This window comes from Hemitrygon akajei, unplaced genomic scaffold, assembly GCF_048418815.1.
Source record: "Hemitrygon akajei unplaced genomic scaffold, sHemAka1.3 Scf000118, whole genome shotgun sequence".
NCBI classification, from domain to species: Eukaryota; Metazoa; Chordata; class Chondrichthyes; order Myliobatiformes; family Dasyatidae; genus Hemitrygon; species Hemitrygon akajei.
Window position 1 is genome coordinate 1,585,888 of NW_027332004.1, and position 72,089 is coordinate 1,657,976.

Sequence of the window (72,089 nt, forward strand, 5' to 3'; positions counted from 1 at the left end):
AACTAAGTTATTAATAACAATACAATATATATGAAGGAAAAAAAATAAAAAGGTGCCAAACTTATCAAAGTCTAAACCACTTCCTGCACAACCGTTGGAGCTCAATTACTGAAGTCTTCTGGCATACGATCCCCTCCGAACTCCTCGACCCGCAGCTTAGGACCACCCGAAGTGGTCCACCAAGCACATCTAGCTTCATCTCCTCTCCTCGGGGTACCTCCTGGCCTCGGACCCCCCCCCACTTGGGGTCCGTTCCTCGCCTCGTTTACAGCATCGCGTCCTCTCTCTCTCACCCCCTCGCGCCGATTTCCCCAAAAGCCCGCCAACAATAGCTTACAGACTCAGAAGCAAAACAACATTAATCCCAATTGGTTTACAAAGGAATACAATTCTCGTTATCAGTAAATTTTAACCCAAACAAGCTTCCAGCACTCTCTCGCAACAAAGAAACATTCCTACTTTTAACAAAACAAAGAAGCCATTTTGATTACATACACAGTAACAAAGAAAAAGAAGAAATCCCCTTTACAGTTGAAAACCAAGATTCCTTGCACTAGTTACCATTCAACTTTTATTTTGTCAGACACATACAGACTGTACACCCTTAAAATTTCACTTCTGAAGAACTCACACTTACCAAGTACTCCTTTGCTAAAAAACAGCCTGTCCCAATTAACGCTTGTCAAATCCTTGCAAATATCATAAAAATTGGCCTTTCTCCAATTTAGAATCTCGAAAGAGGTCCAGGCCCCTGTTTTTCTGTATTTACTTGGAATCTCATGATCAGTAGATACAAAGTGTTCCCATACACTAATTTCTGTCACTAGCCCTAGATCACTTCCCAATAGCTTATTGCACACTTCTACATTGGGAATTTTAAATACTGATCAAGGCAGATTTGACAAACTCTACCCCATCTAGTCCTTTTACAGCATGGGAGTCCAGTCAATAAATGGAAAGTTAAAATCACTCACTTTTGTTACGAACGTGCCACAACTCTGAGGAGCCAAAGGGTACAAAGTAGCCCCCTCCTTTTCGAGAATCGCAAGATCACTATTAATTTGGGTCTGGGGACCCAGGAAATGAGAGAGAGACGTTTGGAATGTGTCCTGGCCTCGGCGATACAAAGCCACGGATATTGGCCATTGTCTCTTGGAGACGGAATTGTGTATTGAGTACTGTACTATTCATTGAAGCCCTCAAGGGATGACCAGAGTGGGCTGGTTGAGGGATTGCATCATCCCAACCTGATTGATATCTGAGACCCCGCGAGTAAGGATAAAAGAGGGTCTGGGGAACAACCCCTTTAGACTCACCAGGAGAAACGCTAAGAAATCCCGTGACAGCGTTTAATAGTGACAGCTGGTGGGGGGCCCGCGTGCGTCCTTTTCCATTTGCCAAGGAATTGGTGGGCCTTACCACGGAAGAACGGCTTTAGCTAAAAGGAGAAACCAACACCAACGGAACTCTGGAAGGATCGACATCATAAAAAGGAAAAGCTGGCAAGTTTCAAAAATCCCTCTCTTGACTGCAACCAAAGGCTGCAGCCTGCATGAACTAAATGACCTTTGATATTTCCATCGGACAATACATTATCCCCTAGGCAACGAAAGAGCTTATTTCTTATTGATTATTATTATACCCGCACTTTTAGATCTAGTATTGACGACGTATATTATCTGTATGTTTGCATTGATATTATGCTGGTGTACTTTTACCAATAAATACTGTTAAAATAGTACAATCAGACTTCAACGGACCTCTCTAACTTTGCTGGTAAGTGACCCAGTTATGGGGTTCGTAACACTTTATCAACCTTTGTTTCTTGGCATAGTACACAATCTCTCTACAGATTTGTTCCTTGAAATCCCTCAGACTGTTGGGTGCAAGCAAGTCCAAGTAATGGCTACAATATCATAATTTCATGCCCTGAGGTCTGAACAACTTCTGTTTGGTAACAAGAAAACAACCTGGCCCTCAATGTCACTAAAACAAAGGAGCTGGCTGCAGACTACAGGAAAAATGGAGACAGGCTGACCCAGGATCTGGGGTTGAGAGGGTGAACAGCTTCAAGTTCCCTGGCATACACAACACCGAGGATCTCACCTGGTCTGTACATACTGGCTGTGTGGTGAAAAAGGCACAACAGCACCACTTTCACCGCAGGCGGTTCAGGAAGTTTGGGATGGGGCCCCAAATACTAACAACTTTCTACAGGGGCACAATTGAGAGCATCCTGACTGGCTGCATCACTGTCTGGTATGGGTGCTGTACTTCACTCAGTTGCAGGACTCTGCAGAGAGTGGTGCGGACAGCCCAGCGCAAATGTAGATGTGAACTTCTCACTATTCAGGACATTGACAAAAACAGGTGTGTAAAAAGGGCCACTGTGTAAAAAGGATCATTGGGGACCAGAGTCACCCCAACCACAAACTGTTCCAGCTGCTACCATCTGGGAAACGGTACCACAGCCTGAAAGCCCGGATGAACAGGCCCAGGGACAGCTTCTTCCACCAGGCCCTCTGATAGATTAATTCATGCTGATACAATTGTACTTTTATTTATCCTGACTGTCCTGTTGTACATACTATTTATTATAAACTATTATAAATTTCACATTGCACATTTAGACAGAGACGTAACATAAAGATTTCTACAACTCGTGTATATGAAGGATGTATGTAATAAAGTCAATTCAATTCAATTCACTCTGTCCACTATCTGTTCTGTCACTCTGGCTCCAATCCTTCCTGCAACTTTAGTTTAACCACCCACCCCACAGGGAAGCACTAGCAAGCCTTGCCACTCGGATATTAGTCCCATTCTAGTTCTGTTCCCCTAACTAACAAATCCCCCATCTCCCCTTTGACTTTCCTCTGCCAGGTAATCCCCCCCAACAGTTTGTAAAGTGTCCACCTGTTGTTGTATGAGATGGCAACAGGAGTACTCTGCGATGGCTATTTAACTTCATTCTCCTTCCTGACTCTCACCCAGTTTCCTGTGTCCTGCACCTTGTGTGTAACTCACCATGTCATATCTATCACCCCCTCCAACTCTCGGATGATGCGGAATTCATCCATTTCCAGCTCCAACTCCTTAAAGTGCAGCTGGATATACACCTTCTACGTGAGGGCATCAGGGACACTGGAGGTCTCCCCGCCTTCCCACCGGTGTCCCCTCTAATTTGTAATGACCAGTGTGTGCAAAAATCTTGTGCTGTACAATTTTTACCCAGTGAGAACAACATGTGCAAACTGAATTTTATATAGAGAGGTATTCATTTCAACAGCGAGCAAATCACTGTCAGTAAGAACTTTGATCTCCTCTGGGAGATCTCTCACACAACCTACGTAACAGGTCTGTAGTGGTTAATGACGGATTTACTTGCCACAGCTTTTGCAAACCACCTACTGTGATTTTCTTGCTAAATGATGCTTTAAAAATTCAGATTTCCAAATATCAACTCATTTCTTCCAATTTGAAAATTCCCCACCAACTCTTGCATCACCACAATACACAGAGGTAAAAGTACTATACTTAAATATTCCCCCTGAACCCTCCCCCAGGTGACTGACAGTGTTGAACTCAGTGAATGCTATGCCAATGAATACGAAGGGAAGGGCAGTAGTCTGTCTCAACGGAGTCTGGCACATTTGTGATGTGAAAGCTACTTGTTGCCCAGGGCAAAGGTGTTTGATATCATTATGTAGCCAGACAGAATGGGACAAAACATGTTCTCACCGGTAGAAAAGTCCAGACCAAGAGGAGGTAGAACAAGCAATGCACACAAAATGCTGGAGGAACTCAGCAGGCCGGGCAGCATCTATGGAAAAGAGTACTAATGCTGAATTCCTCCAGCAATTTGTGTAGCTTGGATTTCCAGCATCTGCAGATTTCCTCTTTGTGATTGGAGGTAGAACAAAGATGATTTTCTCAACTGGTGATGTAAAAGATTTTAGAGCCATAGAATAGAACACTACAGCACAGTACAGGCCCTTCAGCTCTCCATGTTGTGCTAACCCATATAATCCTTAAAAATAGTACTAAACCCACACTACCCCGTAACCCTCCATTTTTCTTTCATCCATGTGCCTGTCCAAGAGGCTCTTAAATACCCCTAATGTTTTAGCCTCCACCACCACCCCTGGCAAGTCATTCCAGGCACTCACAACCCTCTGTGTAAAAAAAACTTACCCCTGATGTCTCCCCTAAACTTCCCTCCCTTAATTTTATACATATGCCCTCTGGTGTTTGCTATTGGTGCCCTGGGAAACAGGTACTGACTATCCACCCCGTCTATGCCTCTCATAATCTTTTAGCCCTCTATCAAGTTCTAGACCTTTCAGATTATTTCACGTTTCATAAAGATTGAAACAGAATAGGCTGAGGCACACCGTTCAAAAGTGCTGGCGTTCAATCCACTTCGTGCATTGACTCATAACATTTTTTGGGTGTATGTTTGTCAGAAACACATCCAACAGATTTCCCATCAGAAGTGCAGGTAAATTCTGGACCTGATTTCAAATGAACCACTGAGCACTCTAAAAAAAAAGTGCTGCAGAGGCCGATTTCTCCCTTGTGCTTTTATTTTTAGTGTGAACTATGTAACATTGATGGTGATTAGTGATCATTACTTTCAGGCGACAGCCCTCCAAACCTGTGACTAACCACAGTAAAACTTAGTGAACCTGCCATGGTTGGGTCTTGGGTGTCGGACTAGCAGATTTTCTGTATTATTAGATGTTCTCATATTAATACATCATACCTCAGTTCCAAATCACTGTTTTTAGACATCACATTACAGAATGATGTGTTCCACATAACCTGCAAGTTTAAAAGAAGCTCAGAAAATAAGGTCAAAGTAAGTTTCAAAAGCATCTGGGAAACAGAAACGTGCAAGTTTAAAGGGAGCGGAGATACCTGACTGACCTGCATGAGGTGTTGAGCTACCTAAAATGCATTCTTGAATGTATAATGTAGATTTAAAGCAATAATTTGATTTAAATTATTTTATTAAATACACATTATCTTGGATCTCTTAATCACAATTCACATTTAATGTAGGATTAACCTTTCTACATTTGGATAACTACAATTTTTGTTCTTTTCTTTCGAAAAATGCAGTCACATCATAACACTATTCAAACTTCGGACCCAAAGTCTTTTTCCCCCTTTTATTTTTTCCCCAGGAAAAAAAATACTATAAACTTTTTGCTATTTAAAATTGGTAACATTTATCAATTCATGCTATTGTTTAAAATTAAATTGCTCAACTCCCTGAAGCAAACTTGTAAGTTCCCTAGCTAATAAAGATTTGAACAAAGAGGATTGTATATTTTACATACAAAGCAGCATAATATCAATGCTCCTACATCATAAATTGGGAGATGAATATACACATCCCAAACTTATTAGGTATTTGGACTCAATTTTTCCCACAGATGGTGAACTGCTAATCTTGACTGGTTCATCAGCCACAGCCCGGAGTAGATCTGAAGGGAGGTGGGGTGGTTTGTGTATTTGCGGCAGTGCTGGGAGGAAAAATCAGCATGAATGATGAATGTCTTTAATGTCCCTTCCTATAAAATGCTCTACAAATGTCTCACACTTATTTGACCTTGAGCTTTTTTTAAAACCATATTACACTTTAGTCAGGATTACTTAGAATTTCAACATCTCTTTTCCAGCAAAAATAATAAGTGGGAAGGGGTATAATTTAAAGATCCTATATATTCAGTTTAATCCACCCCATTCTAATGAAATGTTTATTCAGTTATTCATGCTATTGACAAGGCTCTGAATAAAGCAAATGAGGACCAATAGGTGTGGTCCATTCTTACAACCAGTTCGATGGCATAATTTTAATCTCACTTCTCCATGTCTTCACATTTAGGAGCAGAATCACAAGAAGAGGTGGCAAATGACCAGGTGGTAAAAGCTCTCATTTCCTTTCCAATTCTATTTGAAAGTACTGTCTTAGTCTTCAACAATACTGTCCTGTGGATATCCAGTAAGTGTGCTCTGGAAGTCCAACCCAAAGTAGAATCCTTGCTAATCTACAATGCTAGCACTGTACCTCACCATACTTTATGTCTGGTAATTTAGCCAAGATTCCTATTTTCTAATCACAGGAAAGACTAAGTGTTAATTTAAAACAAAGGCTAAGATTTAAACTTTCATCTTATGGTGATGATCATCTAATGTTATACTGCTTTTCCCTATATAAAAGGGGTGATAGTTAAGTTTGTGGCCTAAGGTTGAAGGAGTCAATTTTAGAAAATCTAGCACATCTATTTTTCAACATAGTCCCCTCCTACATTTACACACTTAGTCCAGCGGTCGTGGAACATACGTATCTGGGACCTCCAGAAAGTGTCCACAGATGGGTTTTGTTCCCTTTCTCCGAGTTCCTAATCCTTGCATTTAGATAGCTGGAGTTCAGCTCTGTCTGAGAGATCCATCGGTTCCCATTCCCTCATCAGCCGGAAGCTCCCCGGGGCCCGTGTACGGATCGTGGGGCTGAGAGACAGGGAAGAGGGCAGGACTGTCCCGGGATTGCTGGCCACGGTGTCAGAAATTCACAGGAATCGTCCCGAAGTCGGAGTTTAAGATAAAAACACGAGAATCGCTCTTACCTGCAACCGACATTTTCAAAGCCTTCTGTGTTCTGCACGCATGCGTAATACTCGGGGACATCATCAGCCTGACGCCTGCGCAGTTCATCAGTTCTTCAGTGCCTGACAAAAATTCTTACCGCAGGGCCTTATGGGTAATAACGGTGCCATTAAATATTTCTTGAAGCACCGGTTCAATGTCCATATCTCATTTTTTTCCGGGTGTATCGAAAAAACCTGCAGCTCTTTTAACGCAGAAAGCGGCTCATGTAAACAATGTACTCAATATCAACGTGTATCTAATGCCAAAGTAAAATGCAGATATAAAACAGGAGATTCTGCAGTTGCTGGACATACAGAGACGCACACACACAAAATGCTGGAGGAACTCTGCAGCTCAGGCAGCAACTAAGCAGCGGAGTACACAGTCTATGTATGCTGAAGAGGCTCGGTCTAAAAGTTGTTTATTGATTCCTCTCCACAATTGTTGCCTGATCTTTTGGTTACCACCAGTATCTTTTTTTTTGGGTCAACCAGTTTCCAAATTTTTCTGATCTTCCTTTTGTAGCCATATCCTGCTGGTCTGTTTCCTCTTCCTCTTCCTCCTCGTAAACTCTAGACCATTCTCTCTCTGGAGCCCCAAAGCCCTGACTCAGGCTGGCAACACTTTGGTTTCTGATTCTGCAACACCGAAGTTTCACTCGCTAGTCAGCTGTCAGAATTTAGATTGCATTGTGTTGCGAGATCGCAGATTCGTTTACTGTGAGTGACGCTTTAAGTGCCTGAGTGAGGCGGGGCTGTGACGTCACACACGCGCTGCAGCAGAGACAGAGGGGGGGAGAGAGGGAGAGAGGGAGAGAGGGAGGGGAGGGAGAGGGAGAGGATGAGAGAGAGAGAGAGAGGGAGAGGGAGAGGGAGAGACAGAGAGAGAGAGAGAGAGAGAGAGAGAGAGAGAGAGAGAGAGAGAGAGAGAGAGAGAGAGAGAGAGAGAGAGAGAGAGAGAGAGAGAGAGAGACTTCAGCTTGTCACTGCTATGCCCAAAAGATTGGGTTGATCATCGGCACGCAGTGCACAACAGTTGTGTGACTGTCACTTCGTATAATCCATATGTGTGGATTTGTTGCAGTATCCTGTGGTATCACTTTTGTTAGCCCTTACGTGGAATCGGGGTGTTCTGTGGTAACCACTTGAAGACGATATTCCTGCCACTGTCACCTGGTGATATTTCTAAGTGGATTTCGGAACGAATCGACGGATAAGATCTTCGGCGACTATTTCGTTTACCCAGCGTGGAATGTGTGTGGAATTCTTCGTAATTGCCTTCTCTCCAGACGTTCGTGTGGATTTACAAATCTCTCCTCTCACTGACTTATTCCGTGGATTACTGAACTTTTCCACTTTATCATCTTAAGACTTTAAGCATTGTTTCTCAAGCTTGAGAGTTCGGGAGCTGTATATACGCAAATAAACTTCTGTTTATTTCATTTAATCTTTTATATTTGTAGCAGATACTAATGAGAGTGGTTTTAACATCGAAACCAGACTCCATTAGTGATCTGTTGCTGCTGGTCCGTAACAATTGCAACAACACAGCTGTCTGAGGCACAGTCCTTTAAAATTGGTGAAAATGACCCAAAACTTTGAAAAGAGCGGGGAAGAAGGAGTTTAACCAACTTCGTCCGGAGCCCTGAAGAACGTCACAACCACAGTGAGCTCATCGTCTTATTCAGCCTGGAGAAAATCATGCAGGAAATTCATGCGGGTGTATAAGATGATGAGAGGCATTGGTCGTGTGGATAGTCAGAGGCTTTTCCCCAGGGCTGAAACGGCTAACACGAGGGGGAATAGGTTTAAGCTGCTTGGAAGTAGGTACAGAGGAGATGTCAGAGCCAAGTTTTTTAAGCAAAGAGTGGTGTGTGTGTGTGGAATGCACCGCCAGCGACGGTGGTAGAGGCGGATACAATAGGGTCTTTTAAGAGACTCTTAGATAGGTACATGGAGCTTAGGAAAATAGAGGGCTATGCGGTAGGGTAATTCTAAGCAGTTTCTAGAGTAAGTTACATGGTCGGCACAACATTGTGGGCCAAAGGGTCTGTAATGTGTTGTAGATTTCTATAGTTCTATGAAATTCAAGAGAAATCTCCTATCCCACGGATTGGTGACTAGTTGCAACCTGTCATCTCAGGGAGAGTGAGAGGGGAACGGCAAGGGTAGATTTTGATAAACTGATATGGAACAGAAATATGGGCAGGGACCAGATGGGCCGAATGGCCTCTCTAGTTTGCATCGTGAGTGTGGTAGAGACAGTAAGTACCTGAGACACGGGATTTGATACAGAAGTGATTTATCTTTCACAGATCCATTGTATTAAACGCCTGTCTAGTTTAAGGCTAACATCAGCAGAACAGACTCCTCCAATGCTCAGTGACCAGGGTTCAGTCCTGGGTGCGATGAGCAGCCGCAAGAACTGCAGAATCTGACAGTAACAGTCCCTCATGAACCTGCAGCTGTCTTCAGTCACCGTGATGGTTAAACATTTAACACGGAGCTGATCTGAACTTCCTCCCTGATGTGAAGTTGCTGGTGTTGCAGCAGCTGGGATGATTGAGTAAAACTCTTTGCTCACTCCGGACAGAAATGTGGCCTCTATTTATTGTGAACTCACCGGAGCATCACAAGGTGGGTTAACTGAATGAGTCTCTTCGCACACACGGAGCAGGTGAACGGCCGCATCCCAGTGCGAAGCTGTTGGTGTATCTGCGATGGCCGGATGAACCCCTTCCGAAATGAGTCAGTGAATGACGTCACGGTGCTATAACGTCATGGCAATGTATCCAATCAGATCACGGACATGTTCGAGCTCTCCTTGCAGCGAGTGAGGCGCTGTCTTCTCCAGCATCTCCGCCTCCACATTAAAGGATCGGCGGCATTCAAGCGCTGGTGAACTGACAGATACAGCGGAGCTAACGAGCTGTTGTGGTTGAGATTCCCATACACAGATCCTTTGACTTTTCTACACTGTTATAAGTTTACAAAGCATGTAAGTGGATGAAGGACAACATTTCCTGAGGCGAGCGGGGTAATTTAGTGAAGGTTTATAACCTTTGTTATATAACTCAGCCATGACTTTTTTTTTATACATAAAACGTTCATTTAATACCCCGGGCAAATAATCAACGGCCAGCCTTATCTTATCATCTTCAAAGTTAATCATACCTAACGGACAAGATGGCGAATTATAGTAACTTTTCTTTTCAAGAAACGCAATGATCACAGGTGGAGGTTTCTGCTGAGAAGAGGATTTAAACACTGGGGCTCGGTGTGCCCGGGCTATTCTAGGCGGAGTCTCCAAAACGTCAGAAAACATACGAGCCAACAGCTTTGCAAAACATTCTGAAGGTCGATTGCCTTCGACCAACTTAGGAAGACCCAAAATTCGTATATTGTTCCTTCTTGATCTATTCTCAAGGCAACAATCTTTCGTCTTAGAGATTCAACGATTTTCGATTGTTTATCTCCGAACTTCCCCAACTCATCCGTCTTAGTATCGAGTCTCGTTAAAGCATCTTCATGTTCCTGAATCTGAGTAGTCTGTTCCTGCAAAGTGTTTTGAATAGTCTGCAGCAGAATCTCAATTCGTTTAAGCTCTGTGGTAACCTTTAAACACACATCCGAATGTGGTTCAGACGTTTCGCTCTGAGCTTCCGAATTAGCTCCGCAATAGCTTCCACAGTCACAGAAGGATCCTCTTCTTTTTTCCAGAAGTTTTAGCACGAGACATCAACGCAGATTGGATTCAGTAACTTAAAAAGAACGAAGCTGTTCGAGAAACACGTCTACTCCATGCAATGCCATGAGGGGAAGGACAACATTTCAACTCAGGTAATTTTAGTCCCCATAGTGCCTTCTGATAAAAACACTGTCACAGCTCCAAACAATTTGGAGGAATAATACTTCATCTTCAAACTGACCGCAGTTCCGGCATCAGGCACAATATCAAACTCTCTGCTTCCCTCTCTGTATCAAAATGGATCATTCCTCCCCTTCATCAGTCTGTGACTTGGCTCAGTTTGTCTGTCTCTTTCGCATTCTGAGCATGCTCCACACACCGACTGAGATCACATTTTATTTACACGGCTGTGATAGAGACTTTCTGATTATTATGTCCCTCCCGGCATTTGACGGTGGTAAATTCAGAGTCAGCAATGCTATTGAACATTGGGAGTAGGTGATTAGGCTTTTTCGTTGGAGATCGATAAACTGCCGGTAGTGTGTGGCTGGATGAGTGGGTCGTTTTCAGACTGGAAGGAGGTAGCGTTTGGAGTACCCCAGAGATCAGTCCCTGACCACAGTTGTTCACAGTTTAATGTCCTGGCGGAGGCAGCGAAATATAAGGTGCCCCAGTCAGCTGCTGACGCAGAAAGAGTGGAGTAGGGGGAGGCTATTCACATGCAATTTCGTAGCTTTGCAATCAGTACATAGTGCACTGTGGGGCTGCAGTGGCGGGTTCCAATCTGCTAATTAGATTTGCTGAACAGTGTCGATTATCAGAGGGATCGCAGACTCCAAGGAGGCGGGGCATTGACGTCAGTCACAGGCTGACAGCGCTGACTGTGGACTGAACCATAAGAGAGAGAGCGATCTGCAGACAGGCAGTCGGCCAGTCTAAAGAGAGAGAGAGAGAGAGAGACTGGAAAAGCTGATCGCTTCAGTTAGTCACAGCTGAGGCTTGAAACTCTCCTATGCCCACAAGAGTGGGTTGATCATCGGTACACGGAACCACAACAAATGTGTGTGGCTGTCACTTAGTATAATCCATAGGAGTGGATTTTGGAATATCTTGTGTTAACCCTTGCCTGGGTATGTTGTGTGGTAACCCCTGGAAGACGGTATTCCTGTGACAGGTCATTTTCGCTGATAACTCGTATGTGGACGGATTCAACGGATAAGAACTTCGACGACGGTATTTTGAAGTAACGGCCGTTTCTCTACGTTTCACCCTGGATTACAAATATCTCTTTCCCGTCATTTATTCCGTGGATTACTGAACTATCCTACTTTACCACCTCAAGACTCTGAGATTTATTCCCTCAGGGTGGATAGTCTGGGAGTTATATTTACACATATAGGCACTTAGATAGATAGATAGATAGATAGATAGATAGATAGATAGATAGATAGATAATTTATTCATCCCCATGGGGAAATTCAACATTTTTTTTTCCAATGTCCCATAGCTAACTCGTCTAACAGTGTAAACTTTCCTTTACTTCGTTAAGTTACTATATGACAAGTAGATACTCATAAAGAAAGTGGTTTTAACATCAAAACCAGACTCCAGTGTGAATTCTATTGTTGTTGGTTCGTTTCTAAATCGTCACAGTTCGTAACAACAGTTTTATAAAACTAGTTAGACCACATCTGGAGTGTTTCATGCAGTTCTGGTCGCCCCCATTCTCGGAAGGATGTCGGGGCTTTGGACAGGGCGCAGAAGAGGTTTCCCAGGATACTGCCTGGATTAGAGGGCATGAGCTATAACGAAAGGCTGGACAACAGTTCAGTTCAGAAATGACAACAGTTCAGTTTCTTTCTGTGGTTCCAGAGCAGAAGCTCAGTCTGTCTAACATTTCCACACAATTAAAATGGGGAATTTGTTTATTATCATCACGTACTGAGCTACAGTGAAAATCTTGCCTGACGTACCATCCACACAGATCGATACATTACAACAGTACATTGAGCTGATATACGACAAAACACTCACTGTAACAAAGCATTATGGCTGCAGAGAAAGTGCAGTGCAGATAGACATATGGTGCAGGTTCACGTCGAGTTACATTGTGAGGCCGAGACCATTTTATCATTCATTTGGCTTGTAACTGTAGACAGAAAGCCGCCCTTGAGCTTGTCATTACTAATAACTGCAGGTCTTCTTTTTTTCTCACTTCCTCGTGGCACTAGACGGGAATGTCCATTAAGCCCTTTAATTTTTGAAACTTGTATTGGAGCCTTTATCTATAACACTACGTGAAGCTGAAAATATTTTCGGTATCTCTATGAATGGAACCATACATAAGATTTCTCTTTATGGAGATGATCTTTTGGTTTTTATTTCAAAACTTGAGGAATCAATTCCTAATCTTTTGGAAACACTTAAAGATTTTGGTACATTTTCAGGATATAAACTTAACTTGAATAAAAGCGAATTGTTTCCATTAAATGCCCATGTTAGTATATATGATGATATTCTTTTTAGAATTGTTAATACATTTAGATATTTAGGTATTATAATTACTAAAAAACATAAAGATCTCTATAAAGCGAATATAGTTCCTTTAATGGACTCCATGAAGCAGCTATTTTCTAGATGGAATCCACTTACTTTTTCTTTAATAGGTCGTATTCATGCTGTAAAAATGATGATTTTACCTAGATTTTTATATATTTTCGAAAATATACCTATCTTTTTAACTAAAAAAATTCGATCAAATTGACTCTCTTATTTCTTCCTTTATTTGGACCAATAAGAGACCAAGAATTAATAAGTATCAATAACACAAATCTAAAAAAGATGCTGGACTTGCACTTCCTAATTTAAGACTGTATTATTGGGCTGTGAAAATTAGACAATTATGTTTTCGGTTATATTGGCTTGATAGGAACCAAAAATCATTATGAGTTGATTTGGAATTAAAAGCTGTTAAACAATTTTATTTAACTTCAATTTTAGGAGCTCCATTACCTTTACAGCTCTCTAAAATTCCAAATTTAAATCTTTACCCGGTTATTAAACAATCCCTACGGATTTGGGTTCAGTTTCGTTTTTTAAAAAATTTTAAACAATTTAAGTTGTCCAGTTTTTTATATCGAAACTTTTCATTTAAACCTTCAACATCTGACCCAATTTTTCTCCTATGGAAAAATAACGGGATCCATTCTTTTACAGATTTATTTTGTGATTGTCGATTGATGACCTTTGAAGAGTTATTTAACAAATTTTCTCTCGCTCATACACATTTTCAGCAATATGTTCAGATTGGACATTTTTAACAGCAATATTTACCTAAGTTTCCATATTTACAAGAATCTGATTTGTTGGATAACATTTTGAAATCGAATCCCTTAGTGAAAGGTTCCATTAGCAGAATTTATAATTTATTTTTGTTACAAAAGGAGAACCTATCACTAAAGACTAAATAAGATTGGGAGAGAGAACTTAATATGGCCTTTGTTAATGAAGATTGGCTTCGAGTTTTGAAAAACGTAAATTCTTCTTCTGTATGTGCCCACCATCGTTTAATTCAATTTAAAATTGTTCACCGTTATTATTTAACAAAGGAGAGACTATCTAAAATATTTCCTAGTATAGACAAATGCTGTGATAGATGTAAAACTCAATTAGCTCTTTGTCACATATGTTCTTGTCATGTTCTTCATTAAAATCGTTTTGGAAATCTTTATTTTCGACAATTTCTAAAGCTCTGATAATTAATTTACAACCTAATAGATTGACTGTTCTATTTGGAATAGTTCCATATCATATTCAGGGTATTTCATCTTCAGATCAACATGTAATTGCATTTGTTACGCTACTGACAAGAAGGGCTATTTTATTAAAATACAAAGATATTTCTTCCCCTACATTAATTGAATGGTTTTCTCAGGGAATGTTATGTCTTAGTTTGGAAAAACATAGAAGTAGAACTTTTGATCCTCGATTCGAATTTGAAAGAAGATGGGGTTCATTTGCCAAATATTATCATTTAATTTGAATTACTCTGTATGGTTTCCTTCCAAATTTATTTTTTTTATAAATACGAAATGGCGGTTGATGTTTCTTATTTTCATATTTAGATGATGGTCAAATGTGTGTAGTTATTGGTTTTTTCCCCCTAGTTAGATGGGGTTCCTTTTTTTCCAAATACTTTTATATATATGTAAATAATTTCCAATTTTATATTTTACGATCAGTTTTTATCAGCTTTATTAATTGCATACATATTAATCTATTGAAGTTTTGTATCATTTTATAGCTGTACAAGATTCTGTACCAATAAAAAAGATTCTAAAAATTTAAAAAAATGAAAACGACAAAACAGTAACTGTAACAAAGCATTATGGCTGCAGAGAAAGTGCATTGCAGATAGACATATGGTGCAGGGTCACGTCGAGTTACATTGTGAGGCCGAGTCCATTTTATCATTCATTTGGTTTATAAACACAGACAGGAAGCCGTCCTTGAGCCGGGTGGTTCGCGCTTTAAGGCTTTTGTATCTCTTCCCCGATGGGGGAGCGGGTTTGCAGCAAGAATGTCCAGGTTGTGAGGATCTTTGAGTACATAGCCTGCTTTTCCGAGGGAGGGGAAGTGTAGGGAGAGTCCATGGAGTGGAGGCTTGTTTCTCTGATGTTCTCTGCTCTCCAAAGTTCTCTGCAGTTCCTTGCAGTCATGGGCAGAGCAGTAGCCATACGAAGGCGTGAAGTATCGACATGGAGCTCAGAGACCTCGGCCTTCACCCTGCCTTGTGTAGCTGGATCCTGGACTTCTTGTCAGATCGCCGGCAGTTCGTAAGAGTGGGCTCCCTCACCTCTGTCTCTTTGACCCTCAGCACATATACCCCACAGGAGTGACACCTTGCCCTCTCCTTTACTCTCTGTGCACCCATGACTTCCGTAGCCACCCACAGCTCCAATCTGCTAATTAAATTTGCTGTCTATACTACACTGACTGGCCTACTCTCAAATAATAACGAGGCAGCCGACAGAGAAGAAGTCATCACCCCGACAAGAAAACAACATCTCCCTCATTGTGACAAAAAGACAGGAACTGGTTGTGGATTACAGGGGGAATGGAGACAGGGACCAAATTCAACATTTCCAAGTCTGTTGTTGACACAAAATGCACATTTTAATATTGATCATGAGACAATGTATTTTATATATTGTTAATGACTGAAAACATATTTACAGATTGTTACTGACAGAGAATCGTATAATTTGTGTTCCGTGTGTTATCTGAATGTACTTGCCTGTGATGCTGCCACAAGTCAGTGTTTCCCTGTACCTGTACCTTCCCGTACTTGTGCACTTGGCAGGACCTGAGAAATCTCAGTGAGATTTGATTAGTGATTATCATCTTGGCAGCTCGGTAGGTCGAATGTATGAGACAGCACACTGTTAAATGCAAAACCCTGAACAGTGTCGATGATCAGAGGGATCTCAGATTCCAAGGAGGCGGGGCAATGGCGTCAGTCACAGGCTGACTTCGCTGACTGTGGACTGAACCATAATTGAGAGAGAGTGATCTGCAGACAGGCAGTCAGGGGAGGGAGAGGGAGGGGGGGGGGAGAGAGAGAGAGAGTGAGAGAGAGAGAGAGAGAGAGAGAGAGAGAGAGAGAGAGAGAGAGAGAGAGAGAGAGAGAGAGAGAGAGAGAGAGAGAGAGAGACTGGAAAAGCTGATCGCTTCAGTTAGTCACAGCTGAGGCTTGGAACTCTCCTATGCCCACAAGAGTGGGTTGATCATCGGTACACGGATCCACAACGAATGTGTGTGGCTGTCACATCGTATAATCCATAAGAGTGGGTTTTGGAATATCTTGTGTTAACCCTTGCCTGGGTATGTTGTGTGGTAACCCCTGGAAGACGGTATTCCTGTGACAGGTCACTTTGAGCTATAACGAGAGGCTGGACAAACTTTGTTGTTTTCTCCAGAGCGGCGCAGGCTGGGGTGAGACTGGATGGATGTTTATAAGATTACAAGCGGAATAGATAGAGTGGACAGACGATATATTTTTCCCGGGGGTTGAAATTTCTAATACATTTAAGGTGAGAGGAGATGTGAGCGGCAAGTTTGCTTCTTTCCACAGACTAATGTGAAGATCACATTCCTTGACTTCTCTAGTGCCTTTAACACCATCCAGCCCAAGATCTTAAGGTACAAACTAACGGAGATGGGAGTAGACTCTCACATGGTGGATTGGATAGTGGACTACTTGACAGATAGACCTCAGTATGTGCGGTTGGGAGACTGTAGGTCTGACACGGTGGTCAGCAGCACAGGAGCGCCGCAGGGAACTGTACTCTCTCCGGTCCTGTTCACCCTGTACACATCAGACTTCCAATATAATTCGGAGTCCTGCCATGTGCAGAAGTTCGCTGATGACACGGCCATAGTGGGGTGTGTAAGGAATGGACAGGAGGAGGAGTATAGGAAACTGATACAGGACTTTGTGATATGGTGCAACTCAAACTACCTGCGTCTCAATATCACCAAGACCAAGGAGATGGTGGTGGACTTTAGGAGATCTAGGCCTCATATGGAGCCAGTGATCATTAATGGAGAATGTGTGGAGCAGGTTAAGACCTACAAGTATCTGGGAGTACAGTTAGACGAGAAGCTAGACTGGACTGCCAACACAGATGCCTTGTGCAGGAAGGCACAGAGTCGACTGTACTTCCTTAGAAGGTTGGCGTCATTCAATGTCTGCAGTGAGATGCTGAAGATGTTCTATAGGTCAGTTGTGGAGAGCGCCCTCTTCTTTGTGGTGGCGTGTTGGGGAGGAAGCATTAAGAAGAGGGACGCCTCACGTCTTAATAAGCTGGTAAGGAAGGCGGGCTCTGTCGTGGGCAAAGTACTGGAGAGTTTAACATCGGTGGCTGAGTGAAGGGTGCTGAGTAGGCTACGGTCAATTATGGAAAACCCTGAACATCCTCTACATAGCACCATCCAGAGACAGAGAAGCAGTTTCAGCGACAGGTTACTATCGATGCAATGCTCCTCAGACAGGATGAAGAGGTCAATACTCCCCAATGCCATTAGGCTTTACAATTCAACTGCCAGGACTTAAGAACTTTTTAAAGCTATTATTAATGCTTTTTGAGTTAGTTCTTACTGAGTTAAGTATTGTATGTAATTAGTTTTTGCTACAACAAGTGTATGGGACATTGGAAAAAAGGTTGAATTTCCCCATGGGGATGAATAAAGTATCTATCTATCTATCTATCTATCTATCTAATGAGCAGCTGGAGTCTCGGCCTGGGGGGGGGGGGGGGTCGCCAATCCTGACACGTGATCCCGTTTGCCCCTCCCATTTAACCGCAGTTGGGCGGCATCTGGCGTCTGTTTCCGAGGCCCCGCCTCCCGATGATGTAACAATCTCTTCGTGCATGTTCACAGTCTCCGGGTGGACGGTGTTTTCCTCTGTGCTCACAGCTGAAGTGCGTCGCCTCTGTGTACGGGAAAGACTTTCGTCTCTTCCGTCGGTATCTCTGTCTGCGGGCCGAAGATATCACTTTCCCATCGGTGAGTATTGAGACCGATCCCGAGCGGGGAGATCCGATGTTGACCGTGAGCCCCGAACTGTGGGCCAGGAATTCATTTGTTTCCCAACTATCTGGGCTCGTCAGAAATGTGTCGACTTCACTTAATCTGCATTGAACGATCCAAACCAGGAGCCCAGGCTGTCTGTTTTCACAGAATTGAAATGGAAGTCCCGCCGTCAGGTCACGTGAGGCTGTGTGCCGCAGATTTGCCCCGCCCTCCGCTTTGTGACGTGGTGTGATTTTGGCCGCTGAGTCTCATTAACTTCCCCTAACTCGCCTCGTTTACTGAGGCTTCTCGCATTTGGCCTGGAGCTTTATGGCTGTTGTGTCTTCTCCCGGACTGGGGTGGGTGAGAAAGGAGAACGTCCCAGGTTGTGGGGATCTTTGATTTCATTGCCTGCTTTACCGAGGGACTGGGAAGTCTAGGGGGAGAATGGTTCGAGCCTCCGCTTCCCGCGGTAGAGCTAAGCCACACATTACTCCTGCACGTTTATAGTCCAGCGACGGCGGTCGGTCCAGTATAGACAAGACAAGATCTGTATCCTAGGATCTGTAATACAAATTTCCTGAAATGGTCCTGTTTTCACCTGGAAATGGAGTGATAGTATAACAGTAAAGGAAGCACAACTTTTCCCTGTAAATTATCCTGGAACTCATTTGTCTGTTATTCCTGGAAATGTGTCCGGTGCAGTTGTTGCTAATGAGGTTCACATGAATAATCTCAGGAATGATCGGCTTTATGTATGAGGAGCATTTGATGGTTCTGGACATGTGCTCAATGGAGTTCAGAGGGACGGTGGGGGTGGTGGGGGGGATGTATGGTTAGGTAAACTTACCGAATGCTGAAAAGCCTGGATACAGTGGACATGGAGAGGATGTTTCCATTAGACAGAGAGTCTGTGATCGGACAGCACTGTCTCAGAATAAACTTGCTTCCCTTTAAAACTGAGATGAGAAAAAAGTTTTGGCCAAAAGATGTCTGATATGTGGAATTTGTTGCTGCAGAATTTGTTTGAGGCTGCCATTTGGGTCTATTTGTGAAGATTAATATACTGATGATTGCTGAGTAGCTTCAGGGTTACAGGAGGAAGGCAGGAATATGGTGTTGGATTAAAAATCAGCTATGATTGAATGGTTGATTGGTGGAGCAGACCAGATGGATTGAATCACCTAATTCTGTTCCTGTGTCTTGTGTCTTACCATGACTGAATGATGGCTGCTTCTTATCCCGTATTGTTTTGTGATGTGTGAGGGACAATTAAAGATTGTTCACTGAGATTATTATATTTGCCAACGTTTAAATTTCAGTGAGTTTTGTTCCTAGTAACATTATGCAGAAATGTTTGGTCCTCCTTTTCATTGTTAACGTGCTTCATTATCTTTCATGTTAAAGTTAGACCTGCAGTGAGAGATTTATTGGAAGAAAAACCACGACTGAAGACGAGGGAACAGCAACAAGTGAACCAGCCCGAGGATTGAGAGCATCAACTGGAGAGAACCCATCTGACTCGGAGATTCCAGTGATTCAGTCGGGAGAAAGTTTGGTGAGTCTCATTTACTCATACACTGGTCCTTTAGACATTACATACCTGTACAAAGGAAGGTAGGAAATAGTTGGGAGTGAGACAGAATGTGCCCAGAAGAACCAGTTATGCCAGTACCAGTCAGACACAGTTGTGAAGAAGCTCCCCCCCCCCCCCAATATTCCCTTTAAACTTTTCACCCTTCACCCTTAACCCATGTCCTCTGGTTTTTTTTCTCCCCTAGCCTCAGTGGAAAAAGCCTGCTTGCATTCACTCTATCTATACCCATCATAATTTTATACCTCTATCAAATCACCCCTCATTCTCCTATGCTCCAGGGAATAAAGTCCTAACCTATTCAACCTTTCTCTGTAACTCAGTTTCTCAAGTCCCGGCAACATCCTTGTAAACCTTCTCTGCACTCTTTCGACCTTATTAATATTCTTCCTGTAATTCGGTAACCAAAACTGCACACAGTACTCCAAATTCCCCCTCACTAATGCAATATACAACCTCACCATTAAATTCCAACTCTTATACTCAGTACTTTGATTTATAAAGGCCAATGTAGCAAAAGCTCTCTTTACTACCCTATATACATGTGATGCTACTTTTAGGGAATTTTCTATCAGTATTCCCAGATCCCTCTGTTCTAGTGCCCTCCTCAGTACCCTACCATTTACCTTGTACGTTCTACCTTGGTTTGACTTTCCAAAGTGCAATACCTCACACTTGTCTGTATTAAACTCCATCTGCCATTTTTCCAGCTGGTTCAGATCCCTCTGCAAGCTTTGAAAACCTTCTTCACTGTGCACTACCCCTCCAATCTTTGTATCATCAACAAATTTGCTGATCCAATTTACCAAATTATTATCCAGATCATTGATATAGATGACAAATAACAATGGACCCAGCATTGATCCCTGTGGTACACCACTAGTCACAGGCCTCCACTCAGAGTAGCAATCCTCCACTACCACTCTCTGACTTCTCCCATTCTCAATTCCCAATCAAATTTACTACCTCACCATGTATACCTAGTGACTGAATCTTCCTAACTAACCTCCGATGCGGGACCTTGTCAAAGGCCTTACTGAAGTCCATGTAGACAACATCCACTGCCTTGCCTTCATCCACTTTCCTTGTAACCGCCTCGAAAATCTCTAATATATTTGTTAAACATGGCACAAAGTCATGTTAACTCTCCCTAATAAGTCCCTGTCTATCTAAATAATTGTCGATCCTATCTCTTAGTACTCCTTCCAATAATTTACCCATGACCGACATTGCCAGCCTATAATTTCCCGGATTACTTTTAGAGTCTGCTTTAAACAACAGAACAACATGAGCTATCCTCCAAATCTCTGGCACCTCACCCGTAGATAATGACTTTTAAATATATCTGCCAGGACCCCTGCAATTTCAACACAAGTCTCCTTCAAGGTCCGAGGGAATATCCTGTCAGGTCCTGGAGATTTATCTACTCACCTCAAGATAGCAAGCACCTCCTCCTCTTCTATCTGTATAGGTTCCATGACCTCAATACTTGTTTGCCTTATTTCCATTGATTCCATGCCAGTTTCCTTAGTAAATTCAGACACAAAAAAACAGTTAATATCTCCCCAATTTCTTTTGGTTCCATACATAGCCAACCGCTCTGATCTTCAAGAGGACCAATTTTATCCCATAACTATCCTTTTGCTATTAATATAGCTGTGGAAGCTCTTACTATCCTTCACCTTGACTGCCAATGCTACCTCATGTCTTCTTTCAGCCCTCCTGATTTTTTCCTTAAGTATTTGTTTGCACTTTTTATACTCCTCAAGTACCTTCTTTGCTCCCTGTTTCTTATACATGTCATACATCTCTGTCTTCTTTATCAGAGTTCCAATATCCATCGAGAACCAAGGTTCCTTATTCTTATTCACTTTGCCTTTAATCCTGAGACTTTGTTCCCAGGGTGTCCTCATGGGCCATCCAGAAATGATTTCAGCTGGTGACAGCCCTGTTTTCCCCTGTGGGGTAACCCTCATATGGAATCGGGCTAATGGTCGGACCTTCAACCAAGTGAGTCCAGTCTCCACTGTTAGTCTGGCCAGTTTACTCTTCAGAGTGCCATTGGCTCTTTCCACTCTGCCAGCTGCCCGTGGGTGGTATACACAGTGGAATTGTTGCTTGATAGCTAATTTGTTACATACTCCTTCATTTACTTTCACCATAAAGTGTGAGCCATTGTTGAACTCAGCATCTCTGGCTTGTACCTAAGAATTATTTCCCTTAATAATACCTTCACAACAGTCACAGCAGTATTAATGGTAGTTGGAATAGCTTCAATCCATCTACTAAACACATCTATAATAACTAAGCAGTATCTATAGCAATGTGCTCTAGGCAATTCAATAAAATCAACTTGTAGACACGAAAAAGATCCACCTGTCAAGGGAATCATACCCGGTGTGCAGGGTGCAGGGTACAGGTTACCAACCATTCCCTCCTTTCCCAGGTGTGTACAATTATGTATATAATCAACCAATATTGGTAAAAACTGTGTAGGAACACAAACCTGTCCCGCTGGGTGATCCAAAAACCTATGTTGGGGTCTTTCTGGCACCTCATCTGGGACCACAGTTTTCACTCCTCCTCAGAGGCGTCCCCCTGAGAAGAACAAAACTCGAGGTAGCTGTAGAGCGGTGAGTAAGTTCTTTACAAAGGTGACATTACTAATGGGGTGGCCAGAGGAAGTCAGGAATCCCCATGTTCCCAGGGAGCCCTGTAGTCATGTACAATTCCAAATGCATAACGGGAGTCTGTGTAAACGTTCCCACTTTAGTCTGATGCTGGGATACAGGCACGAGTCAGAGCAAACAGCTCAGCCTTCTGGGCAGAGACAGCTGCTTCAAAAGAGGCCTGTTCAATTACTTCACTGTCCATCACTATTGCATAGTCAGAATATTGTTATCCTGCTGGATCCACAAAAGAGCTTTCATCCTCATCAAACATTGTCTCGGGATTGAGGGGGATATTGCAGAATGGATGGGAGAGACTGTCTTCCTTCACGGTGATCCGGACAGGGGGACAGTTGGTGCGACCGACTTCATGGCCTGAATTTGCTCAGAGATGGGGTACAGCGTCTTGGGATCGGTCAATATTAAAAGTGTGTCTCACCAAATGTCCCGCCTTCACCTCAGACTCCTTCCAGTATCGGAGTTGGACCGCAGCCAAGTCTTGCCCGTCTCCCTCGGTGCTGGAGGCTTGTTTCAGCAAGGTGTTGGCCAGGAACCCTGGGCTCTTTGGCTTGAACCCAGGGCAAACACTAACAGTGGAATGGGGAACCACCAGTTCTGTCTGTCGCCAAAGGAAATCCGGAAATTCGGCCAGTAATGCACTGCCCACTTTTCCTTTAACCTCTGCAATCACCATGACTGGGAACTTCTGTCCCTCGAGGGGTGCATAATATTGATTTTCCTCAGCTGAGCACCCCATAATGTCACAGCACAGAGTCACATGGGGGTCAACCACTGGCAGAAGGGGTTCAAATGCAGTGGAGTCCAGATTAAGTGCCTACCACTGGGGGGTCGGAAATTGGGGAAGCTGTCGGTTGTTCACCTGTCACAGGGTGACACCATTGCCTGTGCAGAGAATCTCAACTTCCAACAGACAGAGCAAGTCTCTCCATGTTGGATTACACCCCCCAACTGCGGGGTGCTGACTGTAAATGAAACCTCACACGGGTTCCCGTGGAATTCCACCTCCAGTGGCTGGTTATGTGAATACGTACGTTTCGTGCCTTCGAACCCAGACAGAGTGAATGTTGCGTCTGATAACTGCAATCCCTTTTCCGATACTATTTCCTGATTGAGAGTGGTTGTAGTTGCCCCCATATCAATCATAAACGGAACTGGAATAGCACCAACTGTCAATATTACACTGGGCTCTTCCTGAGGGGTGGTACTCACGGTAGGAAGCATCCTTGCTTGTCCATTTCTAAACGGGTTGTTGTCCCCACCTGTCCCTTGGTAGGTTGTTGTTCCCATTTCTGATCCGCAGATATAGCCCGCTCGCATCCTCCTTCCCACTGAACATATTCACCTTTAATATTCTTTTCATATCTTATTATTATTATTATTATTATTCAAAAATAGCACAAGTGCATCGAAGTAACAATACTTACAATGCCTCGTAAAAGAGGAAATAATCTTGAGGATTGAAAATTTTGTGAATCTTCACTGTACTGCCAACACAGATGCCTTGTGCAGGAAGGCACAGAGTCGACTGTACTTCCTTAGAAGGTTGGCGTCATTCAATGTCTGCAGTGAGATGCTGAAGATGTTCTATAGGTCAGTTGTTGAGAGCGCCCTCTTCTTTGTGGTGGCGTGTTGGGGAGGAAGCATTAAGAAGAGGGACGCCTCACGTCTTAATAAGCTGGTAAGGAAGGCGGGCTCTGTCGTGGGCAAAGTACTGGAGAGTTTAACATCAGTGGCTGAGCGAAGGGTGCTGAGTAGGCTACGGTCAATTATGGAAATCCCTGAACATCCTCTACATGGCACCATCCAGAGACAGAGAAGCAGTTTCAGTGACAGGTTACTATCGATGCAATGCTCCTCAGACAGGATGAAGAGGTCAATACTCCCCAATGCCATTAGGCTTTACAATTCAACTGCCAGGACTTAAGAACTTTTTTTTAAAGCTATTATTAATGCTTTTTGAGTTAGTGATTTAGATGCATATCATATTATTACTGAGTTAAGTATTGTATGTAATTCGTTTTTGCTACAACAAGTGTATGGGACATTGGAAAAAAAGGTTGAATTTCCCCATGGGGATGAATAAAGTATCTATCTATCTATCTATCTAAAAAAAAAAGAAAAGTGAGGGGAAAAAAAGAAGAAACCCATTGGAGGTACAACCCCAGAGCCATGTGTCATACAAAAAGCTTCTAAAAATAAACTTCAAACCGCCAAAAAGAAAGAAAAGATATATCAAAAAAATTTACGTTTAAATCGTGGAGGAAATCTATCAGTTAACTGAAATGATAATAATGAGCAGATGAGCCCCATCTCTTCTCAAAATCAAATAAAGGTACAAAGGATCGACTTCTAATTTTCTCCAAGACACAGCATCACCTGAGAGCCATTGTGACAAAGTAGGAGCTGATATATCCTTCCATTTCAACAAGATGGCCTTCCTAGCTATCAATGTAACAAACATGTTGGTCAGACACAGAAACACCATGGATATTTTGAGGAATTATTCCAAAAAGCATAGTCAATTTATTAGGTTGTAAATTGATTCTGAGTGCTTTAGAAATTGTCGAAAAGATTGACTTTCAAAACTGTTTTAATATAGAACATGACCAGAACACATGTGTCAGTGTGGCTATCTCATTTTTACATCTATCACAATGCTTATCAACATTGGGAAATATTTTCGGAAGTCTCTCCTTCGTCAAATGGTAATAATGTACAATTTTAAATTGAATCAGTGAATGACGAGCACAGATCGAAGAAGAGTTAACCAGCTTCAGAATCCATGTCCAATCCTCCCATATAAAAGGGAAATTGAGTTCCTTCTCCCAATCCTGTTTAATCTTAAGTAAAGGACGCTTATCCCTCTGTAATAATAAATTATAAATTCTTCCAAAAGAACCTTTCAACAAGGGGTTCATATTCATAATAATATCTAACAAATCAGCCTCCAATATGTAAGGAAAATTACTTAAATATTTTTGAAAAAAATGTCTAACTTGTATATATTGTAAAAAATGTGAATATAAGAGAGAATTCTTATCGACAAATTGTTCAAAAGACATCAATCTGCCTTCTTTAAATAAATCCAATAAAGAATTAATACCTTTACTTTTCCAAAGCAATAAAAATTGGAATACTCCAAGAAGGTTTAAAAAAGTAATTATGATAAATTATACTACAAAGTTTAACTTTTTTAAGATTAAAAAAATTGCGGAACTGGATCCAAATTTGTAAAGAGTGCTTAACCACAGGATATAGGTTTAAATTAGCAACTTTAGCTAATTGTATAGGTAGAGTAACTCCTAATAACGAAGTTAAATAAAACTGTTTCACAGCTCTCAGTTCCTGGTCTACCCAGATTGGCTGTTCATTCCTATCAACCTAATATAACCAGAAGGACATACGCCGCGTTAACAGCCCAATAATACATTCATAGATTAGGCAAAGTGAGACCACCATTCTTTTTCAACTTTTGCAAATGACATTTACCAATTCTTGGTCTTTTATTATCCCAAATAAAAGATAGAATAATAGAATCAATCCGATCAAAAATATTAAAATTTTGTCGGGCGGAAGCAGACATTTTGCTTGCTTCTTCTGGAATAATCCCAAAAATTGCTGTAAGTGGATTAGGTTGAACATCCACATCTATAACTTTAGATAATATTCCAAACACATCCCTCCAAAAATTGTTGAAACTTACACATGACCAAAACATATGAGTTAGAGTAGCCACTTCTGCATTACATCTGTCACAAATAGGGCTTATATTAGAAAAAATATGCACCAGTTTATCTTTGGACATATGGGCCCTGTGTACTATCTTAAACTGAATTTAGATATGGCATGTTCAGATAGGTGAATTATTGACTAAATAATAAATTTTACTCCACTGATTATCTGAAAGTGAATGTTGAAGTTGTACTTCCCAGGTGCGTTGAACCCTATCATTAGGCGACATGCGAGCATTCATTAACTGTTTATAAAGGATTGCTATTAATTGTTTTTGACAAGATTTAAACTGAAAAATAGCATAAGCCAAATTTAAAGAGCAGGCCATGGGGTAAATTGGTAAAAAATCACGTAAAAAATTCCCAACCTGTAAATATCTGAAAAATGTGTATTAGAGATATCATATTTGTCCATTAACTGTGAAAAAGACATTAAACAGTCTTGTAAAAACAAATCTTAAAAGTCCATTAAAGGATGAAAATTGGCTTTATAAAGATCCTGATATTTTTTAGTAATTATAACACATAAATATCTAAAATAATTCATAACTTTAAAATAAATATTGTCATATATAGAGACAGATTCATTTAAAGGAAGTAATTCACTTTTACTAAAATTTATTTTATATCCTGAAAGGTCTCCAAATTTGTCATATAATTTTAGCAAAGCAGGATTAGATTATTCAAGCTTGGATATATATACCAATAAATCATCTGTGTAAAGAGAGATCTTGTGCATGTCTCATTCACAAAAATCCCACGAATATTTTCGGCTTCACAAAGAGCAATAGCAACGGGCTCTAATCTTAAGTTACATAACAAAGGACTTAATGGACAACCTTGGCTTGTCCCCCATGATAGCTGAGGAAAATGGACCTACAGTTATTAGTGACAACAGTAGCAATAGGAGCTTTATATATTATTTTAATCCAATTATTAAAATTAATACCAAAACCAAATTTTTCTAAAGTATTAAATGAATATTTCCTTTCAATTCAATCAAATGCTTTTTCAGCATCCAAAGATTTAAGGCATTGTGGAGTTTTAGAAGAAGGTGAATATATAATGTTAAATAATCTCCGAACATTTGAGAAAGAATAATGATCCTTTATAAAGCTTGTTTGATCTTTAAAAATGATTTTACCCAAAATACTCTCCAACAGATTGGCCATTATCTTTAAGTGAATCTTAGCATCAACATTCAATAATGAAATAGGTCTGTATGAGGCACAATCAGAAGGATCTTTATCCTTTTTGAGAATTAAAGAAATAGAAGCTTAATAAAAAGTAGAGGGTAAATCACTTTTCACAAAAGATTCTTTAAACATCTCCAACATATATGGAGAAAGCAATTTTCCAAATTTTTTATTAAATTCTACAGGTTAACCAGCAAGTCTCGGGGCCTTACCAGATTGCATTGAGAAAATAGCTTTATGAATTTTGGATTCAGTAATTTAGGGATCCAGAGTTTTTTGATCCTCAACAGAAATTTTAGGAAAAGCAATCGTTCGTAAAAAAAACAAAACCCATTCATTTCAGAAGAGTCCACTGGACATTGAGATTTATAAAGTTCAGTATAAAAGTCTTGAAAAATCTTATTAATTTCTTCTTAATCCCAAGCCAGGGTACCATCTTTTTTACGAATTTTCAAAATTTGCCTCTTGGCTCCAGCTGATTTTAATTGCAAGTAATGCAAGTAGTTTATTATTTTTATCTTCAAACATATAAAATTGGGTCTTTAGCTTAAGTAGATAACCTTCAATTGAATGAGTTAATAATAGGTTATATTATGATTGAAGTTCCACCCTTTTTTTAAATGTCAATATTAGGGGAAGTCACATAGATATTATCTAAATCTTTAATTTGTTTTGAAATTTTATCTAATTTTGCTTTAGTCTGTTTTTTAAGTTTAGTTGAATAATAAATATTCTGACCACATAAAAATGCTTTGAATGTATCCAATATAATTTAGACATACCTCCTATATCATTAAAAATTAAAAAAATTCTTTTCTCTGGCTTTCGATAAAACTGATAAAGTCAGAGCTTTGTAATAAAGTCTGAGACATGTGCCATGGTGGATGGCCAAAAATGTCATCGTCAAATTCAAAGGACAAACTCAAAGGTGCATGATCAGGTATAGCAATAGCGTCATATTCACGGGTTTTAACATTAGGCAAAAGACAGGGATCAACTATAATATAATCAATCCTTGAATATATTTTATAAACATGGAAAAAAAATATTCTCTGTTATCAGGGTGTAAATGCCTCCATAATTCGATCAACCCAAAATTGGTCAAAAAAGAGTTAATAACTGATACAAAATGATTTGGAAGTCATTGATTAGTTGAGCTTTTATCAATCATAGGATTTAAGCAACAGTTAAAATCCCCACCCATTAGATAGATAGATAGACATACTCATTTAAATCTGGCAGTAAAGCAATTTTTTTTTTTTTAAAAGCAGGATCATCTAAATTAGGACCATACAAATTAACCAAAACAACCTTTCTATTACAAATCACTCCTTTAACAATTAAAAATCTACCATTAGAATCTGACTCAATATCCTCTTGAGTAAATCTATTTGATTTAATAAAGATAGACATACCCTTAGTTTTGCTCTGAGAAGTAGCATGGAGTTGTTTTCCATTCCACCAGCGATAAAATCTATTTTGATCTCCTGCCTTGATAAGCATCTCCTGAGCTAAAATTATATCAGGTTGGAATCGATTAATAATTTTAAGTCTTTTTTGTTTAATAGGATAATTCCAACCACGTATATTCCAAATTATTACATTAATCCATTTAACTGCCGTACTATAATTTTATTCTAATTTACTTTATACATGCGTAGAACACATACCAATACGGGATTATCAAAGATGGCAGTGATGAAGAATAAAGCCATATAGAAAACACGCATGCTCCGGAACCACCCAATGGGAAAAAACTCCTAACTCTAAACACACCCACCCTCCCAAAAGCCTGAAAAAAAGGCAAGTGAACTAAGATAGATGCGAAGACATGGGCCAATCTGTTGGTCTCGTCTCTGCCTCCCCCCAGCCAGTACATAAAATATATAAAATGACCTTGCAAGAAAGACAGTAAAGTCTCAACAAAGGAGAGTGTTTACATTCTATCAGGTGTTAAACAGAAAAAGAACCAAAATAATATAATCTCTTAGAGAGAAAAACCAGCCCCATCTTAAGTTTAGCTTTAAATCCCTAAGAAAACTTTAAATTCAGTTATAGGGTGCTATAATAAAACAGATTAAAAAAAGTTAATAGTATACTTAACTGAACTAAATTGATGGAAATATTAATTAGTAAAATCATAGTAACTTAACCCTCCCAGATAAATATATAAAAAGAAACCCAGTTGGTAGAAAAAAAAACTGCCAGTTAGTAATTCAAGGAACAACAAAAAAAAATCAAACCAAATATTAGATAAAAGGAACAAATCCTTTTATCCTCTTTTCTCAGTCAAATATGTAATTAACCATTTAAACAGTCAAACTTGATCCGTAAATCTTCTTTCCAAAAAAAATCCAATAGGATGTAATGATGAGCAGGTTTTCTTCTTTTATTAATCTGTCAATGAAATATCCAAATAGCCTTCATATATCTTCTTTTCGTAGTGTGAGTAATATACAGATAATCAAACAGCTTTTCAGATAGTTCATTCAGTAGTAACGTCACTGGCGGTGACAGGTATAGCCTGGACAAAATCCAGCTCGACTTTTGGGTCAAAGAAAGTACATGGGGAAGAATTAGGAGGAAAAACTTTCATTCTTGTCGGGTAACTCAAAGAGGGAAATTGTTTCTTATCATATGCTTGTTTCATTACCAAAGCAAATCTTGCTCTTTGTTCCATTACTTCTCTTGGATAATCTTCATAAAAACGGAGCTCAGACTCATTGAATCTGAAAACTCTGTTTTCTTGCCTGTCGCATTATTTGATCTTTAATTTTAAAGTGATGAAAACAAGCCAAAATAAATCTTGGTCTGGTTGAGTCTTTAAATTTCGAAGTGGACAGCCTGTGTGCTCTTTCAATAGCAGGTAGCTGTGATGAAATAGTCAGAAATAGATCATGAAAGCGCTTACCAAAGTAAACCATTAAGTCTCCATTTTCAGCTCCTTACTGCAATCCAACGATTCGTATGTTGTTTCTGCGAGACTTAGTTTGCAAATCAATAATCTTATTAACGATATTTTTCCAAACGGGTTGTAGTTTCAGACAGTTTTTGCTTAGTTGACGTCAATTCCTCATCATGATTAGAAACTTGAGTTTCCATATCTTTAAGCTTTCCCAGAAATAAGTTCATTTCATTATATTCTTTTCCAGTTGATCTTTAATTGCCTTATTCTGATCTTGAATTGATTTCAGTGTCCGAACGATATCTTCAGCCCATGATGGCATTTCATCAGATCTTTCCTTCGGCGTCTTTCCTTTTTCATTACCTTTGTCAGTAGATTCATGCAGATTCTTCCCACTTCTCGTAGACATAGACATATCACTCCCCTTCAAGAATCAGCAATTTAAAAATTTGAAATTCAAAATTTAAGCTGTGAGCGGGAGAGAAAACTAAGAGCAGCACAGAATTAGTGCTACTCTATCAACAGACAGAGGCAGTCTCCATTCACCTGTAATATTAGTTCTCTTCGGGGTTGATTGGCATTCGAAAGCCCTGTTCCAATGATATGTCAAAGCTCGTTGCATTCGATTTTGGTCATTGTCAGGCCAGTCCATATTATTTGTTAATGACGTTGGCTAACTTAGTTGGTAAGCATTGGAGCAGTAGGGCATTAAATTGGGGGGACGGATTCCCATCATTAAAGGCTTGCTCTCCTGCGAAAGTGCTTTAGCAGGCCACAAAACTCATACAGGGTCGATATGCCAGACACGGGTTCGGGATCCCATGTTTCCCTATCAGTTCTAACTTTAGACTGACATTCCTGCCCTTCTCTCCAATGTAGACCGGCCTTGGTTTGCGTACGTTGTTTTTCCTGCTGTCGTTTTGGGCGCCCATCCATCCATTCACGCTCTGTTTTTAACGTCTCCCAACCTTTGGTGTTCCTTCTGCAGTACTTACCTCTATCCTAGTGGTCGCCAACCTGTCGATTGCGATCGATTAGTCTACCTTTGAGACTTTCCCAGTAGATCCCGAAAACTAAGAAAAATAAATACACAAATACTGTTGAGAGATTGTTTCCGGATTGTGGGGTTTTAGTTTCATTCTTTCTACATGCGTGTAACTACACAGTGTCCCCAACCACTGGGCCGCGAGGAAACAACATGAGTCAGCTGCACCTTTCCTCATTCCCTGTCAGCCCACTGTTGAACTTGAGTGCACGCGAGGTCATCAGTCGCCTAACCGCAGTGACACCCTCATGCCAGAGATCACCAGTTGGCCTCGGGTGGCCGGTGGGAAGTGCCGTCACTACTGGCCTGGAGTGCTGCCTCTAAACCGGTTTAGTACACCGAATGTTCGTGGGGAATCCGGTGCTAAAATATTCGCAGACGACCTAATTCGGGCTCAGCGTTTCATAGGTATCAGAGCAGCTACCGTGCTGTGATCTACTGAAACAAACTTTTGTCGGATGATAGGTCCTACCGGGGGGGCGGGCTCGTGCCCTGTCACACTCCTTGCTCGGTCGGTCACTCTCTCCGGACTGTGACTGCCGCGGCCCCGGCACAGGGACCTCCGGCCCTGACATTGTCCTCTCACCCGACCCACGACCAACCAAACCAAGCCAAGGCATCTGGCGGCGGGCGGGCAGGAGGCTGTCCAATGAGGCAATGAAGCCCTCAAAACTGCTTTGGTACCCCGAGTCCAAGCACCCTGCACTTCAACGCAAACGTGTTGAGTTTTTTCAGCGGAGAAAACGTGAGCAGCGCGGGACAGAAGCTAAGTGCCGAGAGCCACATAAACTACCGTAGATTCCGGATTTTAAGCCGCTTCTTTTTTCCCACATTTTGAACAGCTTTGAACTTTGCGGCCTTTAATCCGGAGCGGCTAATACATGATTTTTTTCATGCCGCCTCGTAAACATTTTGCCTCATAACAGCAGACCAATAAAATTGATGAGTAGTTCACAGAGGTCCAATGAAATTGTACGATAAATCAAGCACACTTTCACAATTAAATTATTGTAAATCAGTCATTTGTACTCACCCTCATCAACATGGAAAACACTCGAAGCATTGTGCTGCCTTATGGCAGTTACTTAGTTTATAATATTTTCGCTTAGTAATTCATTTTCTAGTTAAAGTTAGAAGAGTTTTAACTATATTTGTTTTCTGTACTACATCGCGGGATGCTATGACGTCACACCCGGTTTCGCGGTGTCTTGTGGGAAAATGCCAGTTTGCGATGAAACGGGACGGAGGGAGGGAGCGCTTTGGATCTGAGCGAACGCTGCTTTTAAGTTAAAGGTGATCAATAACTTTTCCTGGTAGGCTGCAGTTTATATATTTTTTACCAGTCGTTAGGAGATATTGGAATGTTGTTCAGTAAAGAAGTATACGCAACGTATATTTAAAAGTAGCCGCGTTACGGGCACGGTTCGAAAAAAAGCATTTGCAATATGTATTTGTTTTTGTTACCATATGGATTTAATTAAAAGTTAAAAAACCCTCACGTGTAATATCTTTCTGTGTAAATATCTCATATTACAACGTGGGACACCTGTGGCCGAAAATCCGGTGCGGCCTTTACAATTAAAAAATTGATTTTATTTCTAAAATTAGAGCCAGCGGCTTTTAATCAGGTGCGCTCTGTAGTCCGGAATCTACGGTAAATTACAGAATAGACTGGACATAAGGAACCTGCTTCCCGTATCACTGTATTCCTATCGTGTTTAACAACCCCACCCACCCCATCCCCTGTCGGCCGGTCCGCAAGAATATTGTCAATATTAAACCGGTCTGCGGTGCAAAAAAAGGGCGGGTGCCCCAGTGTTTATACATTATTTCTACTTCCAGGTTGTGGGGTTTTACTTCTGGTCTTTTCTGCCCTGGTGTGCATGCGTGTAACTAATTGATCTGGGTCGATCTTGCATTTTACAAAGGCCAAGGTAGGGGAATCTTGGGCTTAAAATGGTTGGTGACCACTACTCTATCCCTTTATCACCTGCATTATTCCTCCAACTTGCTGATAATATACTGTTCCACTTTAAAGGTATGTCACATCCGGAATTTTTTCCAGTTAGCCGAGGATTCTGGGAAATCATGTACAAGGCAAGTTACAGCAGTAGTTTTCCATTGCCTTCTGCTGGGTGAGTTGTTTTGTTCACCAGATCTAACCCAGCACAGATGAAAGTGTGCAAGGGAGTCAGCTGGATTCGAACTCGGGACCTCTCGCCTCGAAGTCCAACGCTGAAGCCACTATGCCACCAGTGGCATAGCCGGCAAAGTTCTGCTTTACATCTGCCTTTTCCTTCCATTCCCTTTTCAACAATTTCCACTTCTTTCCTCAGTTCTTTTTCCAAATCAAATTTACTGCTTGTTCTCATGAGGTAATAACCGAGGCTCCTGCACCCTCCCCCATCCGTGGCCACATTTTGTTCCCCAATTTCTTATTCAGCACTGCAGTCAACATTCACAAATATTTTTCCTTGTCTGGAGAACTCTCACACAAATTGTGTCGGGCTGCTGCTGACCCACTTGTATCAATTGACTGCAATTGACCGAAGGTCTCTAAGTAATTTATCGGGCACAAAGCCTCCTGCTCAATTAACAATGAGATAAATTTACCCGGCTGGCATCTCCTGCTTAATTGATGAATTTACCTGGCATGTCTGCCTCCTGGCCACTTAGTAAAATTTTGCCTACCTTATACAAATCTCCCAACAAATTCTTTCCCGATCCTGTCAAGGTATGTGATCAGCCTTGGGTGAGGCACCGTACGTCCAAAGGAACTAACGGTGAGTGACAAATTTAAAATACCCATTGGACTCCCGTTTGGTTTCCGCAGTCCCCAGAGTGGTCGAGCTGCTCACTCAGCCCGTCTGCTTGGCACTCCCTATATTGGGATCCTGTTCGTGATGCCAAATGTTAAAGTTGAATCTGAATAAAACTCAGGAGACCAGCTTCTTCTCGACACCACGGTTTATTGTGCATTCAAATGCCTGCAGGAGTTTGAGACCCAGTTGTCAAAGGGAAGGCAAGTGAGCACTGCCACCTTCTGACAAGTCGAATGACTTAGGTTACAGCCGTATATTTATACACAGTACATCCCATACATTAATATTGCAAGATGTTATTTGAACTGGCACGCCCACTAAGTGTGTTGGTGCAAAACTTAATTACTTATAATTAGATATTAGGGAAGATATAAAAAGGAGAGAAAGAGTGAGGTAGTTCTCTTTTGGAAGGAGTCAGCGAGGCTTTGAGAGGAAGTGCGGCGGCGGCCATTTTCAAATTGCTTCTCAGATCGGAGTTCTGAGAGGCGGGACTGCGCAGGCGCGTGAAGGAGGCCTGGGAAGGAGGGAAGATATAAAAAGAACGCAGCCTTAAGCAGCGGGCAGCTTCGTTTGCGGGCAGTGGAGTGAGCCGGGAGCAGAGTGTAGGGCTTGGGCTCAGAGGGCTTAGGCGGAAGAGGGCACAGTACGCTTATCTTTTAGTTCTCCTTGTTATTTTCAGTTATTCTGGAAGTATGAGTGTGAGGGCAGCTTGTTGTTCTCAGTGTCGGATGTGGGAGATCCTGGAGTCTCCAAGCCTCCCGGACGTCCAGATCTGTGCCAGGTGCACCGAACTGCAGCTCCTGAGGGACCGAGTTAGGGAACTGGAGCTGCAGCTCGATGACCTTTGCCTGGTCAGGAAGAGTGAGGAGGTGATAGAGAGGAGTTATAGGCAGGTGGCACTCCGGGGCCTCGGGAGGCAGATAGGTGGGTCACGGTAAGGAAGGGGAAGAGGCAGGTACTAGTGAGTACCCCAGTGGCTGTACCCCTTGACAATAAGTACTCATGTTTGAGTACTGTTGGGGGGGACAGCCTACCTGGAGGAAGTGACAGTGGCTGGGCCTCCGGCACAGAGGACGGCCCTGTAGCTCAGAAGGGTAGGGATAGAAGAAAGAGAACCATAGTAATAGGGGACTCGATAGTCAGGGGTTCAGACAGGTGGTTCAGTGGAGGTGATCGGGAGTCCCGGATGGTAGTTTGCCTCCCTGGTGCCAGGGTTCGGGACGTTTCTGATCGCGTCCAAGATATCCTGAAGTGGGAGGGTGAGGAGCCAGAGATCGTGGTACATGTAGGTACTAATGACATAGGTAGGAAAGGGGAAGAGGTCCTGAAATGAGAGTATAGGGAGTTAGGAAGGCAGTTAAGAAGAAGGACCGCAAAGGTAGTAATCTCGGGATTACTGCCTGTGCCATGCGACAGTGAGAGTAGGAATGGAATTAGGTAGAGGATGAATGAGTGGCTGAGGGATTGGAGCAGGGGGCAGGGATTCAAGTTTCTGGATCATTGGGACCTCTTCTGGGGCAGGTGTGACCTGTTCAAGAAGGATGGGTTAGACTTGACTCCTGGGGGGACCAATATCCTAGCGGGGAGGTTTGCAGGGCTACAGGGCAGACTTTAAAATAGTAAGATGGGGGGGGGGGGGTGGGAATCAATTTGAGGAATCTATGGGAGAGGAGGTTAGTTCAACAGTAGAGCAAGTAAGTAGACAGTGTGTGAGGGAGGAAAGGCAGGTGATGGAGAAGGGATGCGCTCAGCCTGAAGATGTAGGGGAGAAGAAAGAAAAAGATAATAAATTTGAATGCATTGTTAGGGATGAAAAGAGAGGAAGAGGTGGAGAGTATCTTAAAATGTATCTATTTTAATGCTAGGAGCATTGTAAGAAAGGTGGATGAGCTTAAAGCGTGGATTGATACCTGGAATTATGATGTTGTAGCTATTAGTGAAACATGGTTGCAGGAAGGGTGTGATTGGCAACTAAACATTCCTGGCTTTAGTTGCTTCAGGTGTGATAGAGTAGGAGGGGCCAGGGGAGGAGGTGTTGCATTGCTTGTCCGAGAAAATCTTATGGCGGTGCTTTGGAAGGATAGATCAGAGAGCTCCTCTAGGGAGACTATTTGGGTGGATTTGAGGAATGGGAAAGGTGTAGTAACACTAATAGGAGTGTATTATAGGCCACCTAATGGGGAGCATGAGTTGGAAGAGCAGATGTGTAAGGAGATAGCAGATATTTGTAGTAAACACAAGGTGGTGATTGTGGGAGATTTTAATTTTCCACACATAGATTGGGAAGCTCATTTTGTAAAAGGGCTGGATGGTTTAGAGTTTGTGAAATGTGTGCAGGATAGTTTTTTGCAACAATACATAGAAGTACCGACTAGAGATGGGGCAGTGTTGGATCTCCTGTTAGGGAATGCGATAGGTCCGCTGACAGATGTATGTGTTGGGGTGCACTTCGGGTCCAGTGATCACAATAGCATTAGCTTCAATATAATTATGGAGAAGGACAGGACTGGACCTAGAGTTGAGATTTTTGATTGGAGAAAGGCTAACTTTGAGGAGATGCGAAGGGATTTAGAGAGAGTGGATTGGGTCAAGTGGTTTTATGGGAAGGATGTAATAGAGAAATGGAGGTCATTTTAGGGTGAAATTATGAGGGTACAGAATCTTTATGTTCCTGTTAGGTTGAAAGGAAAGGTTAAAGGTTTGAAAGCGCCATGGTTTTCAAGGGATATTAGAAACTTGGTTCGGAAAAAGAGGGATGTCTACAATAGATATAGGCAGCATGGAGTAAAGGAAATGCTCGAGGAATATAAAGAATGTAAAAGGAATCTTAAGAAAGAGATTAGAAAAGCTAAAAGAAGATACGAGGTTGGTTTGGCAAATAAGGTGAAAGTAAATCCGAAAGTTTTCTACAGTTATATTAGAAGCAAGAGGATAGTGAGGGATAAAATTGGTCCCTTAGAGAATCAGGGTGGTCAGCTATGTGTGGAGCCGAGGGAGATGGGAGAGATTTTGAACGATTTCTTCTCTTCGGTATTCACTAAGGAGAAGGATATTGAATTGTGTAAGGTGTGGGAAACAAGAAAGGAAGTTATGGAACCTATGATAATTAAAGAGGTGGAAATACTGGCGCATTTAAGAAATTTAAAAGTGGATGAATCTCTGGGTCCTGACAGGATATTCCCCAGGACCTTGAGGGAAGCTTGTGTAGAGATAGCAGGAGCTCTGACGGAGATCTTTCAGATGTCATTAGAAACGGGGATTGTGCCGGAGGATTGGCGTATTGCTCATGTGGTTCCATTGTTTAAAAAGGGTTCTAGAAGTAAGCCTAGCAATTATAGACCTGTCAGTTTGACATCAGTGGTGGGTAAATTAATGGAAAGTATTCTTAGAGATAGTATTTATAATTATCTGGTTAGACAAGATCTGATTAGGAGTAGCCAGCATGGATTTGTGCATGGAAGGTGATGTTTGACAAACCTTATTGAATATTTTGATGAAGTTACGAGGAATGTTGACGAGGGTAAGGCAGTGGATGTAGTTTGTATGGACTTCAGCAAGGCCTTTGACGAAGTTCCACATGGAAGGTTAGTTAAGAAGGTTCAGTCGTTAGGTATTAATGCTGGAGTAATAAAATGGAATCAACAGTGGCTAGATGGGAGATGCCAGAGAGTAGAGGTGGATAATTGTTTATCGGGATGGAGGCCGGTGACTAGCGGGGTGCCTCAGGGATCTGTTTTGGGCCCAATGTTGTTTGTAATATACATAAATGATCTGGATGATGGGGTGGTAAATTGGATTAGTAAGTATGCCGATGACACTAAGGTAGGAGGTGTTGTGGATAATGAGGTGGGTTTTCAAAGCTTGCAGGGAGATTTATGCCGATTAGAAGAATGGGCTGAATGTTGGCAGATGGAGTTTAATGCTGAGAGGTGTGAGGTTCTACATTTTGGCAGGAATAATCCAAATAGAACATACAGGGTAAATGGTAGGGCATTGAGGAATGCAGTGGAACAGAGAGATCTAGGAAAAACAGTGCATAGTTCCCTGAAGGTAGAGTCTCATGTAGATAGAGTGGTGAAGAAGGCTTTTGGAATGCTGGCCTTTATAAATCAGAGCATTGAGTACAGAAGTTGGGATGTAATGTTAAAATTGTACAAGGCATTGATAAGGCCAAATTTGGAATATTGTGTACAGTTCTGGTCACCAAATCATAGGAAAGATATCAATAAATTAGAGAGAGTGCAGAGACGATTTACTAGGATGTTACCTGGGTTTCAGCACTTAAGTTACAGAGAAAGATTGAACAAGTTAGGTCTCTATTCATTGGAGCGTATAAGTTTGAGGGGGGATTTGATCGAGGTATTTAAAATTTTGAGAGGGGTAGACAGAGTTGACGTGAATAGGCTGTTTTATTGAGAGTAGGGGAGATGCAAATGAGAGGACATGATTTGAGAGTTAGGGGGCAAAAGTATAAGGGTAACACGAGAGGGTATTTCTTTACTCAGAGAGTGATAGCTGTGTGGAATGAGCTCCCTGTAGAAGTAGTAGAGGCCAGTTCAGTTGTGTCATTTAAGGTAAAATTGGATAGGTATATGGACAGGAAAGTATTGGAGGGTTATGGGCTGAGTGCAGGTAGGTGGAACTAGGTGAGATTAAGAGTTCGGCACAGACTAGGAGGGCTGAGATGGCCTGTTTCCGTGCTGTGATTGTTATATGGTTATATGGTTAGATAACAGAGTTTGCTAAATGGTTTTAATTATAGATGGATGTACTGTCCAGACCTTATCAGATATTCCCTTTGCAAGGCCCTGACTTAATTACAAACAGATGTTCATTCCTGTCCTTATCAGTGAGTCCTCCTCCCTTTACTCAAATGAGGATACAGTGTATAATGTTATCAGCTCTCAATGTGTCTCTCTGCAAGCCACAGAGAACTGGTAATGAGTCTGTCTTAGCTAAACGCTGAAGACTGAGTTCACTTCAGTTCAAAATTCCTATTCACTCCCAATTATTCTTTTAGCCAGAGGTTACACAGGTTCAAAATGAATTTTTTATATACCCTCAATTCATCAGGAGGGTTCAGGGGAAATATTTATGCCCAATATAGAAACTGGTGTTACCTGTGTGTATTGTGGCAATGCAAGAGGTGCTGGAGACTTTGTAAGTGGGAAGAAGTGGAGTAATATTTGCAAATCTGACTTTTTAAAGCATAATTTAGCAAGCAAACCACATATGGACAATATTCAAAATCTCTGGTGTGAAAATCCTTCATTACCCGTTACAGGCCTGCTACATAGGTTGTGTGAGAGTGCAGATGAACTCGATCAAACCCAGGGGAGATCAAAGTACTTATCAACAGTGTTTTGCTAGCTGTGAAAACAATTACCTCTCTGTAAAAAATTTACTGGGCACATGTCACTGATTTTTTAAAAAGTGCACAGTACATGATTTATGTGCACACTGGTCATTACAAATTAGAGGGGACATTGGTGGGAATGTGGTGAGACCTCTAGTGTCCCTGATGTCCTCACCTACAAGATGTGCACCCTGCACGTTAAGGAGTTGGAACCTGAAATGGATGAATTCCGGATCATCTGGGAGTTGGAGGGGGTGAAAGATATGACATGAAGAGAGATGAGTTACACCCAAGGTGCAGGACACAGGAAACTGGGAGAGAGTCAGGAAGGGGAATGAGGTTAAATAGCCATTGCAGAGTACTCTTGTGCCCATCAAACACAACAAAAGGTAGACCACTTTAGAAACTGGTGGTGAAGGGGATTTCCTGACAGAGAAAAGTCAAAGGGGTGATAGGGGATTCATTAGTTAGGGGAACAGAACAAGAGGGGACTGATATCCAAGTGGTAAGGCATGCTAGTGCTAGTGGGGGTGGAGCGGGTGATGTGGTTAAAATAAGCTGCAAGGGGAATGGGAGCCAGAATGACCAAACAGATAGTGGAGACGGTGAATTGAATTGAATTGACTTTATTAGATACATACTTCATAAGCAAGAGGAGTAGAAATCTTTATGTTATGTCTCCATCTAAATGTGCAATGTGTAATTTATGGTAATTTATAATAGATCGTTTGTACATAGGACAGTCAATATAACATCGAAATGCAATTGTATCAGCATGAATTAATCAGTCTGATGGCCTGGTGGAAGATGATGTCCCGGAGCCTGTTGCTCCTTTTGCTGTGATACCGTTTCCTGGATGGTAGCAGCAGGAACAGTTTGTGGTTGTGGTGAATTTGGTCCCTGATATCCTTTGGGCCCTTTTTATACACCTGTCTGTGTAAATGTACTGAATAGTGGAAAGTTCACCACTACGGATGTGCTGGGCTGTCCGCAACACTCTCTGCAGTTTCCTGCAATTAAGGGAAGTACAATTCCCATACCAGGCAGTGATGCAGCCAGTCAGGATGCTCTCAATTGTGTCCCTGTAGAAAGTCCTCAGGATTTTGGTCCCCATCCCCAACTTTTTCAACAATCTGAGGTGACAGAGGTACTGCTGTGCTCTTTTCACAACACAGCCGGTATGTACAGACAATGTAAGGTGCTTGGTGATGTTTATGCCGAGGAACTTAAAGCTGTTCACCTTCTTAACCCCAGATCCATTGATGTCAATAGGGTTATCCTGTCTCCATTCCTCCTGTCGTCCACAATCAGCTCCTTTGTTTTTGTGAAAATGACGGAGGGTTTGTTTCCTTGACACCAGTCAGATGTTCAGATCATAGATAGATTCAGCAGTTAGATGGTTGAGCCTGGTGCAATGAATGTGCTGAGCTGTGTATATCACAATGCAAGAAGTATCGTAGGAAAGCCAGATGAGCTCAGGACAGGCCAATATTGGGACTTGTTTACACCCAACAGTCTGAAGGATTTAGAGGAACAAATTTGTAGAGAGATTGAAGACCATGCCAATAAACAAAAAGGTTGATTCAGTAAGTGATTTTAACTTTCCATATATTGACGAAGACTCCCATACTATAAAAGGACTAGATAGGGTAGAGTTTGTCAAATGTGCCCTTAATCAATAAGTAGAATTCCCAATGTAGAAGTGTGCAATAACTGTTAAGAAATGATCCAGGGCTGGTGACACAAAATAGTGATCATAATGCCATGAGATTCAAAGTAAATATGGAAAAAGAGAGGTCTGGACCACGGGTTGAGATTCTAAATTAGAGAAAGGTCATTTGTGATGGTATCAGAAAGGATCTGACAAGTGTGGTTTGGGACGGGTTGTCTCCTGGCAAAGGAGTACCTGTAAGTGGGAGGCGTTCAGATGTGAATTTTTGAGGATGCAGAGTTTGTATTTGCCTGCCAAAATGAAAGTTGGAAGGTAACTGGTCCAGGGAACCTTGCTTTTGAAAAGAAATTGAAGCCTCGTATATTTTGTTCCTCTAAATGCCTCAGACTGTTGGGTGCTACCAAGACCCATTAATGACTACAAATCATGATTCCACGCACTGAGTTCATCTGAATTTTTTTGTTGTCTTCTTTTGGTTTCTCAAAGCTTCCGAATAGTTTTTGTTCTTTTGTTTGCCCTCTCTTTGACATTTACGTTGGCTTTGGCTTCTCATTTTAGCCACAGTTGTGTCCTCCTGTCTTTCTAATGCTTTCACTTCTGTGGAATCACTCAGCTCCCGAATTGCTCCAGAAACTCCAGCCACTGCTGCTCAATTGTCACTCCTACCCTTTCCCTTCCAAACAAGTTTGGCCAGCTTCTCTGCCATAGAAACATGGAGAAGCTCAGTAAAGAAACAGGCTCTTTGGCCCATCTAGTCAATGCCAAAAAAGCATTTCAACTTGCAGTGCGACCTGGACCAGCTGGCAAAATGGTTTGAGAAAAGGAAAAAGGAATTTAATGCAGACAAGTGTGAGTTGTTGCTCTTTGGTCTGACCTACCAAGGGAGGTCTTTCACAGTGACTGGTCGGGCACGGAGGAGTGTTGTAGAAGAAAGGGACCTGTTGTAGAAGAAAGTCCTTAATTCACTGAAAGTGGTATCACAGTTAGATAGAGACAGAAGGGAAGATTTTAGCCCAATGGCCTTCATGAACAAAAGTACTGACAACAATAGATGGATGTTATGTTGACTTGTAGAAGACATTGGTGAGGCCTAATTTGGAGTACTGGGTGCAGTTTTGGTCACCAACCTACAGGAAAGCTGTAAGGACTTTGAAGGAGTTCAGAGAAAATTCACAAGTATGTTGCCAGGTCTGGAGTACTTGGGTTATAAGGAAAGATTGAACAGGTCAAGACTTTATTCCTTGGACTGTAGGAGTTTGAGGGGAGATTTGATTGTGATAGAGGGGCATAGATAGTGTAAATGCAAGCTGGCTTTTACCACTGAGATGGGGTGGGAGTACAACCAGAGGCCATGGGTTAAGGGTGAAAGGTGAAATGTTAAGGGGAACATGAAGGGAAACTCATTCACACAGACAGTCATCCGGGTGTGGAATGAGCAGCCAGCTCAAGTGGTGCATGCAAGCTCGATTTCAACATTTCAGAGGTTCATGTAGGTACCTGCATGGTAGGGGTATGGGAGTGGGAAGATTAAATAGTTCAGCACAGACTAGATGGCCCAAAGGGCATGTTTCTGTGTTGTAATTTTCTACAAGAATGTGAAATATTACAAAAATTCACTCTGTCTTTTTAACAGCTGTGCGGACCAACCATTCACCTCAACAGGAATTTTTTATATGGCATTAAAACTGTGGCACTTTAAGTTAGTAATACATAAAAGAAAATCCCAGATGCACATCAAGAAAGACTAATTGCGTGAGACTGTTTCAGTTACTGTGGGGCCAGGCACCCATGCAGCTCAGCAGGAACAGGGAATAATACCAATGGAGAGATTCCAACTCAGCCAAGGTAGAAATTGGAGATGGCAGAAATGCCCCATTCTTATAGAAACAGGAACAGCATCAGGGAATTGATGGTCATTCCAGATACCAGCACTCTGCCCAGTCAGGAGATGATTTCTGTGTCCAACTTGGGTAGAATCTCACTGTAACAGTGTGATACCAGATCAAACCTTGGTAACTCAAGTAATCTCATCTGAAATGTTGTCCTACACCCATTGATGGATTTTGTAAATCTTTTTACAGGTTAAAAACAAGAAGGAGTTTGTCTCCAGGAAGTTCAAACACGGCACACCAGTTTGGTTGTCTCTGTCCAGATATTTAAGAAGTGGAGCAAGGGGTTCAATCGACCATCCTTGCTGCTCAAACTGTGGGGAGGGATTCACTCGGTCATTTGACCAACTGGCAACCCGTCATTTCACACAGGAGAAAGGCCATTCACCTGCTCAGACAGTGGGAATGGATTCACTCGTTTATCACAACTGAAGGTACATCAGCAAGTTCACACTGGGCAAGGCCATTCACCTGTTCTGTGTGTGAGAAAGGATTCAGTCAGTCTTCCCACCTGCGGACACACCTGTCAGTTCACTGTGGGCAAAGGCTGGTGATCTGCTGAATATCTGAGAAAGGATTCACTCAGTCATCTGACCTAATGGCACACCAGCGTGTTCACACTGGAGAGAGGCCGTTCAGCTGCTCAGTCTGTGGGAAGAGATTCACTCAGTCATCCCACCTGCAAAGTCATCAGCGAGTTCACACTGGGGAGAAGCCGTTCATCTGCTCAGTCTGTGGGAAGAGATTCACTCGGTCATCCACCCTACTGGTACATCAGCGAGTTCACACTGGGGAGAAACCGTTCACCTGTTCAGAATGTGGGAAGAGATTCACTGATTCTTCCACCCTACAGAAGCATCAGCGAGTTCACACTGGGGAGAAGCCGTTCACCTGCTCAGAATGTGGGAAGGGATTCACTCAGTCATCCCACCTACTGGAACACCAGTCAGTTCACACTGGGGAGAAGCCATTCACCTGCACAGAATGTGGGAAGAGATTCAATCAGTCATCCAATCTACAGAGACATCATCGAATTCACACTGGAGAGCGGCCATTCACCTGCTCAGTCTGTGGGAAGAGATTCACTAATCCATCCACCCTTCTGAGTCATCAGCGAGTTCACACTGGAGAGAAGCCATTCACCTGCTCAGAGTGTGGGATGGGATTCACTGACTCTTCCACCCTACAGAGACATCAGCGAGTTCACACTGGGGAGAAGCTGTTCATCTGCTCAGAGTGTGGGAAGGGATTCACTCAGTCATCCAATCTACAGAGACATCATCGAGTTCACACTGGTGAGAGGCCATTCACCTGCTCAGAGTGTGGGAAAGGATTCACTGACTCTTCCACCCTACAGAGTCACCAGCGAGTTCACACTGGGGAGAAGCTTTTCATCTGCTCAGTCTGTGGGAAGGGATTCACTCGGTCATCCACCCTACTGGTACATCAGCGAGTTCACACTGGAGAGAAACCGTTCACCTGCTCAGAATGTGGGAAGAGATTCACTGATTCATCCACCCTACAGAAGCATCAGCGAGTTCACACTGGGGAGAAGCCGTTCACCTGCTCAGAATGTGGGAAGGGATTCACTCAGTCATCCCACCTACTGGAACACCAGTCAGTTCACACTGGGGAGAAGCCGTTCACCTGCTCAGAATGTGGGAAGAGATTCGCTCACTCATCCAACCTACATAGTCATCAGCGAATTCACACTGGAGAGAGGCCATTCACCTGCTCAGAGTGTGGGAAGGGATTCACTCGGTCATCTCAACTACTGGCACACCAGCAAGTTCACACTGGGAAGTGGCCTTTCACCTGCTCAGAATGTGGGAAAGGATTCACTGAGTCATCCACCTTACTGGTACATCAGCGAGTTCACACTGGGGAGAAGCCGTTCACCTGCTCCGTCTGTGGGAAGAGATTCACTCGGTCATCCAACCTACAGAGACATCAGCAAGTTCACACTAGGGAGAAGCCGTTCACCTGCTCAGTCGGTGGGAAAGGATTCACTCAGTCATCCCAAATACTGGAACACAAGTCAGTTCATAGTGGGGAGTGACCATTGTTATGAATCCCTAGGTTTTGTTTGATATGGACTGTCAGTCTGACTTGCAGCTTGTTTACATTGCTCGCAGTTTGTTTAGTTTTAACTGAGGACACAGACACTCAGAGTCAGATGGAGACGGATGAAAAATGGAAGAATCGAAACCAGGGAACTAGTGGCCAAGGGTCACTGTTTGGAACTTTCCTTTGCCCACAAGGGTGGGCTAATTATCGATTCACCATACATCGAATGTGTGGCTGTCACCTCATTTAACACATAGGAGTGGATCTGATTTGGGATATCCTATGGAGACCACTTATGTGTTAACCCTTGCCTGGGTGTGATGTGGTCATTCATTTGAAGATGATACCCCTCATGACAAGTCACTTTCGGTGAAAATTCGTATGTAGATTTGTAAAGATGACGGATAAAATCTACAGCAACTGTTCTCTCATTTTAACACTGTGGAACCTGTAGAACAGACAGACGGACAGACGTACTTTATTTATCCTGAGGGAAATTGAGTTTCGTTACAGCTGCACCAACCAAAAATAGTGTAGAAATATAGCAATATAAAACCATCAATAATTAAATAATAATAAGTTTATCTTTGCAAGTGTAAATAAGTCCAGGACCAGCCTATTGGCTCAGGGTGTCTGACACTCCGAGGGAAGATTAGAAGAGTTTGATGGCCACAGGCAGGAAAGACTTCCTGTGATGCTCAGTGTTACATCTCGGTGAAATGAGTCTCTGGCTGAATGTACTCCTGTGCCTAACCAGTACATTATGGAGCGGATGGGAGTCATTGTCCAAGATGGCATGCAACTTGGACAGCATCCTCTTTTCAGACACCACCGCCAGAGAGTGCAGTTACACCCCCAGAACATCACTGGCATAACAAATGAGTTTGTTGATTCTGTTGGTGTCTGCTACCCTCAGCCTGCTGCCCCAGCACACAACAGCAAACATGATAGCACTAGTCACCACAGCCTCGTAGAACATCCTCAGCATCGTCTGGTAGATGTCAAAGGACCTCAGTATCCTCAGGAAATAGAGACGGCTCTGACCCTTCTTGTAAACAGCCTGAGTGTTCTTTGACCAGTCCAGTTTATTGTCAATTTGTATGCCCAGGTATTTGTAATCTTCCACCATGTCCACACTGACCCCTTGGATGGAAACAGGGGTCACCGGTGCCTTAGCCTTCCTCAGGTCCACCACCAGCTCCTTAGTCTTTTTCACATTAAGCTGCAGATGATTCTGCTCGTACCATGTGACAAAGATTTCCACCATAGCTCTGTACTCAGCCTTATCTCCCTTGCTGTTTGACATAACAGTCTTCTCTCGACATTTACCCTGAATTACAAATATCTCTCTCATCACCTATTTTGTGGATGAACTGAACTTTCATACTTTACCATCTGAAGACTCCAAGTCTTGTTTTCCCCGAGCTCAATAGTTTGGGAGTTATATTTACACACATACATACACATAACACTGTTAATTGTTGTTTAACTTGCCTAAGTTACTATATTATAAGTGGATATAATTAGCATTGTGGTTTTCACATCAAAAACAGACTCCAGTAGTAGTCTGTTGCTGCTGGTTCGTTTCTGAAGCGTTACGGTTCATAACAAAATGGGGCCTGCATCTGGGATATGATCAAATTTGAGGATTGATTAATTATCGATTTCATTGGGGAAATCTCTTTTGATTTATTTCTGTGTGGAAAATTTGTTGATCGATGTCAGGAAGCGCCAACCTCTGAGGTATTAGAGGACGCCAGAAGGGTTGAGTTGTTGAGTATTGCTGAAAGGTTACATCTTGCTAAGGTGAAATTGACAATGAGGAGGGCACAGATGCAGAGGATAATAGCTGAACATTATGTTTCTGAGAGTGTGTTTAAAGTGGAGGAGTTGGAGGTGTTTCCTGAAAGTAAACAAGTGAGCTTGAGCTCCAGTACAAGTGAGAAAAATTAAAGATGGAGGCTGCGGAAAGGCAGAGGCAGTTTGAGGCTGGAGAGGCAGAAAAACAGACAGAAAATTGTCTCATAAAGTATAACAAAGGGGAAGGCTCAGCAAGCCTATTCTGCTTTGACAGTTGATGAAGCAGCTGATTATTTATACTGCACCAATCATCGCCACTGGGCTATAAACGTGCAGGAGCAGTGTGTGGTTCACTGCTTTGCTCAAAGACACTCACGCTGCCTTGGCAGAGGCTAGAAATCATGACCTTCAGATCACTAGTTCAACACCTTAACCAGCTGGTCATGCACCACACATTATGACCTAGTGAAACAGGCTGTGCTCAGAGCTTATGAGTTGGTCCCAGAAGCATACAGGCAAAAGTTTAGACATTTGTAGAAATCTGTGAACCAGACATATATGGAATTTGCTTATGAGAAATTTGTGTGTATTTCCTGCTGGTGCACATATAAAAATGTAAATGATGATTTTAACAGCTTGAAAGAGTTGGTTTTAATTGAAGAATTCAAAAAGTGCGTGCCTGATGACATAAAGATGTATTTAGATGGAAATGATGCTGCCACTATGCAGGAGTCTGCTAGATTAGCAGAACAGTTTGCTTTAACTCATAAGGTTATGTTTACCCTGAATAAGAGTTTCGAAAAGAGTAGCAGGGATAACCAGGGTAAACCAGAAATTAATGCTGGGATTTGTCAAACTTGTCAAGTTGTGGCTAAACCTAATCAGGTCATCCCAGTGGCCCCACTGCTAACTATTATGTGTACTGCATTCAGATTCCCAGAGGCAATACCTCTCAGAAATATTAAAGCTAAAAATGTGTCGAAGGCTCTTACCGAGTTTTTTTTTTACTTTATTCGATTTGCCTCAAGAAATCCAGTCTGATCGAGGAAGTAATTTTACATCTGGGTTATTCCAGCAGGTAGTTTATGAACTGGGAGCAAAACAAATTACATCATCTACATACCATCCGGAATCACAAGGGGCTTTAGAAAAATTTCACTCTACGCTCAAGACATGAAATGATCAAGACATACTGTGTTGAAAATGGAAACGACTAGGATGAAGGAATACATTTGCTTTTGTTCGCAGTAAGAGAGTCGGTTCAGGAATCATTGGGCTTTACTCCATTTGAACTCGTATTTGGTCGCAGAGTGAGGTGACCTTTGACCTTGTAAAAGGAGCGGTGGATTGCTGGGGATGTACATGTTAACTTGTTAGACTATGTTTTAAAGTTCAAAAATAAACTACACCAATTCTGTAGTCTAGCGAAACAAAACTTAAAGACTTCTCAAAACAAAATGAAGTGTTGATTTGATAAGCAAGGTTGCGAAAGAAAATACCAGGTGGGGGATAAGGTGCTTGCCTTATGTTGACGAATCCACTTCAGGTGAAATTCAATAGACCGTATGAAATAGTCTCTCAATTTAATGATGTGAATTATGTTATTACAACACACGACTGACATAAACTAACACAGCTGGTACACATAAATATGATAAAGCCTTATTTTGACAATCAGGCACCATCTGTGAGTGTTGTTGTCAAAATATATGAATCTGGCAACCCTGAGAATGAAACAATTGACTCGTCTGAGACTTTTCACAAGCCAAACATGGTCCCAGTTAGACTAATGAACTCCGATGTTCCAGAAAACATTGATAACAAGTTGTCTCATCTGCAGCCAAAGCAACAACAACAGCTGAAGGAATTAACTCTGAAGTTTAAAGATTTATTTCCCGATGTTCCCAGGCTAATCACGGTCTCAGTACATGATGCAGATATTGGTCAAGCCAAACCGATTAAACAACACCCATATCGCATGAACGTAGAAAATGTAAATTGGCTGAGCAATTGTTGTAAGTGTGGAAACTGATTCAGTAGGTCTCAGAGGCACTGATTATGGGAAGGTAAATGCAGTAACAAAAACAGATGCCTATCCTATCCCTAGGGTAGATGATTGCATCGATAAGGTTGGAATAGCTAATTTCTTACAAAGATTGATCTGTTGACAGGGTATTGGTGTGTTCCATTGTCGGACAGAGGTAGAGAAAGTTCTGCATTTGTGACACCATCTGGGTTGTATGAATACAATGTTTTGCCTTTTGGAAAGAAAAATGATCCAGGAACATTCCAGAGAATGATTGATTTTGAAATTCGAGGGTTAGAACACACAGATGCCTATATTGATGACTTAGTCACAGGTAATGACACTTGGGAAGAGCATATCTCTGCAGTAGAAAAGCTGTTTGACAGGCTTTCGCAGGCCAGCCTTACAGTTAACTTGGCTAAGAGTGAATTTGGCCATGCCTCTGTGACATGTCTTGGCTATGTTGTAGGTCAAAGGAAGTTGGCTCCTGTTCAGGCAAAAGTCCAGGCAATTTCTCAAGTTCCTATTCTGACTGCTAAGAAGGCTCTTAGAAGATTTCTGGGAATGGATGGATATTATCGTAAGTTCTGTAAGAACTTTGCTGCTATCGCTCTTCCTCTGACTAATCTTCTGAAGAAGGGTGAAAAGTTTGTTTGGACTGAACCTTGTCAGGAGGCATTTGATCGATTGTTATCAGTATTTGAGATTAGGCCAATCAATGTAGTATTTTCAGCAAATTTAATTAGCAGATTGGAGCTGTGGGTGGCAACACAAGTCATGGGTGCACAGAAAGTAAAGGAGAGGGCCAAAGTGACAACCCTGTGGGGTATGTGTGCTGAGGGTCAGAGAGACAGAGGAGATGGAGCCCACTCTTACCACCTGCCGGCGATCTGACAGGAAGTCCAGGATTCAGCTACACAAGGCAGGGTGAAGGCCGAGGTCTCTGAGCTCCTTGTCGATACTTCACGCCTTTGTATGGCTACTGCTCTGCCCATGACTGCAAGGAACTGCAGAGAACTATGGAGAACAGAGAACATCAGAGAAACAAGCCTCCCCTCCATGGACTCTCCCTACACTTCCCCTGCCTCGGAAAAGCAGGCCATGTACACAAAGAACCTCATAACCTGGACATTCTTGCTGCAAACCCGCTCCCACATTGGCGGAGAGATACAAAAGCTTTAAAGTGCGTAACACCAGGCTGAAGGATGGTTTCCTGTCTGCAGTTATGCCAAATGAATGATAAAATGGACTCGACCTCACAATGTAACTCGATGTGACCCTGCACCATATGTCTATCTGCACTGCACTTTCTCTGCAGCCATAATGCTTTGTTACAGTGATTGTTCTGTCGTATATCAGCTCAATGTACTGTTGTAATGTATCGATCTATGCGGATGGTACGTCAGGGAAGATTTTCACTGTAGTTCAGTACATGATGATAATAAACCAATTCCCCATTTTAACTGTGTGGAAATATTAGACAGACTGAGCTTCTGCTCTGGAACCACAGAAGGAAACTGAACTGTTGTCTTTCTGAGGAACGCAAATCAATAGAAAAGGCTTTAATCTCTCATTACAATCTGCGGTAACTGGGAACAGGTGACCGGTGGTGGGTCTCCCATATCAATACCAGAATCAAGTTTAATAGCACCGGCATATGTCATGAAATTCGTTCAGCAGTAGAGCCTAATTTTTAACCATAGATTATAACAATTGTGATTTAATATAAGAATATAAATATTACATCGTTAAATTATATAAATAGTACAAAATGAAAAAAAGATATAATAAACTATTTTAATTGTGCCGACTGTTTGACTGACTGGGTTGTTGCTTTGGAAGTCGTGGAGTGAAGCGTACACATTTATGAGAAGCTCAGATAATTATAAAAAGCTAAATTCTCACATAAGTGGGTCAGACACCCTGAAACATCGGCAGCACTTCAGCAGGTGAAAACAGTGGAATGAAACATGCTGAAAATATTGCCCAAAAAATATATTGTCCACCGACAACGAGAGGACGTGACCGATCCAGATCTCACTGTCTTGTCTGAACGGGGAAAGATGAAGCTACACGTACACGTAGAGCAGTGACCCGCACATGTTGCAGATCTGCGGAAAACGTGAACAGGAAACGGGATCACATGGCCGTTTTGGTCTCTCACCCCCAGACAGATGTCCATTTACCCACTACTCCGTGGAAAGAAGCAAAGTTGCGCTCACATCTCCTTTCACCTTAAATGTATTAGACATTTCAACCCCCGGGAAAAATATATCGCCTGTCCACTCTATCTATTCCTCCCGTTATCTTATAAACGTCCATCCAGTCTCACCCCAGCCTGCGCCGCTCTGGAGAAAACAACACAAGTTTGTCCAGCCTCTCGTTATAGCTCATGCCCTCTAATCCAGGCAGTGTCCTGGTAAACCTCTTCTGCGCCCTGTCCAAAGCCCCGACATCCTTCCGAGAATGGGGGCGACCAGAACTGTATGAAACACTACAGATGTGGCCTAACTAGATTTATAAAACTGTGTCACAAACTGTAACGTTTTAGACACGAACCAGCAGCAATAGAGTTCACACTGGAGTCTGGTTTTGATGTTAAAACCACTCTCTTTATTAGTATCTACTTATGATGTAGTAAGTTAACGAAATAAAGGAAAGTTAACAGTGTTACGTGTATATATGTGTAAATATAACTACCAGACTATCGAGCCTGAGGGAACAAAGCTCAGAGTCTTGAGATGGTAAAGTAGGAAAGTTCAGTATTGCACGGAATAAATGATGGGAGAAAGATATTTGTAATCCAGGGTGAAATGTAGAGAAAAGGCGGTTACTTCAAAATAACCGCCGTCGAGGATCTTATCCGCTGAATCCGTCCACAGACGAGTTATCAGCGAAGTGACCTGTCACAGAAATACCGTTTTCCAGGGGTTACCCCACAACATACCCAGGCAAGGGTTAACACAAGATATTCCACAATCCATTCCTATGGATTATACGAAGTGACAGCCACACACATCATTCGTTGTGGTTCCGTGTACCGATGATCAACCCACTCTTGTGGGCATAGGAGAGTTCCAAGCCTCAGCTGCGACTAACTGAAGCGATCAGCTTTTCCAGTCTCTCTCTCTCTTTAGACTGGCCGACTGCCTGTCTGCAGATCGCTCTCTCTCTCTTATAGTTCAGTCCACAGTCAGCGCTGTCAGCCTGTGACTGACGTCATAGTCCCGCCTCCTCACGCCGGCGCTCTTAAAGAAACAGTCACAGTACGACCGCAGGCTCGGAACAGCCGCAACACAACTTCCCGACTTTTGAACTCAATGCTTCAACTAAGAAAGACAACCATGTCATTTGCCTTCTTAACCACCCGATCAATCTGTGCAGTCTCTTTCAGGGAGCGATGAACTTGGAGTCTAAGATCCCTCTGATCATCAACACTGTTCAGGGTTTTGCATTTAACAGTGTACTGTCTCATACATTCGACCTACCGAGCTGCCAAGATGATCATCACTAATCAAATCTCACTGAGATTTCTCAGGTCCTGTTGAATTTATTGCCAAGTGCACAAGTAGGGGAAGGTACAGGGACAGAGAAACACTGACTTGTGGCAGCATCACAGGCAAGTACATTCAGATAACACAAGGAACACAAATTGTACGATTCTCTGTCAGTAACAATCTATAAATATGTTTTACGTCATTAACAATGTATAAAATACATTGTGTCATGATCAATATTAAAATGTGCATTTTGTGTCAATAACAGACTTGGAAATGTTGAATTTGGTCCCTGTCTCCATTCCTCCTGTAATCCACAACCATCTCCTTTGTTTTTGTCACAATGAGGGAGAGGTTGTTTTCTTGACACCACTGTGTCGGGGTGATGACTTCTTCTCTGTAGGCTGCCTCGTTATTATTTGGGATCCGGCGGATCAATGTAGTGCCGTCAGCAAATCTAATTAGCAGATTGGAACCCGCCACTGCAGCCCCACAGTGCACTATGTACTGATTGCAAAGCTACGAAATTGCATGTGAATAGCCTCCCCTCCCCCAACTCCACTCTTTCTGCGTCACCAGCAGACTGGGACATCTCACATCTCGCTGCCTCCGCCAGGACATTAAACTGTGAACAACTGTGGTCAGGGACTGATCTCTGGGGTACTCCAAACGCTACCTCCTTCCAGTCTGATAACGACCCACTCATCCAGACACACACTACCGGCAGTTTATCGATCTCCAACGAAAAAGCCTAATCACCTACTCCTGAGGATCAATCCCATTGCTGACTCTGAGTTTACCACCGTCAAATGCCGGGAGGGACATAATAATCAGAAAGTCTCTAGTCACAGCCGTGTAAATAAAATGTGATCTAAGTGGGTGTGTGGCGCATGCTCAGAATGCGAAGGAGACAGACAAACTGAGCCAAGTCACAGACTGATGAAGAGGAGGAATGATCCATTTTGATACAGAGAGGGAAGCGGAGAGTTTGATATTGTGCCTGATGCCAAAACTGCGGTCAGTTTGAAGATGAAGTATTATTCCTCCAACTTGTTTTGAGCTGTAACACTGTTTTTATCCGAAGGCACCATGGAGATGCTAGAGAACACAGCGCCTCACCCGCTACAAGGAGGGAGCGAACTCGTGTCCATGTCCGTGATCTGACTTGATACATTGCCATGACGTTATAGCAGTTTGACGTCATTCATCGCAGATGCACCAACAGCTCCGCACTGGGAAGCGGCCGTTCACCTGCTCCGTGTGTGCGAAGAGACTCATTCAGTTAACCCGCCTTGTGATGCTCCGGTAAGTTCACAATAAATAGAGGCCACATTTCTATCCGGAGTGAGCAAAGAGTTTTACTCAATCATCCCAGCTGCTGCATCACCAGCAACTTCACATCAGGGAGGAAGTTCAAATCAGCTCCGTGTTAAATGTTTCACCATCACGGTGACTGAAGGCAGCTGCAGGTTCATGAGGAACTGTTACTGTCAGATTCTGCAGTTCTTGCGGCTGCTCATCGCACCCAGGACTGAACCCTGGTCACTGAGCATTGGAGGAGTCCGTTCTGCTGATGTTAGCCTTAAACTAGACTGGTGTTTAATATTGTGGATCTATGAAAGATAAATCAGTTCTGTATCAAATCCCGTGGCTCAGGTACTTACTGTCTCTACCACACTCACTGTGTACATTAGAGAGTCCACTCGGCCCATCTGGTCATGGCCCATGTTTCTGTTCCATATCAGAATATCAAAATCTATCCCTGCCATTTCCCTATCACTCTCCCTGAGATGACAGGTTGCAACGAGTCACCACTCCGTGGGATAGGAGATTTCCCTTGAATTTCATTGAATCATAGAAATCTACAACACACTACAGACGCTTTGGCCCACAGTGTTGTGCCGACGATGTAACTTACTCTAGAAACTGCTGAGAATTACCCAACCGCATAGCCACCTATTTTCCTAAGCTCCATGTACCTATCTAAGAGTCTCTTAAAAGACCCTATTGTATCCGCATCTACCACCGTCGCTGGCGGTGCATTCCACACGCACACCACTTTTTGTTTAAAAACCTTAGCTCTGACATCTCCTCTCAAGCAGCTTAAACCTATTCCCCCTCGTGTTAGCTGTTTCAGCCCTGGGAAAAAGCCTCTGGCTATCCACACGACCAATGCCTCTCATCATCTTATACACCTGCATGAATTTCCTGCATGATTTTCTCCGGGCTGAATAAGACGATGAGCTCACTGTGGTTGTGACGTTCTTCAGGGCTCCGGACGAAGTTGGTTAAACTCCTTCTCCGCTCTTTTCAATGTTTTGGGTCATTTTCACCAATTTTAAAGGACTGTGCCTCAGACAGCTGGGTTGTTGCAATTGTTACATACCAGCAGCAATAGATCATTAATGGAGTCTGGTTTCGCTGTGAAAACCACTAGCTTTATCTGTATCTACTCCAAATATAAAAGATTAAACGAAATAAACAGAAGTTAACAGTGTTGTGCGTATATATAGCTCCCAAACAATCAATCTTGGGAAACAATGCTTAAAGTTGTAAGATGGTAAAGTAGAAAAGCTTAGTAATCCACGAAGTAAGTGAGTGAGAGGAGAGATTTGTAAATCCACTCGAAAATGTAGCATTTTGTGTGTGTGTGTCTCTGTATTTCCAGCAACTGTGGAATCTCCTGTGTTTTATATCTGCATTTTACTTTGGCATTGGATAACGTTGATATTGAGTATATTGTTTATGGGAGCTTTCGGCGTTAAAACAACTGCAGATTTTTCTATGCACACACGAAAAAAATGAGGTATGAATATTGAACCAGAGCCTGCAGAAATATTTAATGGCACCGTGATTACCCATAAGGCCGTGCGTTTAAAATTTCGCCGGCGCTGAAGCACCGAACAGATGCTCAGGCGTCAGGGCTGATGACGTCACCAAGTATGACGCATGCGCACGGTACACAGAAGGCCTTGGAAATAGCGTCTGCGGGTAAGATCGATTCTCTGTGTTTTTATCTTAAACACCGACTGAGGGACGATTCCTGTGAACTGCGGGCACCGTAGTCCGCAATCCCGGGACCGTCCTGCTCTCTCCCCTCTCTCTCAGCCCCACGGGCCCCGGGGAGCTTCCGGCTGATGAGGGAATGGGAACCGATGGATCTCTCAGACAGAGCTGAGCTCCAGCTGTTTAAATGCAAGGATTAGGAACTCGGAGAAAGGGAACAAAATCGTTTATATCACCAGTTGAGAAAATCAGCTTTGTTCTACCTCCAATCACAAACAAGAGAAAATCTGCAGATGCTGGAAATCCAAGCAACATACACAAAATGCCGGCGGAACTCAGCATTAGTACTCTTTTCCATAGCTGATGCCTGGCCTGCTGAGTTCCTCCAGCATTTTGTGTGTGTTCTTGTAATGGACTTTTCTAGCGGTGAGAACATGTTTTGTCCAATTCTGTCTAGGTACCTAGTGATATCAAACACCTTTGCCCTGGGCAACAAGTAGCTTTCAGATCACAAATGTGCCAGACTCCAATGAGACAGACTACTGCCCTTCCCTTCATATACATTGGCATTGCATTCACTGAGTTCACCACCGTCAGTCATTGGGGGAGGGTTCAGGGGGAATAATTATGTAGAATACAGAAACTGGTGTTACCTGTGTGTATTGTGGTGATGCAAAAGTTGCTGGAGAATTTGCAAGTGGGAAGAAGTGAAGTGATATTTGGAAATCTGACTTTTTAAAGCATAGTTTAGCAAGCAAATCACATATGGACAATGTGCAAAAGCTTTGGTGAGAAAATCCTTCATTACCCATTATGAACCCAGAGGAGATCAAAGTTCCTATTGACCGTGATTTGATAGCTGTGAAAATGAATACATCTCTATATAAAATTCACTGTGCACATCTTATCACTGGGTAAAAAAATGCACAGTACAATATTTATCTGCACACTGGATATTACAAATTAGAGGGGATATAGGAGGGAAGGAGGGGAGTCCTCCAGTTTCCCTGATGCCCTCACCTACAAGATGTGCATCTAGCTGCAGCTTGTAACCCGGCACTTTAACGAGTTGGAACTTGAAATGGATGAATTTTGGATCATCCAGCAGTTGGAGGGGGTGATAGATATGACATGAAGAGAGGTGAGTTACGCCCAAGGTGCAGGACACAGGAAACTGTGTGAGAGTCAGGAAGGGGAATGAGGTTAAATAGCCATCGCAGAGTACTTTGTTGCTATCCTGCACAACAGCAGGTGGACCACTTTAGACACTGTTGGGGGCAATTACCTGACAGACGAAAGTCAAAGGGGTGATAGGAGATTTGTTAGTTAGGGGAACAGACCAAGAGGCAACTAATATCCCAGTGATAAGGCTTGCTGGAGGTAGTGCGGGGGGGGGGGGGGGTGATGTGGTTTAAATAAGTTGTAGGGGGAATGAGAGCTAGATTGACAGAACATATAGTGGAGAGGGTGAATTGAATTGACTTTATTACAAATATCCTTCATATAGATGAGGAGTAGAAATATTTACGTTATGTTACCATCTAAATGTGCAATGTGTAATTTAAATTAACTCATAATAATTAGTTTGTACATAGGACAGTTAGGAAAACAGAAATCAATTATTCAGTCTGATGACCTGGTGGAAGATGATGTCCCGGAGCCTGTTGGTCCTTTTGCTGTGGTACCGTTTCCTGGATGGTGGCAGCAGGAACAGTTTGTGGTTGTGGTGAACTGAGTCCCCAATATCCATTGGGCCATTTTTACACAAATCTATACCTCTACCATCCAGGCTCCCATCCAAACTTCTTTTAAATGGTGAATCCAAGCTCATATTCACCACTTGTGCTGGCATCTCATTCCACACTCTCACAACCATTTCAGTAAAGAGCTTTTCCAAATGTTCCGGTTAAATTTTCACCAACCCACTTACCCATGCCGTCTAGTTGTCACCCAACCTCAGTGGAAAAAGCTGCTTGCATTTATTTACCCAGTCTTCTCCCTCATGATTTTGTAGACTTCTGACAAATTCTCAAAGCAATGTGTAATTTCCTTGTTTATGTTTAGAGCCTTTTTTAGGTGTATAAGATGATGAGGGGCATTGATCGTGTGCATAGCCAGAGGTTTGTTTTCCCAGGGCTGAAATGTGTGGAATGCACTGCCGGCTTTTTCGGTGAGCGTGTTTCAGTTACTGTGGGGCCAGGAGCCATGCAGCTCAGTGGAACAGGGAATAATACCAATGGAGAGAGTCAAACTGAGCCAGGTCACAGATTGGAGATGGCAGAAATGCTCCATTCTTATAGAGACAGGAGGAGCATCAGAGAGTTTGGTGGTCATTCCAGATGCCAGCACTCTGCCCAGTTAGATGATGATTTCTCTCTCCAACTTGGGTTGAACTTCACTGTAACAGTGTGATGTCAGATCACACCTTGACAACTCAGTGATCTCATCTGAAATGTTGTCCTAAACCCACTGATGGATTTTGTATATCTTTTTACAGGTTACAAATCAAAAGGAATTTCTCTACGGGAATCTAAAACACAACACGCCAGTTTTGCTGTCTCTGTCCAGATATTTAAGAAGTGGAGCAAGCGATTCACTCGATCATCATTCCTGCTCAGACTGTGGAGAGGGATTCACTCTATCATCTGACCGACTGGCACGCCTGTCATTTTAAACGGGCAGGGGGTGCCCAGTCATCTGCTCAGACAGTAGGAATGGATTCAGATGGACATTTCAACTGAAGGGACATCAATAAGTTCACACTAGAACAAGGCCATCCACCTGTTCTGTGTGTGAGAAAGGATTCATTTGGCCTTCCCACCTGTGGACACACCAGTTAGTTCACACTGGGGCAGAGGCTGGTCATTTACTGAATTTGTGTGGAAGGTTTTACTCGGTCATCTGACCAAATGGTTCACCAGCAAGTCCACACTGAGGAGTGGCTGTTCACCTGCTCAGACTGTGGGAAAGGATTCACTAAGTCATCTAAACTGAAGCTACATCAGAGAGTTCACACTGGGGAGAGACCATTTACCTGCTTGGACTGTGGAAAAGGATTCACTGGCTCATACCAACTGAAAGTACATCAAAGAATTCACACTGGAGAGAGGCCGTTCACCTGCTCAGACTGTGGGAAGGGATTCACTTGCTCATCTAAACTGAAGGTACATCAGCGAGTTCACACTGGGGAGAGGCCGTTCACCTGCTCAGACTGTGGGAAGGGATTCACTTGCTCATCTAAACTGAAGGTACATCAGCGAGTTCACACTGGGGAGAGGCCATTCACCTGCTCAGACTGTGGGAAGGGATTCACTCAGTCATCCCACCTGCATGCACACAGGTCAGTTCACACGGGGGAGAGGCTGTTTACCTGCTCATACTGTGGGGAGGGTTTCATTTTGTCATCGCAGCTACTGAGACACCAGTCAGTTCACACTGGGGAGAGGCCATTCACCTGCTCAGTGTGTGGGAAGGGATTCACTCAGTCATCCACCCTAATGGCTCACCAGCGAGTTCACAATGTGGAGCGGCCGTTCACCTGCTCCGTCTGTGGGAAGGGATTCACTTGTTCACCTGACCTGAAGGTACATCAGAGAGTTCACACTGGGGAACGGCCATTCAGATGCTCAGACTGTGGGAAGGGATTCACTTGTTCACCTGACCTGAAAGTACATCAGAGAGTTCACACTGAGGAACGGCCGTTCACATGCTCAGACTGTGGGAAGGGATTCACCTGCTCATCCCAACTGAAGATACATCAGAGAGTTCACACTGGGGAGAGGCCATTCACCTGCTCAGACTGTGGGAAGGGATTCACTCAGTCATCTCACCTAACGGTTCATCAGCGAGTTCACACAGGGGAGCGGCCATTCACATGCTCAGTCTGTGGGAAAGGATTCACTTCGTCATCCCACCTATTGGCACACCAGCGAATTCACACAGGGGAGCGGCCATTCACCTGCTCAGTCTGTGGTAAGGGATTCACTCGGTCATCCGACCTATTGGCACACCAGCGAGTTCACACTGGGGAGCGGCCATTCACCTGCTTAGACTGTGGGAAGGGATTCACTCAGTCATCTGAACTGAAGGTTCATCAGCGAGCTCACACTGGAGAGAAGCCATTCACCTGCTCAGACTGTGGGAAGGGATTCACTCAATCATACCACCTACAAGCACACAGGTCAGTTCACACGGGGGAGTGGCCATTCATCTGCTCATACTGTGGGGAGGGATTCACTTCGTCATCGCAGCTGCTGAGACACCAGTCAGTTCACACTGGGGAGAGGCCGTTCACCTGCTCAATGTGTGGGAAGGGATTCACTCAGTCATCCACCCTAATGGCTCACCAACGAGTTCACACTGGGGAGCGGCCATTCACCTGCTCCGTCTGTGGGAAGGGATTCATTTCTTCACCTGAAGTGAAGGTACATCAGCGAGTTCACACTGGAGAGAGGCCGTTCACCTGCTCAGACTGTGGGAAGGGATTCACTCAGTCATCCCAACTGAAGGTACATCAGCGAGTTCACACTGGGCAAGGCCATTCAGCTGCTCAGACTGTGGGAAGGGATTCACTCAGTCAGCCCACCTACAAGCACACTGGTCAGTTCACACTGGGGAGAGGCCGTTCACAGACTCAAGCCTGAATTATCCCTCTGTGTAGACGCTACAGTGTAGCATACACAGTAGCCCACGCAAGTGGCCTATGCCGTTGTGAGCATTTTTACTTGTGAGTTTGTATGTCTGCGTTGCTCTGGCAAAACGCTAGTTGGTGTTGGGGTTCTATGGCACTGTGTTGAATTGACTCGAGTGGAGTTGGGAATGATGGCAACTGCTGAGTTCATCTTGTTGGAGTTGGAGCTAATAGATGTTGAACAAGAGTTACTTTTATTGAAATTACTGCAGCGCAGAAAAGAGAGAAGTTTTCCATTTCTTAGTGCAGTTCGTGACGTCCAAACCGATGTTTGTGGAAATTTATTTGCATGTATTTCATGTCATTTGCCATTCTTTATAATATACCAATGAAGAGTCGTACAAATGTAGATATTTTCTGACTTCCTCACTTAACCTCTCCTTGATTTGGCTCATTTTCCAACTTTGAAGCAACAGGAAATCCCTAGGAGGAACTGTGCTGCTACCAAGCAGACAGATCACAGTTCTCACGGTCTGTGACGCACAGTTACAATTTTGTAAGGTGCGCATTAGGCTACGGCGTACGGTATGGCCTAGGGTGCCGCATCAGGTACATGGCTATGCGGTGCGTATGGCGTAGCTTACACGGTGAAGCATAATTCAGGCTTCAGTGTGTGGGAAGTGATTCACTCGGACATCTCAACTGCAGAGACACCAGCGAGTTCACACTGGGGAGAGGCCGATCTCATGCTCAGACTTTGGGAAGAGATTCTCTCAGCGAAATCAACCTGATATGCATGACTGAGTTCACACTGGGGAGAGACCGTTCACCTGCTGTGTATTTCGGAAGCGATTCACTCAGTAATCTAACCCTATGCAACTCTTGCTTCAGCTCGCAGCTAAATATAGGGGGTGATAAACCCTCAGCCCAGCCAAACTTAGGAAATCTTGTTTGGGTGGATGTTGTGTGATGTGTCCCCTGTTACAAATCAGTACCCTGAAATAACAAACAGTACACAAAATGTGAATAAATGACTGAGATGTATAATTCTTACTTTGACTACATGGTTAGTGAAGTAATCAAAAAGAAAGAAAAAGGGCCCACTCTCTCTTCTTCTCATCTCTCCCCAGCAGAAGACCATGAAAATCTCTCTTCCAGACTCACAAGGAAGAACATTTCTGTCATTGGACAGTCCCACACTCCAAAACTCTGTTATCTCTAGTCTTACCCTAAACATTGCTGCTGCAGAGAAGCCATTACCTCAGCAGTGAAACATTGCAGAGAGTCCACTGCATCAGCAGTGAAACCTTACAGTGCGGTACACTTGTGACACACTACCGGGTTCACACTGGGGAGGAAATTTCAATAAGCTGCATGCTGGATATTTGTCCATCACCATTGCTGAATTCTATTTCAAGACAGACTGTCGGTGCTGAACTCTGCAATTATTGCTGCTGCTCACCAAACCCAGGTCTGCACCCTGGTCACTGGGCATAGAAGGAGTTTCTTCTGCTACACATTCACCTTTAATGGGACTGGAGTTTAATATTCTGGATCTGTGACAAATAAATCAGCTCTATTTTAATCACTGTCTCTGGTACTTCGTGAATTTATAACACACCTAGTGTACAGTAGAGAGTCAACTCAGGCAGGCTGCACCTGATTCTGTTCCACAACAGATCTTTCAAATCCTCCCCTGTTGTTCACCTCTTACTCTCCCTGTGGTGATGGGTTCCAAATTGTCATCACTCTGGAAGAAGAGGTTTCCCTTGAATTTCCTGCAGACTGAAGAAGTCGAGCTGACCGCAGTTCCGTCTGAGATGTTCTTCGCCCCTCAAATCTCTGGCTGAGGAAGAATGACATTGGGAGTGAACATCCTTATTCAGGGCTCATTTGTCACCAACTCGTCTGCGCAGATCGTTGGGATGTCTCCCATGGAGGGTCATACTCATTCCACTGGTTAATGTTTTCTTCCAGAGTGGTGATTCATTTTTCTGAGTTGGCCTCTCACGTACGTGTTCTGGTCTGTATTTCTCATCACGATTGCATATACACACATGGAGTGCTGAATCCTCTTCATTTTTGATGAAAATATGTATGAGGGGTGATTGATATATTCATGGCCTCAGGTGGAAGGAGTCAATTTTGGAAAACCTAGCACATTTATTTTTCAACGTAGCCCGTCCTGCATTTACACACTTAGTCCAGTAGTGGATTGCAAAGGTTTGGGCACCCCTGGTCAAAATTTCTGTTACTGTGAATAGCTCAGCAAGTAAAAGATGACCTGATTTCCAAAAGGCATAAAGTCAAAGATGACACATTTCTTTAATATTTTAAGCAAGATTACATTTTAATTTCCATCTTTTAAGTTTCAAAATAACAAAAAAGGAAAAGGGCCCAAAGCAAAAGTTTGGGTGCCCTGCATGGTCGGTACTTAGTAACAACCCCTTTGGCAAGAAACACAGATTGTAAATGCTTTCTGTAGCCAGCCAAGAGTCTTACAATTGTTGTTTGGGTAAATGTCTGGGTTCAGTCATAAACAGCAAAGTACTGATGTGGAAGTTACAAATCACTATATTACTAGAGTCAAAGAGAGCAGCAGCAATGTAACAGGCCCTTTGGCCCTTCCAGTCAATGCCGACCTGTTTTTTTTTTTGTTACTGCCTAGTTTCAGCTACCTGCACCAGAGCCTCCAAACACCTCCCAACCACGTCCTCGCCCAAATTCCTCTTTAGTGTCTAAATCAAACCCACATCCTCCACTTCCACTGGCAGCTCATTCCACACTCTCACCAACCTCTGAGTGAAGTATTCCCCTTCCGATTCCCCGAAAATAATTCACTTTCACCCTGAACATATGTCCAATGTTAGGGTGAGAGGGAGGACGAGGCAGAGAAGGAAGACAGTAATGTGAGGGGTGGTCGAGTGCGGAGAGGGAAACAGAGTGGAGTGTTTATACATAATATCTTTCAGAAAAAGTAATTGTTTGAACTTGCTGCAAACCTACTCTCCATATCCTGTACATTCTTAATCAAATTATTGATCTAGATGACAAGTAGCAATGTTTGATGTTCAAAGTAAATTTTATTATCAGAGTACATATATGTCACCACATGCAACCCTGAAATTGTTTTTCCTACAGGAACACTTAGCAAATCTATAGAATAGTAACAGGATCAATGAAAGATCAAGTGAAGCATCAAATTCAACTGTGCAAATGCAAATATCATTAAATATCAATTAGTAATGAGAGCAATGGGGTGTAACCCTGGGGAACCTCACTAGGCCCGGGCCTCGAATCCAATAAACAGTCTCCCACCATCACTCACTGCTTCCTACCATCAAGACAACTGTGCATCCAGTGAGCCAGCTCTCCCTGGATCCCGTGTGATCTGACTTTCCACAGCAACTTACCATGTGAACCTTATCAAAGGCCTCACTGATGCCCATATCAGCCACGATCCTGGGACAGAGGTGTCACCGATCAGACGGCATGGATTTAAGCAGAGGATGAAGAGGTTTAGAGGGATCTGAGGAGGTGATTTGTCACTCAGAGGGTAGCTGAAATCTGGAACTCAATGGCCGAGGTGGTGGTGGAGGCAGGTCCCTTCACAACATTTACGAAGAGGATGAGCATTGAAACTGCCGAGATACAGTCGGCTATGAACCAAGTGCTGATAAATGGGACCAGTGTAGACAGTGAGTGGATGGTCAGAACAGGTATGGCCGGCCAAAGGCCTGTTTCCGTGCTGTGTGATCCATCACTCCGGACATGCTAAATTAACAATGGTGGCACCGCAAGGCATTGATTTCAAAACTCCACATCCCTCTCCAACCTGAAATAAACTAGACTGAACCCCTTTGTCACCACTGGGAGTATCCGTTTCTGTCAAGGTAGCATAGAGATTGATCATTTTTGCTAAACAACTGGCAATTGATGAAGTTTCTTCCATTAATGTTGCTGCCTTACAGCAAAACTAACCCTCTCACTGTTTCAGAATCAGTGATTAAATCCGGCCCCAAACACCGTGATTTCATTCCTGCACATTGTAACTTGAACCATCTCACTGAGGGTCTGATGGAGACACAACCCCTGCCCTCTGCACATGTAATCACATCTCCCCTGCTTCTGACAATTCAAATACCCTCAGAATGGTTTTTTGATAGTCTTAAAGTTATGGAACATTCAGCTCGTCCTCAGACCTGACAAACCATGTCTTCCCACAGCTGGTTCCACCTTTGTTGTGTCCTCTTTCCTCCACCTCCAGGGAAGCTGCAACTCCACACTAACTCCTCACTTGAGACGACTGTCTACCCGTGACACAGGAAATCACATCACTGTCACTCTCCTGATACCGTGTCTGACCTGCTCACCTCCGGGTATCCTCCCTCAACAAGCTTCTTCCTCAGTCACCGTCTGTGAGATTATATAAAAACACAATTACTGTAAAACGATCTATCAGACAGCTCCTGTACCCCTCCACCCCGGACAATTGTTTGCTGACTAAAATGCTCTCTCCTCAGCCCCTTCACTATTCCCTTTCCCTTTGAAAACTCCAGATATGCCAGCTGATCCGAACCTACTGTGAGGACATTTATATCTCACAGGAGGATGTAGAAACCCGTGTTGTTCTCTGATACAGAGGTCACTGACACCCCACCGCCATCCCAATCTGCACCAACAGCCCATGACCGTGACAGCTCTTCCAGACACTGGGGCTTTGTAACAAACACAATGTTAACAGCAACATTAAACAGCAATTCATTTGAAGAGAGAATTGTTGCTTCCTAAAAGGACACGCGAGCGTCCGATACAACGGAGCAGATCCGTCCCCGTTCACAACTTTATTTGACCCGGGTCACGGAACGTCCGATCATCCCACTTTCTCACAACAGCAACCCCAACCCCCACACCTCCCCCCCCCCCTCGACTGCAGTCCACCCATAACCTCTACCCACACACACAGATAGATAGATAGATAGATAGATAGATAGATAGATAGATAGATAGATAGATAGATAGATACTTTACCCTAAACCCCTCCGAGCCTGGGAACCACAACTAACTGATCCCACAGCCCGGGCTCGGGCGCAAAGCTAAAACCGGGGCTGCGGGACCGGAGAGCCCGGAGCCTCCAGCCGTCCGGCAGAGCTCGTTCCCGGCACTTTTCAGAGAAACATAGAAAACCTACAGCACGATACAGGCCCTTCGGCCCACAAAGTTGTGTTTCCACGCGAACCGGCCCCCGATTTCCACAAACCTGAGATCAGACCCTTCTTCACGGACGCCTGAACAGAATAATAGCTACGGTCGGCACTGCGCCTGCGTTTAGCAGGAGGTTCTGGGCTGCACCAGCCGTGGTCGGGGGTCCCTACAGAGGGAGCAGTGGACGGCGGCGGGAGGGATAACGGAGAGGTAAATCACAAACACGACGAAGTCCGCAGATGCTTGAAATTCAGAGCAACGCAAACAAAATGCTGGCGGAACTCAGCAGGCCGGGCAGCATCTATCGAAAAGAGTCAACAGCCGACGTTTCCAGTTGAACCCTCCTTCAAGACGGAGATGGAATGGGAGAAATATCTGAATAAAATCGGGGCGGGCGAGGAAATGTCTCGCTGGAAGGTGATAGGTGAAGCCAGGTAGGTGGGAAAGCTCAAGAGCAGAAGAAAATAGAGTCTAATAGGAGAGGTGAGTGGAGATTAGGAGAAAGGGATGGAGCAGTGGACGCAGAGAAGTGATAAGCAGGTGAGAGGACGTGAAAAGGCAGAGAGGAAGAGAGGGAGTGGGAGGGAGGGGTGTGAGGGGGAAATTTGTTCACCGGAAGGAGAAATAGATATTTATGCCATCAAGTTTGGGGTGGGGCTTACCCAGACGGAATATCAGGTGCTGATGCTGGGCCCTGGGGGTGGCCTCATCTTGGCACAAGATGGGCTGACACTTCGGAACGGGAATGGGAATCGGAATGAAAATGTTTAGACACCGGGAAGTCCCGCTCGGAGCGGATAGTTCAAAGGTTAATTTATTATCAAAGCAGGTATCCATAAACAACTGAGTTTTTATGAGAACCACGAAAGTCGTTCAGAGAGAAAAATCAAACTTGCACCCCAACCCCCGCATAAAAAAGAATGGCTTCCCGATCATCATCGCCCAAAACCCACCCCTCTGCACAAAAGGGAACAATAACATCGACCCCCCCAAAACAAAAAAACAGCCCTACCCCGCACAACTGCGGAGGAGCCGGTGTCACTAGTGTAGAGGCGGCCGCATCGGGAGCAGCGGACACAACGGGCGACCCCGGAAGATTCACAGGTGAAGTGTCGCCTCACCTGGAAGGATGTTTGGACAACGGAGAGAGTTCGACCGTCCGTCCCTTTCACTGTGACACCCGGAACACCACATCAACTCCGTCCAAACGAATCTGGATGAACTTTAATGACTAATAAATATAATTCCTCTCAGCGATCAGCTGTCTGAATGATTCCCTGACTCTGAGAGGAAGGGGTATCTATGGTCCACACTGTCAGGGTGTTGAGTTTACCAGGAGACAAAGACTGCAGGGACGGGAGGTTTTCTGTTGACTAATACACTGTGTGTGGACCCCGCTGGCAATTCTGGTGTTGTGACCCGAATCGAGACAAACACCACGCTGCCCACTCCACCAACAACACGGCACAGCCGGACACATAACAGGGGACTTTACATCCCACAACACTGGATTCAGTGATGAAACCCGTGATTAATGTTGTTGTCCCACTGAAATCATAAGAAACGTCCATTACGGTGCTTTTAAATACCGGCGCTCCGCCACAGGTGACATCACACCCCCACGAGCCTGATAGATAGATAGATAGATAGATAGATAGATAGATACTTTATTCATCCCCATGGGGAAATTCAACATTTTTTCCAATATCCCATACACTTATTGTAGCAAAACTAATTACATACAATACTTAACTCAGTAAAAATATGATATGCATCTAAAATCACTCTCTCAAAAAGCATTAATAATAGCTTTTAAAAAGTTCTTAAGTAGTTTACTTAAATACATTGAGTCCTAACCCCGGCACTTTAACATATCTTACTCCTGGTGGTTGAATTGTAAAGCCTAATGGCATTGGGGAGTATTGACCTCTTCATCCTGTCTGAGGAGCATTGCATCGATAGTAACCTGTCACTGAAACTGCTTCTCTGTCTCTGGATGGTGCTATGTAGAGGATGTTCAGAGTTATCCATAATTGACCGTAGCCTACTCAGCGCCCTTCGCTCTGCTACCGATGTTAAACTCTCCAGTACTTTGCCCACGACAGAGCCCGCCTTCCTTACCAGCTTATTAAGACGTGAGGCGTCCCTCTTCTTAATGCTTCCTCCCCAACACGCCACCACAAAGAAGAGGATCTGCCGTCACGGTGTCTTACATCACCCACGCGCTACTCTGCTCGAGCTTTATCGGTTTAACGGCTGAGCTACCAATCGCGTGACCATCCCCTCCCCCACCGCTGAAATCCAATGCTTCAGGCGCTGCGCTCTTCGCATTGGTACGCAGGAATGTCAATCAGTGGTTACATCCAATAGCGGAAGCGGACCAGCGGAGAGGGCTTTACCCCCTCTAAATTCATCACCCGCTCCCGCACAAACACTGCATCAGAGCGGAACAAATCTTACAGTAAATGCCCCATTTTTAGATTTATTTCCATTTCCCTCTGAAGGAAGTTGGGACTATTGTGAAGCGTCACCTGCGGCCAGGTATTGCTGAGAACTAGGAGGAGACCACTCGGCCCGTCGGTTTGATGCCGGTTTCCCGGGGAGGGAGGGATTTTATTGGAAGGATGAAGATGGTGAGAGAGGGGGCGGACAGGATGTTTGTCCCGGTGGGGACAGGAGAGTATTATCTGTGGAAATGTCTGAGCCCACGGTGGTGGCGAGCAGAGGGATTCACCACACTGGGGGCAAACACCGGCAGACTCTTGCCCTGCAAGCGGGGCCGATGGTCCGGGCAAAGTGACAATTATTTGTGCTTTGTTGACATTTTACCTGGGATATGTTGTTATAACCCGCTCCCCATACTGACACGGGTTATACAGATCAAAGAACAAACTGCCGGAGGAATTCAGTGGGTCGGGCAGCATCTGTGGAGGGAAATGGACCGTCAACATTTCGGGCCGAGACCCTCCCTCTGGACTGAGAGTGGACGGGAAATAGTCAGAGAAAAGAGGTGAGGGGTGGGGATGGGGCAAGAGCTGGGGAGTGAGAGGTGGATCCAGGTGAGAGGGAGGTGGGAAGGTGAAAATAGTGACAAGGGTGGGAGGTGAGTGTTTGGGGCAACACGGGGCTGCAGAAGATAGAAGCTAATTCCATGATCGAGGAAATTAGGATCGGGCAGAAACGTGTCTGAGATGGGAGAGCTGTGAATATGAAATAATGTAGGAAATGAGGCCGATATTTCGGGCAGCGTGTGAGGGGCGAGGAACAGTCACCGGGTCACGTGGGAGACCCTCCACCGTCACGTGATCATGGTTTACTGCTGATCGGCAGCATCTGCGTGTTTGTATCCGAGGCCCCGCCCCTCTCTGATGACGCAATAAGCACACTGCGCATGCTCACATCCCCGGGATGGGCTGTGAATTTTTTACTTTGTCTGTGTTCAAGCGGGTACGGTGCGGCGGATTTTCTGCGGGATCCGGCTCGGGAGAGTTTCCTCGCCCCCTCGGGCGGGGAGCCGGGGGTGGGTGGGGGTGGAACGGATGATCCTCTGCGGAACGAGACCGACTAGATCCATGAGGTGAGTACTGACTCCGGTCCCGACCGATACTGGGCAGTGAGTCCCGTTAACTTTCCCGAACTCGCGTTCTCACCCCGCTTCCTGGACAAAACCTACCGCGGTCGGTCCGGGTTGTGAGACCTTCACTCCGAACGTGTGGATACTTTCTATGGTGTGTTGATAAAAGTTGGTTCGGGGAGAAGGGTAAATGCCAAAGTTCCTGTTGTTCTATCTTTGTCATTAACAGAATGTACTGTTAATTCAGTGTCTGTGCATTGCTGGAGGACTATCAGTGATCGTCCTTGATCCCTTCTCCCAACCGTTCCATCTGCTTAATCCCTGCCCATCTTGTTCAACCTCTGTCCAGCCTGCATCCCACCACCTCGATGATAAATATCGACAACCTCTCTTCTACCGAGTTATTTCTGAAATCGGTGTTTGTTACCTGAACTGCCAGAGGATTTATTTAATGCAGAATGAGGAAGGATAAAGAGAGTCACTACAATTTTAGTTTCAAAGTTACCAAATGGCCGTTGTGTTAATCTTTGTCAGACGGAGACTCTCAGTGTTTACAGTTGAGTCTGTTATTTCCTGTTTTGGTCATGCTTGGAGAAGCAAGTTCCCTGTTGCCAGGAACAGCCACAGGATCTGCAGGGAGTGGTGCACATTTTTATCGCTCTCTGGTCATTTCCCCTCATTGAGAGTTAGCAGCCTCCGGAGCAGATGTAACAGACTGATAGTAGGGTGGGGAGGATGTTGTGAGCATTCACTGTGTCGACTGTATTAACCCTGTGTTGGAATGAAGAGAAAACTGATGAATGTCGGCATTAAATTTGTGCAACTTTGTTCAGGCCGTCACAAACAACTTGTAATCAGTCAATAGTTGTGCATCGTTTAAAGTAAAAAGAGAAAATGCTGAAACCGTTCAGCAGATCAGGCAACATCAGTTCTGATAGTGAGTCTTCCACAGTTTCTCTTTCCACAGATCCAATCTGATATACCGAGTTTCCAGCATTTAATTTCAATTTGAAATGAAATCCCTGTTATTCCTGTTAGCCCACAGGAAATGCAACGGCCAATTGTACTGGGCAAGATCTCATTTAACAATCGGATAATGATAAAATGCTTTCAGTTTAGCTGTTGGAGACAATGTGAAACGTATCCCTGATTGCTGGTGACCCGCGCCCAAGTTTTCCAGCCCAATATCTGGCCCAGTCAGAGGTTTATCAGGTTCCCATTCTGCCACAGGTTGATGCAGGAGTGTCAGCTATTGAACTCTGAATGGTCTACACACTGCAGCATGTTACCGGCAGCAAGGGAGTCCTGGGAAATTGGTGCTTGGACTGTGATCCTGCGGTGTAGACTCCGGGAATATGGATCTGTCAGATTTTGAGATTTGACCAGGTCAGTACTTCTGTAGATGGGGCTGAATGTTCCTCCTCCCACAATGAATCACAAGTCTCAGGTTGCTGGTTGTGGGGGAATCCCTGATGTGGGGACGATGTGTGAGGATTCTGGGTTCGGTCAGTGGCACGTGTGACCCTATCACAGATTTTGATCCAGGTAAAATGGATCTGGGGCTCGAGCTGCTCCGGCTTATGAGGTGTTAAGCGAGTATTTCTGGTCTGGTCTCAGCTGTTTGTTTCTGGGGTTCCTTTGGAGGCAATGACTGCTAATCTGAGGTGAGAATGAGTTCCTATACCATCCCTCACATGGAGAGGAGGTCATTAAATGTTTGCAGCAATAGAATTGGACCCAGGGGTTCAATGTTCAAACTATTTTGGATATTTCCCCTCACTGTCACCTGTCTGTTAGTCAATGGTTCTGGGCCTGTGCTCAATGGAGTTCAGAAGGACAGTGGGGGCTGTGTTGGTGCTTGTTTGAGGAAACCTACCAAATGCTGAAAAACCTGGTTACAGTGGACATGGAGAGGATGTTTCCATTAGATGGAGAGTCTGGGAACTGACAGCCCAGTCTCAGAATAAAGATGCTTTCCCTTAAAATTGAGAGAAGGAGAATATCTTAAGTAAAGGGTGACTGATCTGTGTGTAAAGGGGGCATCTTATTTTTCTTTGTTAATGCGCATGTTAATGAAAATGGCTTCTTTGTTAAAAGTAGGAATGCTTCTTTGTTATGAGAGAGTGCTGGAAGCTTGTTTGGGTTAAAATTTACTGATAACGAGAATTGTATTCCTTTGTAAACCAATTGGGATTAATGTTGTTCTTGCTTCTGAGTCTGTAAGCTATTGTTGGCGGGCTTTTGGGGAGTCAGCGCGAGTGGGTGAGGACGCGATGCTGTAAACTGGGCGAGGAACGGATCCAAAGCGGGGGTCGAAGGCCAGGAGGTACCCCGAGGAGAGGAGACGAAGATAGATGTGCTTGGTTGACCACTTCGGGTGGTCGTGAGCTGCGAGTCGAGGAGTTCGGAGGGGATCGAATGGTGGCCAGAAGACTTCAGTAATTGAGCTCCAACGGTTGTGCACGAAGTAGTTTGGACTTTGATAAGTTTGGCGCCTTTTCTTTATTTTCTTTTCCTTCATATATACTGTATCGTTATTAATCACTTAGTTAGAGTAACCTTTATAAATTGTAATTATTTAATCACATATGGTGTCCTGTCTGTTTTATTTGGCGAGGCGGGGACATCACAGAGCATCCACACAAGCTGGGGTACCAGTGCGGGTGTTTATTCGGACGACGGTTATTGGTCAGAGAAAATGGAGTTCTCCGAGGCCAAACTTATCAAAGTCCAAACCACTTCGTGCACAACCGTTGGAGCTCAATTAACAAAGTCTTCTGGCCACCATTCGATCCCCTCTGAACTCCTCGACTCGCAGCTCACGACCACCCGAAGTGGTCAACCAAGCACATCTATCTTCGTCTCTTCTCCTCGCCGAACATCCTGGCCTCGGAGCCCCCCTTGGGGTCCGTTCCTCGTCCAGCTTACAGCATCGCGTCCTCTCTCTCTCACCCCCTCGCGCTGACTCCCCAAAAGCCCGCCAACAATAGCTTACAGACTCAGAAGGAAGAACAACATTAATCCCAATTGGCTTACAAAGGAATACCATTCTCGTTATCAGTAAATTTTTAACCCAAACAAGATTCCAGCACTCTCTCGCAACAAAAAAGCATTCCTACTTTTAACAAAACGAAGAAGCCATTTTGATTAACATACGCAGTAACAAAGAAAAAGAAGAAACCCCCTTTACATGTGGAATTTGTTGCCACAAAGATTGGCTGAAGCTGCAATTTGGGTATATTTATGGCAGAGATTAATATATTTGTGATAGTTCCAAGTAGCTTCAGGGTTACAGGAGGAAGACAGGAATATGGTGTTGGAATAAAATCAGCCATGGTTGAGTGGTGGGCAGATCAGATGGATCGAATCACCTAATTCCGTTCCTGTGTCTTATGTCCTACCATGACTGAATGATGGATCCTTTGTGTCCCATATCAGGTTGTGTAACATGTGAGGGACAATTAC

General features: G+C 43.4%; 1 protein-coding gene and 1 long non-coding RNA gene across 3 annotated transcripts in view; both read left to right on the forward strand.

Moving 5' to 3' along the window:
• Window positions 1–17,779: 17,779 nt before the first annotated feature.
• LOC140723546 (uncharacterized) lies at window positions 17,780–43,075 on the forward strand. 2 transcript variants are annotated; one of them, XR_012097920.1, is made up of 3 exons: window positions 17,780–17,913; window positions 19,327–19,477; window positions 43,012–43,075. It is a non-coding gene; the product is annotated as an uncharacterized lncRNA (long non-coding RNA). The 2 variants fall into 2 exon arrangements; XR_012097919.1 differs by lacking the exon at window positions 43,012–43,075 and having other exon boundaries at window positions 19,327–19,479.
• Window positions 43,076–68,496: 25,421 nt separating this feature from the next.
• LOC140723560 (NACHT, LRR and PYD domains-containing protein 3-like) overlaps window positions 68,497–72,089 on the forward strand; it is a 26,621-nt gene continuing 23,028 nt past the window's right edge. Inside the window, exon 1 of the mRNA XM_073038131.1 lies at window positions 68,497–68,627. The gene's annotated coding sequence lies outside the window, so the exon portion shown is untranslated. The remainder of the gene's footprint in view (window positions 68,628–72,089) is intronic.